Below are 68,979 nucleotides of genomic sequence, written 5' to 3'. Positions count from 1 at the left end.
AACCTGCTAGTTTACAAAACTCCCATTTCTACTCTCGGTCCCCAGAACCCTGATTTTTGGCCCCAATATGCAATTTCTTATGGATATAGTAACCTTTGTCATTCATTTACAGCAGCAGGAACAGCAGCTTACATTTACTGAATGCTTACTACAAGGCAGACCCCAAAAAATAGATTTTATTTTTTAAAATGTGTATTTTTCTTACATGTTTAAACTTCAGTCACCTTCAAATGCAATACACCTATCAAGATATGTTTCCACAGCTCCGAACAGCTTTTGAACTCTTCGATTTTGATGCCTTTTAGTGCTTCTGCTGTTTTCTTGTTTCACACCTTCCACATCAGCAACACGTTTCCCTTTGAGGACTGTCTTCATCATGGGAAACAAAGAAGTCTCTAGAGAAGATCAGGGTTCATGCCATTTTGCGTCAAAAACTGCTAAACACTCAGCACAGTGTGGGCAGGTGTGCTTGTAAATCACCCGTCATGAAATTGGCAAATGCATTGAAAGAGTCTTCAAAAAAATTTTCACTGAAGCCAAACGCAGCCTCTCACCACAACGCCAGCTGGTGCCCTGATGCAGATGGGTTCCTACAAGGGGTCCGCCCTTCAGAAGATAATTCTGGGTTTTGGGGGGGGGTTCCCCTCATATGCTAGGTACTGTTTAGAAGTGCTTTGCATGTATTCTTTCATTTCACCTTCATATCAGCTCTATGAAGTGTTGTTATTCTTCCCCTTTATGGAGGGAAAATGAGGCACACAGAAGCCGATCTGCCCAAGTGCGCACAGCGAGGGTCTAACTCTGTGCCAAACTTCATAACCCACAATGCAACACTGTCTCATATTTCTTAGGAACCTACTGCATTGCATGCAAAAAGATCATGTCATACACTTACACCATGTTTTACATTTGCTTTTATACCTATATCATTCCAGCTTCAGAATAATCATGTGAGGAGGGTTAGGAGCCGTCTGTTCACCACCAGGGGAGAGAGCAGCAGCTCTGAACGGCTGACCCCTTGGGCAGAGGTGATAAGGCGGGTAAATGACAGAGCCCCGTTTTCCAGGTTACACGTTTCTGTGCTGCAATCCCTGTTCCCTGAGTGAGCACAACCTTGTCTATGTAACAAGTGGAGAACGGGGATAGCGACAAGGTAACAGATGCAAAACAGTGAACCCTGGGAGTGGGGACAACAACCACTCCCCCGGCGAGGTGGGGTGGGCCCGAGCCAAGAGAGGACTGTGTGTTTCTTTTTATCAGTGTGTCATTTATGTTCCATCAGTGAGCTTAGGCCTTCGTCACATCTGGCAAATTCAATGGCAAAGGGCAACGAAAGCTATTCCCGCCTTCTAGAGACAGAATCAGCCGATGCCTGTGAGGGAGGGACTCCTCTGGCTGCGATGCTGCCCACCTCTTCAGGTAAGTTTCCAGCTTGCTGTTGAGTAAAATATCCTGCTCCACTGACCACTGTAGTTCAGTCCTGAAACAGAAGTTGGGCTAATGATTTCATTTTTTAAAAACTGTTGTGCCCAAGGTGTGGCTCAGTGGATTGAGCACCGGCCTGCAAACAGAAAGGTCACTGGTTCAATGCCCAGTCAGAGCACAGGCCGGGGTTGTGGACCAGGTCCCCAGTTGGGGGCGTGTGAGAGGCGATTACACATTGATGTTTCTCTCCCTCTCTTTCTCCCTCCCCTCTCCCCTCTCTTCTCTCTAAAAAATAAATAAATAACATCTTTAAAGAAAAACTGTTGAAACCCTCACAGGGGTAGACACACTAGCAAAGTACAAAGTGTGGGAGCCAGAAAGCTTTCAGTATCGACTAAGAGGCCTGAGCTCGGTGTTCTGCAGCCAGTGCTTCTGAGCCGCTCTGGGCCTGGCCCGTGGCTCTCCTGTCTTCTCCCCAGAGAGCGCTAAAGCGTCTCTGCTGATTTGAGTGCTTTATTTATGCGTTCAAGCATCTACTGGGCACCTGTTATGAACAAGGAACGGTCACATTGTGTGGGTCATCCCAATGGATTGCATGCACGGCCTGTACTTACTAAGTGGGTTAGGGTGACAACCATCAGGTCCACCTGGCGAGAACAGGTTGGCCTGAGCCCCTCAGAAGAGGGAGATCAGAAACACATCCAGGGAGCGAGCCTCCTTTCTCCCTGGTCCTGGTTCCCCAAGCCAAGGAGCCCCTAGCCCCCCCACCCCCGCACATCAGCTCCTTTCAGCCACCTGACTGCCCAGGCAGTGGTAGGCAGAGGGTTAGAAAGAACGGGAATCTGAAAGTACAAATATTAATATGTTCGCATCTAGGTGAAGAGATGGATGGGTGGGGTTCGAGGTGATCTTTTTGCTTATTTGTGCTTTTTCATGTGGGGAAAGAACGGACGACGGAACAAACTCTTGTCATGAGAAAAAATGAAGGGGATTTTATTACAACAGCCCCCACCACCACTCCCATCCCCACCCTGCCGTGGGGGGGTGGGGGGAGAGAGAGAGAAGGGACCAAAAAGAGCATCCACATCTCATCTGGATTTACTGTCTGCCAAGTCCTCCAGCCACTGCCGCAATCACTGATGTCGCCCATGTTTCTCTGCTCAGGACTCTCCCCAGGGTGCATCACAGCAGAGCACAGGCTATAACAGCACCACGGGTGGGGAGAAACCTCTCCTGGTGCCGCTGCGGCCCTTTGGGCCAGAGGTACCTAACCTTATCTAGGGGAGCAGTTCCTTTTATGTTCTGGAAACCTTGAATCCCTGACACCTTACGGAGGGAGTGGAGGCAGAACCACCTGCTGCTGCTCGGAGCCTCATTAAAGCTGGGGAGGGGCTGTGCCCTCCGCTTTCAGGGCTGCGGACACCAGGCGTGGCCGAGAGCCTCCTGGTGGCCTCTTCCCGAGGACGGAGCACCTTGTCAGCTCACCCCGGGTCCTGGTCAACTTTGTCTTCTGCTTGGGTCATACATGACGTGTACGGAGATCCCTGGGGCAGGACTTCAAGCTGTGCTGTCACACGTAACGGACCGCGTGGAATCGCTGTCCTGCAGGAGGGGACGTGAAAACGCCGGCACAGCCAACATTCACGCAGCTGCTTCTTGGCGCCTGCTCCTGGGCCGGCATGATCGGGGCCTTAGCTGCGTGGGGACATCCATGGCTTCTGCCTGCCCAGCACCTACACCTTTTTTTGAGGGAACTGTCTCTGCACCGCGCCCCCTCCCCGCATCAGGCCCAGTGGGCATGGTCACCACCGTGCCCAGATCTCCATCGTGAGGTGGGCAGCATGCTCCCCAGTTGAGGGCAGGCGGACTTCCCTTCCTGGAATGTTAGTTAAGCGGAGATGCAGAACCTGGAAATGACTGGAGCGGACTCACCCGGTCACGAAAGCCCTGAGGCAGACACCAGCTGTCTGTCCACTGTCCATACCCCTGGGCACCTATTACGGGAGCGTCATCCCATAAACTGAAAGACGGCAGGTTTGATTCTCTGTCAGGGCGCATGCCTAGGTTGCGGGTTCAGTCCCAGTTAAGGCGTGTACAAGAGGCAACCGATTGATGCTTCTCTTTCACATCCATGTTTCTCTCTCTCTCCCTCCTTCCTTTCCCCTCTCTAAAATCGATAAGCATGTCCTCTGGTGAGGATTTAAAATAAAAACCCAGAGAACATCACTGTCTTCGAATTGCAGTAACTCTCTCTGAAACAGAAATATGGGGGAAAGAATGCTCATTGTAGAGTCGTCGGGGGTTAATGGAGACGATGCACACGGATGCGCCTGGCCTGCAGCACATGCTCAAGATGCACTAACAGCCCTTCCCTAAAAGTGGGGATTAGGTCTCCGTACAGTAGATTCAACACAGAAATCCACGCTTTGGGCAGTGCCTCTCAGTAGACCCAAGTACCATGCGCAGCCTCCCTCTCTCTCTCTTTCTCACACACACACACAGTTTTGTTTATAGGGATTTCCCCCATATCTTTACCCCCCACCTGTGTCCTGGCGTTCTGTCTGTGGAAGGCCTATCAGCGAATGCAGACACCCTCAGGGAGAGAGCACAGGGGCACATCAACGTGCATGCAACCTAAATCTTCTGCCCAACATGCCTCTGGGGAAGGAAGGGAGCAAGAGTTTTCATTCCTCTCCAGGGTGATGAACCAAGACCAGGTGACTTGAAAGGAAGCCAACAGGTCCTCCATCCACTTGGCTAGTTTTGTTCCTTCCCCACCTGTGTCCCCTCCACCACTCTCTTTCCATCATCATCCACATTAGCCCAGTTTCTAAGAAAGTTTCCCCAGAGCTTGGCCATCACATAACTTATCTTTCTCTTCACAGCTATGACTTGCTTAAAATTCTTATAATTTTTTTAATGGGGGAAAAAACCCTCAAAGCTGTGTTCCTTATGCTGGAAAGATGAAGGTCCCCTTATAATAGTTAAAGAAATGCATTATTTGTACTAAAATTTCTGATGCTTCTTCAGAGATAAATTCAGGTTTTCTCAGGACTGAGGCTGTGAAAAGTACAATTAAGCAACCTAGATATTTAGTCAGTTCATCAGCAGATGTTCATAAACTACCTGCTGTGAGTAAGGAATGCACCTGAGTTGACATGAGCTTGGAACAAGAGGGAAAGAAAATTCCCACAGGGTGAAGTCATTCAAACATAACCGTGATTTTCATGATTTTTCTGCTTTCCAGGCCTGAGAAAACAACAGTCGACAACGTACTATAATAATTTCTGGAATTTCATTTCTTCTTTTCCACATTCATTTTCTTCCAGTCTTGCAGGTTTTGTTGAGGGTTCTTTGTTATTAGAAAAGCAAATGAATTTTTAGAACTTGACAAGTGTCTGTGACCTGCCAGTTCAGCACAGCCACCAGCACATGTGTACTTGCTGTTCCCGAGCACGTAGATGAGCGTGGTGGGCCCACGGTGCTCGCTGTTTTGTTTTTTATTGTTCATTTCATCACGAAACTTTCTCATTGTTATAAGTGCAAAATATTCCATTGTACTGATGACCCAGAACATTTCACACTGTTCCTCTAATGTTGGCCATTTCAGCTATTTCTATTTTTTCTATTGTAACTCATGCAATAGAGTGTTTATTTCATTTATTTTTCATTTATTTTTAAAAACTTTTTATTAAGTAACTTTGTTGGGAACAATTCCTGGGCAGAGTACTTTTATAGATTTTCCTGTGTATGATCACATTGATTCCCCTCCAATTTCACCAATTTGCCATGCAGCCGGCAACAAGCAGTGAATGTTGCTGCCCCTTCAAAGCCTTGGGTTCTCACCATCGTTAACATCAGCAACAAGACAGCATCAGCGTTGTTCTGATCGCTGCCAGGGACGGGCTCACATCCGTGTCTCTGTTTGCTCACTCATTTCCTCCTGCTCCGTGAGCTTCTTCCGGACTGTGAATGTAACCATGGAGTTCTTTTTCCTCCCGGTCAGGTTTATTCCAGTATAATTTCCATGGCCATCACTCTCTTTAGTGTTCCCTTCTGCCTTGTAAGAGATGTATGCAGTTACAGAAGAGTTCTGTCACCCCTCCCCAAGTTCCCTGGTGCCCCTTTGTAGCCTCCCTCCCCCCATACCTCCAGCTGGCTGGCAACCACTAATCTGTTTCCTTTCCCTGGTTTTGTCTTCACCAGAATGCTGTCCGTGCAGCAGCAGGTGAGGCTCTCGCTCCAGAGGATTTCCAGTTCTGGCTCTCGAGCCCAGAGGTGTAAGGCCTTACCTGATTTCCATGAGCACCTTAGGCATTCTGAACTCCATGTACTGGGTGGTTTCTGCCTCCCACCAGCTTCACAGCATAACGAATATTCATGAATGACCTTCGAATTCAGGGTTGGAAGAAACTCTCAGCACAGGCCTGCCCTCCAGGCGGTAACAGTGCATGTAGGGAGGAACTTAGCCTGGTGCTCAATTTTCAGGGAAACTAAGGTTTTAGGATTTCCTCCAGCTGAGGAGGGAGTTCAAGTCATTTTGAAGGGTTGCAGGCCTGAGAAGGTGAATGCTTTATAATTTAGGGGATCTTGTTGCTTGTCCCTTCGTAAGTGTGACCATGGCATTCCTGACCCTTCCGCTTCTCCTTGCAGCAGGTGGGAGATTCACACCGGGACCCTGCTCAGTGCTGCAGATACGCAGTCCACATCCACAGGGGCCACGTCTTTCATCCTACTCACTTGCAAAAGCACCCACCTCCATTCCCCCTTACCCTGGACTCTAAATGAGAACATTTCCTTTTCTAAGGGGGCCTATTCTGAGAGAGATGCTCCCTCCCTCCTCTGAAACATTATCTTCCTCTTAAACCTCCTGGTTTAGCCCCACCCCCCACCTTAGCTTGCATCTAGGCCTCAGTGACAGTCATACAGTATACCCTGCCCTGCAGCAGCCACCTACTTGAGAGGCTAAGCTGTTGCCAAGTTCACCTGGAAGAACGTCACCCTCATTAATTAGAGCAGTGATTACACATTTAGGTCATTATAACACCGGAGAGCTTTTACACACACCCCATCCCCCACCCCTGCCTGCAATGTCTAGACTGTATCCCAGACCATTAATTCAGAAGGTTTAGGGAGCAGACCCAGGCAACAGTATTTTTTAAAGCCCCCCCAGGTGTTCTAGCCGGCAGCCAGAGTCCAGAATGCAGAGGCCCAGCCCTCCGCTTTCTGTGCACCTTTCATCGTAGCAAGATGCCACCCCTCCCTTAAAAAGGAATCTTTATAGCAACGAAAACTGAGTGGTTGATCACAGCACTACACCAGCAGGGAAGATTTGGGGGGAAGTCGGGGTTGGTGGGTGACGCTGACAGGCCAGGAGAGGACTTGAGACGCAGAGTATTTTGCCATGGAAGCACTTGGTTTTAAAACAGGACACGGTCACCTAGAAGTCACCTGGCCCTCCCTTTGCTTCCAGGAAGGCTTGAACGGAACCACCCTCTTGTCTGAGATCTCCGACAGAGGTACCTGCGCTGCGCACACTGCAGCCTCCGGGCGCGCGCATCCTTGGGAGCCTGTGGTCCAGGCTTCCGCGCGCTGCCCGGCGCCGCCCGCTGGAGGGAAGGGGACGTGGTCCCCGTGCAGCGATTGTTTCTTCCGGCGGAGCTCATGGGCCCAGCGTCTTGAGCTCCCCAGAAAACACGGGGCTTCGTCAAGGACCTCCTGGCATTCCTCTGTCGTCGGGCGTGTCCCTGTTTCCTTGGGGACGTTCCTCCTTTGATCGCGGGCAGGAACGCAGAGCGAACTGGATGCGAGTGTCTGGGGCCCTGCTGCTTCTGCCACAGGCTCTGGGCGTGCGTTTGCGGTGCTGGTGTCCACACGGTGGCGGGGGCGGCGGAGGCGGGGTGCGCGGTGCACACGGGTGGGGGAGCTGCGCGCTAGTGCAGGGTAGAGACCGGGTGCAGCGCCAGGGTGGGGCAGCAGCGCATTTGACGCGACATGATAATGCCAAGAAACACAGAGATGTCAAAAAGGAAAATGCTTCCCAATCATAAACCACTTTAAAATGTCGTTTAAAAAGGCATCCATCAAGACCTACAGCCTTGTCCTCTAGGATGTTTGTTCGCCTCAAGAAGACTCGCTGGGACTCACCGGTTAGGGCGCCAAAAGGCAACGCCTACGCTTGCGGTCAAGGCCGGCCCGGGTGGTGGGTCCTCGGGGTGCAGGGGCGGCCATGGCCGCAAGCAGCCTGTGCGCTGCGCGCCCCACCCACCTGCCGCGTCCTTCCCCAGGGTCTCTGTAGGGCCCAGAGGACCCGGGTCCTTGGGACGGGAGCAGGCACTGGAAGGGTGGCTCGTCGTAGTTGCGGGTTGCCCTGGTAACCAGAGCCGGAGTCCCGCTGGGGTTGGGAGGCGGTGGAGAGGTCAAAGTAAGTGGGACGTGCTGGACTCTCTCCAGGGTCTCAGAGGGTGCCCTGCAGGAGCTCTGTTTTTCCGCCTCAAACCCACACCCACACCAGACCCCCTTATCCTCCGGGTGCTTTCCCCTCCTTCCCCGCCCCAATCATCCACATGCGGAGTGGCATTTTAAGGTTAGAAATCCAGGCGCTACCCCAGGCCCCTCGGCGACCCCGCTTCATGGAAATCAGTGCGTGCCCGGGGCAGGGTGCCCACTGCAAGAGGCCTCCTCAGGGCTTGAACCTGCAGCCTTGTCCTCGCGTTGAGAAAGGCCCGTGTCCGCGTGGTCTTCTGCTTCAGGTCCAGACACCCCCTTTCCCCCACAGGACAGTCCGTAGACCTGGAAAGAAATCTGGCCAGTGCTAGCAGAGGTCAGACGGAACACAGGATGTATGTGCGTGAGTTCCTGCCATTTATTATTGTAACTCGAGCATCATGACCAGAGCAGAAAGAAGCCTTCCAGAATTGCCCGTCTTCAGCCATCATTGGCCTCAGTGTGGTCAGTCCTTCTGAAACTGCATGGTCACTGGACCTCCCGTGGCCCAGTCGAGTTGATACGTGGAATTAACTGTCACCGATTTCCTTGAGCCATTTACCAGTGAGTGAAAGGATCACTCTATCCTTTCTTCCACCTTCCCAGTCTTTCACACACTGGCCATTTGAATTTGTGTAACATCTACTGAAATTTCTTAAGAAGTTGGGAGTCAGTCCCTGCCCCCTCATTTCGTGTAAACTGTAAGGAAACTGAGGCCTAAAAGAAGTCAAATGACTAGTTCGAGGTCACACTGAATTAAATCTGCAGGCTGATTAAATTTATAGATGACACAGAGCTAGGAAAGATAGCTCATAGACATCGACTGAAATTGATTACTAATTAATGGGTGAGAAGGTTAGCATTAAAAGCAGTCTGCCTGAAATGCTAGGCTAAAACCAATCAGAAGAGATTTAGCATGAATAAGGCTAATGGCCCCCACTTTCTGTTGAAAAATCTATTGCACGGTTCAGGCCTGACTTGGCTAAAATCCACATGAAACAGAATATGGGGGAGTTAAGTGAACCACAGGTTCAGTAAAAGCCCCCAGTGGGAAGCAGCTGCTAGAACAGCTCGTGCAACCTCAGGGACCATGTTAATGGGCAGAGAGGGATCCGGTGTGCAGGGAGCGGCTGGCCAGGGAAGTGGCGCCAGCCAGGCCATTTTTGTATTGCCATGTGTGGTGCAAGGTACAATGTTCTGAGAGGGTCTGGCCAGGTGGGGCCCGTCCACCAGACTGCGGTCAGGGGCCCGGGCTCTGCCCTATGGGGTGCAGAGCCACAGCAGCAGGCGTGTTTAGCAGGGAGACTTCTGGAGGACATGACTACCACCTTCAAGTATCTGACAGGCTATCAAGTGAGGGAAGTATGTGACTTGAGGTAGGGCAGGAGGAGGATCATTAGAGCCAAAGGTTAATGAAGTCAGATTTCTGCTCAGTCTAAGAGTTTTTTCATGTCGCTGACTCACAACAGAATGGCCTGGGAGTGTGTTCAGGGAAATGCTAGGGTCTGTGCGTCAGGGATCTTGGAGAAGGACGCCTGCTGTTCAAGAGAAAACCCCAGGCTCAAAGCCCGTGACACGGGACCTGGATTTAATACCTGATCTAATTGCAGCTTCAACTTCTCCCAGAAACAATTGTTCAAAAAATTAAAAAGAAAAAATTTCAAATGCCGTTGACATTCAATATTATATTCATTTCAGGCATACAGCACAGTGGTTTGACATTTATGAAACTGAGGAAATGATCCCCCAATAAGTCCGAGGCCCACCTGGCACCAAACGGTCCTCGCAATAGTATTGACTGTATTTCCTACGCCATACTTCACATCCCCATGACTAGTCTGTAACTGGCAGATTGTATTATACTTCTTAGTCCTTTCATCCTTTTGACGCAGCCTCCCCCCAACACCCCTGCCCTCTGGGCACCGTCAGTCTGTTCTCTGTGTCTATGAGTCTGTTTCTATTTTGTTTGCTCATTTATTTTGTTCTTTAGATTCCACATACGAATGAAATCATGTGGTACTTGTCTTTCTCTCTCTTACTTCTTCCACTTAGCATGATACCCTCCAGGTCCATTCATGTTGTTGCAGATGGCAAGATTTCATTCTTCTTTTATTGCCAAGTAATAGTCCTTTGTATATATGCACCACATGTTCTTTTTTTTTTTAACATAATAAAGGATTTTAAATAAATTATTTATTTTTGGGGAGGGGATATTTCAGTCTTACAAAGGTGAAATAAAGGCTATAATATAACAAGCACTAGGTGCCCATCACATAGTTTTAGCAAATCTTAATATTTAATAAATGTATTTATAATCACTTATAATCAAATTCATTTTGATAAGAATATTATTTCTCCTATTCGCAACCTCTTGTATATGTAAGTTGATCTTCAATTTTGTATTCTGTTTAATTGCATTATTTAAAAAAACAATTTTTGAATAGCTGGCATATTCACATTTGTTTTTTGTATCAATGTGAATATACCACCTTTTCAAAAATTGTTTTTTTCTTTATCAACTTGTCTGTCAATGTACCCTTGGTTTGCTTCCATGTCTTGGCCATTGCATACGAAATGTTCTTTTTGTCTCTTGCTATAGCCTTTGTTTTAAAGTCCATTTTGTCTGGTATGAGTGTTGCCACCCCAGATTCTTTTGCATGTCCATCTGTATGACATGCTTTTCTATCTCTTTACTTTCAGGCTGTGTGGGTATTTCGATCTGAAGTGAGTCTTTCACAGGCAGCATATGAGAGGGTCTTGTTTTCTTATCCATTGAGCCAGTCTATGCCTTTTGATTGGGGCATTTAATCCATGTACAGTTAAATAATTATTGATAGGTATGTATTATTGCCATTTTATTATTTATATTTTTTTATCCCCTCCCCCTTCTTAAAACGGTCCCTTTAACATTTCTTGTAATATTGATTTAGTGATGATGAACTCCTTTAACTTTTTCTTGTTTGGGAAGCTCTTCATCATTCTTTTGAATTTAAATGATAGCTTTGCTGGGTAGAGTAGTCTTGGTTGCAGGTCCTTGCTTTTCATCACTTTGAATAGTTTGTGCTGATCCCTTCCAGCCCACAAAGTTTCAGTTGAGGAATCAGGTGAGAGACTTATGGGAGCTCCCTTGTAGGTAACTAACTGTCTTCCTCTTGCTCCTTTTAAGATTTTATGTCTTTAACCTTTGCCCTTTTATGGGTAGGGTGGGTGGTGTTAGCCCGTTGGTTGGAGACTCAGCCATGGCACCAGCCTGCGCCTGCTGGCTGTGCATGGGAAAGGCTCAGCAAAGGCATGGTTAGGGCAGGCAGTGTAGCAGAATGAGCAGAGCAGGAACCAGAGGCCAGGCACGGAAAATCACCAGGGCAGAAAGCCCCGGGGGCCCAGCAACAGGTGAAACCAGGAATACAAGTGTTACAAGCTAGGGCCTTAGGCCCAGGGTGACCTTTCCTCCCCCGCATGTCGCTATTCATGAGGTTTAGACCCCTGACCTTTCACATTGCTAGTCATGCAGTGGAGACCCCCTCAGAGGAGGAACAAGGGGCCAGAGAACAGCCTCATACAACCCCCACACAAGCCCCACCACACCCTCAGCCTGAAGCATTACGCTCCCAGGACCATGAGGTTCTGACCCACATCAGGTGATCTTAGGATCAAAGCCTCTGGCCTGCTGACCCGAGAGACAGATTTCGGTTGAACAGAGACAACATCTGGGCCTCCGTCCTGCTTCAGCTCCAGGCCCAGAAGAGCAGCAACATGAGGCAGGGCAATGCTGTGGCTGACGGCAGGGCCAGCTGCACTGACTGACGACCCTCTGCTCTGGTGCTGGCCAATCAGGGGAGACCACAACCCTGAAAGGACACACTGGGAGAGTTGATGAATATCCCATGGGGTTTCTTCTCTGAGACCTCCAGATAAAAATCCTGATGAAGGACCCAGCGTGTCCTCTCCCTCCCTCCAGTGAGTTCGATCTTGACAGCAGGGGGCACGGCTTCCTCTGTCCCTCCTGTCTCTGAGCTCCCTTTCCCTGGAAACCGGCTCAGCGGCCATCCAGCTGTTTTCCTTCCTCAGCCCAGTTTCCTGGGATTGGTGCCTCTCCAGCTCTGCTGTCAGCTTTGCTTGGCACCAGGCTTTGAAATGTAACAAAAGGCACAAGACCATTTGGAGTAGTTACAGCCTGCTTTTGTGCCACTTAGCAATTCTTCCCCCTCAAATTCAGCCCCTCTCCATTTCCCTAAAAACGCCCTTAGTGTATATTTAAGTTCTTTTGAATTTCAATACACGTGGATTTTGGGGTTTATCCACACATTCCCCATTCCTTTGCCCTCTCCATACCACCCCACCCCACCCAGTGCTAGCTAGGGGACCATTAGAGCCACCCCAAGGTATCGCAAAACCCTGAGACGTGGGGCGCTGCTTGAGGACAAAGGTTGTAGAAATCACTCTCTGCCTACGACCTGCAGGCAGGCGCTCCGCAGGAACGTTCTGATGACGTGTGGGGCAGGTGGAGACAAGGCGAGTGCCAATCCCTGCCTGCGGCTTTGTTCTAGGCAGGTGTGGGGGGGCAGGTCTGTGCTGGCATCCTGGACTCCGTTCCTGTTGGACACAGCTGGGCCCAAGGGCAGGAAGAAACAGAGGTGTGTCCATGGGAACCTTATTATCCTTTCTTTTCCCACGCAGCCAGGAGTCAGCCCCTTTCCTCATGCAATCCTCCGACTGATGGGCCAGTGAGCGGTCTCCACTGTGGGAGGCCCCTGGGGGCTGTGGGGTCAGGCTCATTGGCTTGAAGCAGCACCTGAGCAAGTCGCCGCCCGCCTCTAAGGGGACAAGGAGGCTGCACGCTAAAAACAGCGCTCATCCATAACCAAGTCATATCTGCTGAGACAAGAGCCAGGTGGCAGAGGCCAGCATGCGGGGTCACGCAGACATCCTCTGGTCTGTCACCCCTGTCCGGCCCTCACGGGGAGGCAGGAGCAGGGGGGATAAATGAACCCCAGGGATACTCTGAGAATGTCTTTAGACCCAAGATAAGAAGGCCTAAGTTCAAGTTCCAGCAGCACCATCTATGAATTGCGCGACTTTCAGCAAATCAATGAACTTCTCTAAAGCGCTTACCAAATGGAAGAGAAATCTCAGTTTCCCTCACTTTGTGGGTACATGAGGCTCAAACAACAAGGCCTATGGAACATTTTAAACTATAACGTGCTATGAGAATGGAACGGATAATTATAAGGTTCCATTTATTTTAGTTAAAAAAGTAAAAATAGTTTCACCCTGGACAGGTAGCTCAGTTCATTGGAGCATTATCCCATGCACCAAAAGGTCACAGGTTTGATTCCCGGTCAGGGTGCATACAGGAGACAACCAATCGATGTTTCTCTCTCACATCCATGTTTCTTTATCTCTCCCTTCCTCTCTCTCTAAAATCAATAAACATAACCTTGGGTGGGGAGTAGAAAAAAAAGAAAGTATAAAAAAATACTGACAGTTTCGTCAGTTTTTCCCTCTACTCATTTTGGACCAGAACTGTGTAAACGGTGAAGTGGAGAGCTTGGATTTTCTCTCACCTCTGTTCCTTGTTCCTCTGCAGGCAGGCAGGATGGAGCCGAGACAGGAAGAGCAGAGACACAGGAGGGAGGGCGCAGGGGAGGTGAGCGCGCACCTGCCCATCTAGTGAGGGGACAGAGTCTGACAGCCCAGAGCCGACTCGGGGAGGTCAGGGTGGGTCACAACAGCAGGGCCTCCTAAGGCAGGGTTGGCCCTCAGCCAGTGTGAAGCAGAAGGTGGTCTTAGACAATGTTTGGAGCAAAGACAGATGAAAATAGGGGATAGAAGTCCTTTGCTGGGATCTCCCTACAGAGGGGGCTTCCTACGTTGGCTGCTCAGAAAATCCTGGGCACCTCCCCCACCCTTGGCTGAAATTCCCACCTGTGTGCCCAGCAGTCCTCACTGTCCAGACGAACAGCTCCATCCCTGGCAAACGTGGAAGCTGCTTGTGTAGCCACAGCCCCGAAAGGCTCCGTTCCAAGTCCTAAGCCGGCAACATGAGCTCACTGAAGAGAGCTTACATTTTTGGGATGAGAAGCTGTGTGTGGAATGAATCATCGCTGCCTTCTGTGTCTGGGCAAGAGTCGCAGCAGCAGGAACACTGCTGTGTCCCAGGCCACCCTCGGAGTGGGCCCATGGCAATGCAAGTTGGAACCTCAGAGGAGAGTCTGGTGGAGGGTTCGGGTCATGCCCAGCGGCCATCGGTCCTGGGAGAGGAACGGCTGGCCAGGATCAGAGCCCAGGGTCCAGGGTCCCAAGTGAACATGCCCATGTCCCAGAGGTGACCGTGGACAAAAAAGGCAAAAAAAAGAACAAATCAAAACCAAAATGGACCCCATGAGGGACTTTTCAGAGAAGGTTCTCGCAAAGACTTAGTGCTTTGAGTTGAGGACTCAAGAAAGGCAGACTGTCAGTCTCCCTGAAGCCTCCAAAATGAGGAAGATAAGCTCTTGCCTGATGTTCGGCTTAACACATTGTAGACCGGCAGTTTTACGCAGAAGCTGCCATGTCACCAGCTAGTATTTAGTGATTGAGTGTGTAACACACCTCAGTGTATACTTTACTTATACAGAATGAGCTGGAATGGAACTTTGTGCATATCTTCTCTATACGTTTTAATAATTTTTTGGTATGATAAACTGTATAGCAATCGCCTCCATGCAATGATACACATAGGTTTTGCAAATACACCTGATTTTGCAAATACAGCTGGTTTCACTGTGCTTTCCTTTTGAGGAGCATGCTCTACGTGTTCCAGGTGGATTCTTTTTCACACCAGTGACTATTTTTTCTAAAACGTGGTCTCAGTTGTCCTGAAAGCCTGAGTGGTGAATCGATGGAAGGAGCTCTGTGAGAGGCACCAGATGAAGTGCCGGGTTCTGGGCTGCATTCCCTTGAATCAGCAGCTGTCTGTTCCTAGCCACTGCTAGCAGAAATTTTTTGTATCCTATTTTATTTAGAAAATTGTAATTACAGTAAATTTTGAATGCACTGAATAAAGCGCAATGGATCAGAAAGAAAGCTACTTTTTTATATACCACTTCATACTTTTTTGAAAGATACTGCTGTTCGCCAAGTACTGGTCTGCGGGGCTGACTCCTTCCGTGTGTTCGTGGGGATCTAACACACACGCAGGCTGACCTGTGTCTTCCGCAGAATTCCTCTCTCGCTTTCCGGTGGGTTTCACAGAGGCATCGTGAATAGTTGGTGTCATAGTCACTAGTCTTTTGTCTTCCCATGATATAAGAACAATGGGTCCTTTCTGTAAAAATGTCATTTCCCCTCTCTGAAGGTTCTTTGACTTTCCTTTGAGTACCTTTGGCGAACCGCAGTTCTCCCTTATGGTACCATAGATCCATGTTTTCTTTTCTGATTCTTTTCTGATAATGTTTCAGCTGTAGGAACGCTATTATAATAATTGTCTTGATATACATGGTGCCAAGAATCACGGCATGGCTCTAAGACCGATAACACAGTTTCTTGTAGCCCTTTGCCTTCACCCGAATAGACCTCGAAGTTGCAAGCGTAACCAGTCTCACTTTCACAAAACGTTCTCACGAAGATCCCGTATTTTGTTATCTTTGCCGGATTGTACGTTCTGAAGTTGATAAGTCCTCTTTATGTCGGGGTAACTCCTGTTTAGGTAAATACAAAGGCTGGAATTTTGGAATAAAGTAACCCAAAGGAGGTCTAATTTTATAGTTTGTCTTCACTAGATTTATTTTGTGAATTATCATTAAGATGGAAAAATGTAAGAATTTTCTCAAACCTCTTCCTGCTCATAGTTTTAGGAAATATTGATGCTTCAACCAAAGGGTCCATTGACCAGTAATGTCTCCAATGGGATTTTTAGTTTGTCCCGTCAACATCAATGAACTGAGAAACTTCTTTATGTCACTAGTGGTAACTTCTGTCCATGCTAAAGCTCTGGCAGAGTTTTTATAAAATTGTTCCATTTGGCAATGGTATAAATTGGTTTGAGAAACAACTAAATAAAAAAAAAATCAATATCAAAAAGTAACTCCGTCACTTCACGGATGCTCTGTGGATCACTAGGTTCAACAGTTACACCAGAAGTATTTGAATAACCCTCCAAAGTTGGTGTAATATCATTTTCAATCTAATCTTCTTCAAAATCACTTTCACTTCCAGATTCTATAACATGTCCTTTTTGCCCTTTTGGTGGTCTAATATCAGATTGATAACTGTCTTCCGATAAACTATCAGTTTCCAAATCACTACAATATATTTCAAAATCAATTGGACAATCAGATAACGCATCTGCATAGAATTCATTGAAAAATTTCCCTGTCACGATTCATCATGATTGAAATTTTTGTAATACTAAAATTGTGACAAAAACCTAAAATCAAGAAAAGTAATTTTGTTTATAATAAAGTGAACATGACTGAACAAGACGAAGAAAGATTTTACAATGTCCTATATTACCCTGAATCTGAGGAATTGAAACAGCTAATGCAGGTGCAAAGACGAGCTACCCTGTGACCAGGCCACAACGTTTGGGCCTGAAAACACAAGTTAAGTCAAGGGTCACACACCAGCCGTTGGCTGCGGGCGGTCGGCAGGTGTGTTCCGGGAGCCATTTCTTTGTTCACTCGGCAGAGTGTTTTCAAGATGTATTCACGTGGCACGGGTCAGAATGTCCCTCCTTTTTAAGGCTGAACATTAGTCTGTTGTGTGTGTGTGTGTGCCACGTAGTGTTTATCCATCATCTGTTGTTGGACAAGAGTGACATTTCATAAATACAAATCATGTTATCCCCCTGCACTCTAAGGTGCTTCCCAGTGCTCTCAGGATAGAGTACCAAATCCAGATAAAGACCCTGCAAAGAAAGAAAATTACAGGCCAATATCCCTGATGAACACAGATGCTAAAATCCTCAACGAAATATTTACGAACAGGATCTTGAAGAGACATCTGCACCTCCGTGTTCACTGCAGCCAAGACATGGAAACAACCCGCCTGTCAATGGAAGAGTGAATAAAGCATCCAGGCCCTTTCCCAGAGGGGTTTAAAGACCAAAAAACATTACCCTAGAGCAACTGGCAAATTTTCTGGGAAGAGACCAGATAATAAATATTTTAGGCTTTGCCAGCCGTGTGTTCTCTGTCAAAACAACTCATCTCGGGAACTTCTGGCCAAGATGGAAGCCTAGACAGACACGCTGGATCTCCCTCCACAACTCAGAAGGAATACAGCTACCTCAAAACTAGAAACAACCAAAAGTTCAAGAAAACCAAGCTGCATGAGAGTCCAACAAACAAAGATATATAGAAGAAATACTCACCCAGACAGATAGCAGGGGTGGAGCTGGGGCAGAGAGGACGAGGTGTGGTGGTGGCAGCAGCAGGCCTGTGGAAAGCACAGCTACATGTTTTAAAAAGTCAGGAGGGACACCTGGGGAGAGCTCCCAGCACCAGACCAGGCTGCGTAGCTACAGTTCCAGCGCCGGAGAAAATAGAGCCTCATTGCTTCTGACTGTGTGAACCAGTGGGGGTTGGGGCGGAGGCAGAAACTGCCCGTCTCTCAGCAGAGTCTGCTTGTTTAAAGGGCCCCCATGGTCCTAGAACATATTCAGACCCACCCACTCTGGGAACGATGGCCAGAGAAACAGCTAGAAGGGCACCGGTCCCATACGGAAGAGGGAGAAGTGCCTGGAAAAGGGGTGAGTGCTGAGCAAGAGACATTATTCTCTCTCAGACCCCTCCCCTACACACAGCACCACAACGTGGTGAAAACGGTCACCTGCACTGACAAATACCTAAGGCTCTGCCCCTTACAACGTAACAGGTACAATAGTTCAACCTAAGACACAGGGGCAAATAAACACAGGAGCCTGACAAGATGAGGAGACAGAGAAGTATGGCCCAAAGGAGGGAACGAATCAAGATTCCAGTGGGAGAACTAAGCGACAAAGAGATAGCCAGCCTAATAGATGAAGAGTTCAAAACACTGGTGATAAAGATGCTCACAGGCTTGACAGTTATTCTTGAGTACAACAAACGTATAAAGGAAGAATTGAAGGCTATGCTAACTGAAATGAAGGGAGACCCACATAAAACCAACGGTGAAGGGAAGGAAACTGAGGTTGAAATCAATGATTTGGAACATAAGGAAGAAGAAAGCAGTCAACCAGTACAGAATGAGGAAACAGGAATTGAAAAAAAGGAGGAGAGGCTTAGGAACCTCTGAGACAACTTTAAACATGCCAACATCTGAACCATAGGGGTGCCAGAAGAAGAAGAGGAACAGCAAGAAATGGAAAGTCTATATGAGAAAATAATGAAGGAAAACTCCCCAAATTTGGTAAAGGAAATAGACATACGAGTCCAGGAAGCACAGAGAGTCCCAAACAAGCTAGACCCAAAGAGGACCACACCAAGACACATCATAATTAAAAAGCCAAAGGTTAAAGATAAAGAGAGGATCTTAAAAGCAGCAAGAGAAAAGCAGAGTTACCTACAAAGGGGTGCCTATATTTCTGAAAAGACACTTTGCAGGCAAGAACGACTGGCAAGAAGTATTCAAAGTGATGAAAAGCAAGGACTTACAAGACTACACTATCCAGAAAAGCTATCATTTAGAATGGAAGGACAAATAAAGTGCTTCCCAGACAAGGTAAAGCTAAAGGAGTACATCACCACCAAGCCATTATTATATGAAATATTAAAGGGACTTATTTAAGAAAAAGAAGATCAAAATTATGAACATTAAAATGACAACAAACTCACAACTATCAACAACTGAATATAAAAAATAAAAACAAAATCTTACTAAGCAAACCAGAACAGGAACAGAATCATATGTGTGGGGTTCATTTGGAGGGTTATCACCTGGGGTGTGGAAGGGGGAGAAATGGGGAAATGGTGCAGGGACTAAGAAGCAAAATTGGCTGGTACAAAACAGACAGGGGGAAGTTGAGAATAATATAGGAAAGGGTGAAGCCAAAGAACTTACATGCACGACCCATGGACATGAACTAAGGGGGTTGGGATTGTGGGAGGGAAGGGTGGTACTGGGCAGAGGGGAGCAAAGGGGGAAAAAATTGGGACTATTGTAACAACATAATCAATAAAATATACTAAAAAAAACAACTCATCTCAGCTGTAGAGAGAAAACATCCTCAGGAACAGGCAAACAAGTGAGCGTGGCCATGTGCCAATAAAACTTTATTGATGGACACTGAAATCCAAATTTCACACATCCTAAAATATTATTCTCCTGTTTTTTTAAAACCATCTAAAAAACATAAAAACTGTCCTTAGCTGACAGGCTGCGCAAAACCAGGATGTGGCACCACAGTGGTGACAGCCACCTTGGGGTGCACGGGGTACCATTCCAGCAAGTCAATCCAGGAATAAGCACCGTCTCCCTTTGCAGCATGTTTGTTCGTCACCTTCACGTTCCCGTGTGTTTATAAACCTTGGAATGGGCAGAATTGGACCTGCAAAGCAATGACACGGGTTTTTAAACAACGTATCAAATCACAGGGATCAACCAGGAGGCGACCAGCACTTACGCGAAAATGTGCGGGACTGCGTAAGCCTTGGTCTGTTTAAGAAACGGTAACCATGCTTTGTAGGGCCGCATTTCCTGTCGACCCCTCGAGGGGTGACGCTGGGACGCCCAGCGCAGCCGGGGCCCTGGCCAGGACCTTGTCCACGTTCGCAGCGGCACCAGCATGGGCGCTGCGGGTCCACGTGGGAAGTGCGGGGCTGTGGTCAGGGTTTGGTGGGAAAGGCAGAGGGAGAGAACCCTCTCCAGGGGCCAGCAGAGATGCGAGGGGTGGCTTGTGAAACCCACTGTGGAGTCTGGTCACATCGGGTGACTCGTCAGGTGGGAAACGCGGCGTCCCTGGGAGCAGAGCTGCCGAGTTTGTACTGAGGAGAGGGGCTGAGGGCCCAGAGTGGCAGCCTGGGAGGGTGTGTGAGAAAGGCCCGTTGTGTGTGTGTGTGTGTGTGTGTGTGCGTGCGCGCGTGTGTGTGCGCGCGCGCGCACTGTGTGTTGTATGACCAGGGTCAGGGCCAGGACGAGGCCACTTTGATGGCCGTCTAGTCTGCCAATAACAGCTGCTTGGCCTCGCACACAGTAAGAATAGCGCGGGAGCTCTCTCCCCATTCCCTGTGCTCTCTTGTCCCCCCGCAGCTGAGCAAAGACCTGACCACGTGGCCCTGAGAGCACCACTCAGATTGTGCCAAGAGAGGGGCAGGGACATGACGGCCAAGGCCTCCGGCACTACTGCCAGGAGCCCCCCGCCCTTCAGCAGGAGCTCAGAGAAGAAGGCGAACTGGAGGCTCCATTCCCATCCCTTTCCTGACCAGAGCCAGCTCTCCCACCTGGGGATGAGAGTCTCTGGCCCCTCCCTCTCCTGGACCCTCCGCCCTCCATCCTCTGTCTGCCCCCCAATCCTAGGAGGGGAGCAGCTCAGGACATGAGCTCTTCATTCTCTTTCTGGAGGAACTGAGGTCCTGGCAGGATTCCGGAGGCCTCAGGGTTTGGGTGTACAGGAAAGCAAAGGGGCTTCACTCTTGAGGGTGAAGGCCAGACACTCACTAAGCACTGCAGGACCTGAGCGCCGGGGCTGGCGCAGGTGTACAAGGTGGTGGTGGATGCTGAACGCTCTCTGCCTATAGTGGTGGCCCCATTTCCATAATCAGTGCTTGTCCTGCCCCAGGGCTTCAGGACAAAGCAGAGCCATCTCCTCCCCTACTTATCTCTCTCCCTGCCCCCTTCTCCAGACTCACTCCCTTGCGCCCCTCAGCTTGTTTCTGCAGCCTTGGTTCTGGCACGGACACTGTGGAGAGAGTAGTACCAGACCCACAGCACATGTGCGGCGTGATGTCTTATTAGAGGTGAGTCTCAGTAAGATTTATCTGAATAAAACACAAGTGGTAGCTGAAAAATAAAGATGTGGCTGTGCGTTGCCTACTTTTCTAGCATTTCGGTTGACAAGTGCACAGAGATATTGCAGACGAGAGCAGCGACTTCCAGGAATGGTGCAGAAAAAGGCGCCACGTTGAGGGGGATAATCTTAAGGTTTTACTTATCTGGGACTTGATTTTTTAAAAAAATGCACTTCTACCTTCACTTTCTCTCAAGGATATGAAGGGGTTAAAAGGTGACTAATGAAAAACACTGAAAGAAAGCACTCTAAAAATGTCACTGCCTAAAGGGAGGACAGTTGCCCGCTACAAAAACTATGAGCAGTATTCCGTGGGTCATTGCTAAAGAGGCAGATGAGGCTTCGTCTTCTTATAAGGCCTCCATCTTGTAGCCGCTTCTACTTGTCTAATAACACTGACACCCCACCAAAAAGTCAGGCTTGTATTGACCCACTGACTTGGGCTGCCATTTTCTTTTCTAGATTAAGAGCTGAACCAACATCAACATTATTTTCAGGTGCTTTTCTACAGCGTCAAATGTAGTCAAAATCACTCACTCCTGTGTGCTACCGCGGAATCTACAAGCAAACCTGAAATGTGTCGGGTGGAGTAGAAACAGATGCCTTGCGTCCTGCTGTGTGTCCATGGGCAAGCAATGTGGGGTCCTCGTGTGCTCTGTGACACTCACGACAATCGAAAGTGTTGGTCTTTCCGAGGATGAATACAGAACTATGCCACCGGAAACCTAGGCTGACTGCCATTTGCTTCAAGGTGATAACCTGCCTTCCCAAATTGAATTTAAGGTGTTGTCCCGGTAACGTTTAGGAGAGCTTTGATTGGGCCACCGTCATGTAACCATTTGCAGAAGAAAAATGTTTCAGACAGATCAACTGAAAGGGCCAAATGACTGCATTCGAATGGAGACCTTTCCTCAGAAAACAAGTCCTGCTGATCCCCCCCCACAGCCCCGTGCGCAGGAACCTGAGGTCTTTGGTAGGGTGGTAACACCTTTGTCAGCCCTAGAGTACTTCCCAACCCTTACCAGACTTATGATACCACTGTGGGTAGCTTATAAAGTAACATCTGAAAGATCCTGCCCTGGCTGGTGCGGCTCAGTGGATTGAATGCTGGCCTGCGAACCGAAGGGTCGCTGGTTCAATTCCCAGTCAGGGCACAGGCCTGGGTTGCAGGCTGGGTCCCCGGTTGGGGGCGTGCGAGAGCCAACCACACATTGATGTTTCTCCTCCTCTCTTACTCCCTTCCTTCCCCTCTCTCTAAAAATAAATAAATAAAATTAAAAAAAAAAAATGTCCAGAGTGTTGCTCAACCACATCACGAGTGAGAAACAGAAAGAATACTCTTCTGAACACGGTACCAACAGCACATATAATATCTCACCTCCCCCCGGATCTCCCCCACATCCTCTGGCCCTCGGTGCTCTGTCTAGAGGTCTAGAGTCACGCCTCATGTTAATTTCTTCTAGGAGAAGGTGTAGGTGTTACAAAATACAAAGAAGCTAATGAAAATAAATAGACATCTTTTATAAATGAAGAATCCGGGAAGCAGATGGCAGATTGAGGACCACACGGGGACCCAGGGCCCAGCAGGGAAAGGGCATGCACAGTGGTGAGCTGCCCTTGCTTGGGGTTCACGTGGGGTGATTCTGGGAATCATGGGGTGCCTGGAGCAATTCCTTTGACCCTCTTGCACCCACATCTTTTCCAGGGGGGTGAGTTCCGTCTATTCCAAGGCAAACAGAGGCCCGGGTGGTCTCCTCCAGGAATGGAAACTTGGCAACCCCCCAGAGGGACTCCCTGCTGTCCCGACACCAGGCCCCTGGCCCCTGCTGGCCCCTCGCCTCCTCTCACTCGTCTGCTTCCTCATCCCGCCGCTTCTGCTCCTCTGTGACCGGCCTGGAGTGGGTTTCTCCGTCTGTCTTCTGTCATGTCCCAGGTGCTTCACTGCTTCATTTTTCTGGGGATATTCAGAGCCACTCTTGTCTCCTGCCACCCCCCTCCACCCAGGAAGTCAGAGGGCACAGGGCGTCTTCACCCCAAGGGCTCAGGCCAAGAAGGCAGGGAGGGCGGCATCGAGAGGGAGAGACAGCAGCGTGTGTTTGCACATGTGAGGCCGGGGTCTCTTTCTTACTCCCCGTGTGCAGTCCACGGGGGAGCCTGCGGGGCCTTTGGGCAGATGGGAACCAGAGCCCCTGCAAAGCATCTTTCCTGCAGCTCTGGGGCCTGTAGCTGAGTGGATCACAGCCCCAAGATGGAGGCAGGGAAGTGAACCGCGTGTGTCTCACTCCCAAATGACATCCTGAGACAAGACCACAGCACAGGGCTGCAGGCTCCGAGGCAGCCTAGACAGACGCACGCCTTCTGGGAAGTGATTCTGTGGGGCCCTGTACCACCTGGAGCCTATGGGTGTGGGCTGTGGGGCAGCCTGGGCATTTCTCTTTGTGGGGCATCATTGCAAACGCTTTCCAAATATTCCACTGGATCCTGGATGGGCTCAAGGTAGGTGAGTGCAGAGTTCAGAGACGGAGATGGGAGAATGGACCCGAAAAGCCCAACCCCTCTGCCTGGAGGAGTCTCAGCAGCCATGATGGCAGAGAGCCAGAGCTCCCGGGGAGGGCCGGCAGCAGACAGGATTTGAGCTGCCTTTTAGGGTAGCAGCCTCACCAGCAATTCCAGTTTAAAACATAACTTTGCGAGCACCAACCAAGTCTTAGTTCCACAACCTGGGGTACGAGGAGCAATAGGATCTGGTTCCGCCGCGAGCCTCTCTGGCTGACCCCTTGCCTGCCCCTTATGGGTGCAGGAAAGTCTTTTATGACCCTTTGCTGGGGCAGATCCCAAGAAGTCGGGCCTCAGAGCTGGACAGGGCTGATCAGGACTGATACAGAACAGACTTCTGTTGCGCAAGCAGCAAGAAGAATGAGGGCAGCACTGCCAGCGGGACAGACAGGGCTGGACACCACGTGCCCATCCCGGTTCTCGTCTGGCCACAGTATTTCCCAATCCGCTCTTCCCCACACGCACTTCTTCCCACAGACGTCAGGAAGAAGAGAGCCACTTAGGGTGGAAAACATCCTTCTGTTGTCTGAGAAGGCCAGGCCCCTCCCTTCCACACAGACGTGTATTGTTCCCGCTGATGACAAGGCGGGCCCTCATCTGACGGAGCAGGAGCAGGTGAGTCAGTGCTGCCCCCCAGCGCAGCCCTGATGGCGCGGAGGTGGGTCCCAGGTGGGCGTCTGGGTTGGGGGCAGTTGAGTTCCTATGACTACCCGTCCAAGCCAGGTTCCTAGCTCAAACTCCACCTCCACTTGGAGGCCACTCTTTACAGTCCCAGCACGTGACAAGTTTCACTTCCTTGGACGTTGCTTTTCTAGGGTAGGGTCTTGGACTCCGAACTGAATTATATTTGTCCTCAGATTATCTCCTTGATTCGTAAACCTCTCTCTTTGTTCAGCGCCCACTTTCCTCCCCACGCGTGCAGCCCGGTGTGAGAGACGTACCAGCTCCAGAGCCAAGATGCTCTCACCTGGGAGGAGATTGCCAACCATGTGCAGTGACGCAGGCCAAGACGCCAAGGCCACCACCACCGGCCAGACGCGTCTCCCGGGCAGGCGCACCTTCCCACTTCGGAGAAGACGGTTTCCAGCAGCCCCTGCCCTTCGCGCCAGTTGACAAGCTTGCCTTAGAGATCACGGAGAAAACGGACGTGGTCAGAGGAGAACTGTCTCCTCCTCGGGTCCCCCTCCCTCAGCCCCACCGTGTCTGTCCGTCTGTCCCCGTAGGAGCTGGCCCCCCTGGTCTCAGCAGCAGGAGTGCCCGCCCATGCCTGCCTGGGGCCCACCTGCTATGGGCTCCTGGGTCCGCCTTTGCCCCTGCAGGTGTTCGTCCTGCCTCCTCCCTTTCTCTCCCAATTTTTAAATATTTTTCTCTCTCTCTCCTCCCCATCGTTTGCGAGTAAAAAGAAAAACTTGCCTTAATGTTAATAACAAACACGATAGATAGCGTACTGCTTATCTGTGCCTGGAACTGCTGTTCTCGTTGCCTTAAACACACTATCTTGTTTCTCCTGCACGGGAGCCCTCGGAGGCCGTGGGTGTTGTTACGCAGTGCAGACGAGGAAATGAGGCACAGATGCCACCCGCTTCGCTTGGTGACTTAGAGAGAAATGGAGGAGGCACCCGGGAGGCAATACGTCTGAGAGAGAAAACTTGACTCCTTCCCTCTCCAGACCCATTTGTTCCCTAATCGGCTTCATCTTAGGAAACGAACCACCGTTTACCCTCTTGCTCAGGACAAAACCCGCGGAGCCATCTGAACCCTGTTCCCCCTCACGTCGCACAGCGAACCTGCCTCTCCATGGCACCCTCCCTCCCCCACCCAGAGCTACGCCAGCGCCCTCTCTTCCCTGGATCCCTGCCCTGCCTCGCCTTCCTGTCTCCCTTCTGTCCCTCCGGCCTGGTCCATCCTCACACAGCAGCCAGATCTTTTCTAAAACAGACACTGCGTGAGAGCATTCTTCCCTGACAAACACTCCACAGTCCAAGTCCCAGCACGGGCTGCGCACATCTGCAGGCTGCTCCCTCCTCTCCTCCGTCCCCGCGGCACCGCTGCCTGGCCTGCGAATGTCCTCCGGGCACGCCACGCTCTCCTCTGACCCCGTGGCTTTCCACAATACATTCTCTCTTCTCGGCACACTCCCAGCTTCGTGACTGCCTCCTTGCCTTTCAGGTTGCAACACCTGCTCAGACAGGCCCACCTCCACTCCTGAGCTGAACAGCCCCTCAAATTATTCTCTATCTCCATTTCATGTTGTGGATCGCACTTAGGAGTATGTGAAATTACCCTGTACACTCATTCCTCACATCGTCTGTCACCGCGTACCCCACCCCCAGCTTCAAGGGCAGGCTCCTCAGGGCGTGGCCTTGTCTGCTCATGACCACATTCCCAACGTCCAGGCCTCTCCTTGGCCCTAGCAGAGACTCCCCATCTATGCCAGACCCCAGCTTTCCCCGGCGCCTGCAGAGAGACAGGAACCGTGAGGATCCAGAGGAAAACCAAGTCCCTGAGGCCTAGGGGCTGGGGGTTTGTTTGGCCTTTCCCCTCCTCCAGGCCTCCCTCCAGCTCACAGCCTCCCGCCTCTCCCTGCTTCAGCCCCGTGTGCTCCGTGGGAGGAAGCCACTGGCCAGCTTGTGGCTGTGGGTGGAGGTGGGCGGGAAAGGTAGGGGCCAGTATGTCATGAAGACGCAGGCCACCGTCCAGATTGATGGTATCAAGTCTTAATGGCTTCAGCTGCATTTAATTAAAAATTAAGTGGCTCACAGGAATGCAGACCTGTGGGCCCACAGTCTGAATTCTGCCCTTAAGTCTGTTCTCGTCCAAGCTTCAGTTAAGGCAGCAGCCAAAGACCCTATCGCAAGCCCCGTGTGCTGAGCTCATCCACAGAGACAAATACCTTTTCTGGCTGTATTTATAGAAGCCTCCATTCCTCCTGGACCTCCCGCTCTCGCCACCCACAACCGCGTTCCCTTGTCCTGGTCTGGATCTGCCTTTGCGGCAGCTCTGTGCCAGCTGCTGTCTGCCACCTGCGCTGCTCAGTCCTCTGTTTGCCTTCTCCTGGAGTTCACCTCTGGGGCTCTTTAAAAAAAAAGCAATCGGTAATTCCCAGCTACCATGGCTGTAACTTAGTACTAACTGAAAAAATAGACGCCATGGACTGAACGGGCCCTTTCTGATGATTCCTTGACTGTGTCTCAGTGGCCCCCTCCCCGGGAGAGTGGCCCTGGGTGCTCCCTCCCTCCATCGCCTGGGGGTGGGAAGTGCAGGCCTCAGACCAAACCCGACTTCCTCTGGGGCATCGGACCCTGCGACCCAGCAGGATGCCACGTGTGCCTTGCGAGTCTCCTAACCTCAGGCAGCTGCTAACCTGGGTGCTGTCAGGCTGGATGTGAGGACGTGTGAGCCGGGGAGACTGGACTGCGCTCAGGTTTGCTCCAGGGCCTGGCTGTCCGGGCTGCGGAGGGAGGGCTGTTGGCACCAAGCAGAGCAGGGCTGAGCAAGGGTCGTGGAGGCCCCACACCTGTGTCATCTGTGTGGTTTCTGCTGGGTAGTGGCTTCTCATTTGGGGGCATTCTCCCAAGCAGGGGGACTGGTTCTCTGGGGACTGAAAAGAACCACACTCCGTTTATGTAGAAAGCACCGCTACGCATACAACACACAGATACATCGTGCGTCTGTGGGGTGGTGGTGGTGAGATAATCAGGAAATAGATGTTGAAAAATGCTCTTCAAGATGTGATAGTGACCAACAGGCTGAGGGGCTCCCTCGGAGCCTCCTGCCCTGCCGTCCTCCCTCCTGACCTGAGCACAGAATCTACAACACATTCCCTCCAGGTTAGGAAGGACCTAGGGAAGTTTAACAGAAGATCTTGCCCAGGAATTGTTGCCCAGTAGTAGCCCTGATGACACTTTAACATACAGAGGGACAAAGCTCTGCCCTGGCTGAGGTGGCTCAGCTGGTGGGAGCTTCATCCCCAAAACCAAAGACCACAGGTTTGATCCCAAGTCGTGTTCGGGAGGCCAAGCTCCCACTGTGGGGTCACAGGTCATAGCACGCAGGGCGGATGACGCTTTTTTAAAACTTGGATTCAGTGACCATATCTCTTAAAATAAAACATTTGAACACATTGTCTGCCAAAAGAGCTTTTAAAATCAGCATTAGATGTCAGGAGCTTCTTTTTAGGGGTAATTTGGAAATAGAAAATTTGGAACAGCTAGGATAATTGAATGGTTTATGGAAAACCAGGATAGAGTTTTGAAGTCAGGATAATTCTTTTTTTTTAATTTAAGAAAATATGTTTATTGATATTAGATAGAAATGAAAGGGGGGGGGGAGAGAGAGCGAGAGAGAAACATTGATCAGTTGCCTCCCGTACATGCCCCAACCAGGGAACCCAACCTGCGACCTTTGGTGCACGGACAACGCTCCAACCACTGGGGCACCTGGCCAGGGCGGAAGTCAGGATAATTCTGACAGTTCCAGGACTGGTGATTCGGTAGCCGCAGGGCCTTCTCAGCGCCCCTGAAATCAGAGCTTCAGGCTGTGGCCAGTTATTGGCCCGTAACTGACCCAGCCAGAGGCGAGAGGGACTGTGGTGTGTTTGTAGGAGGAAGAGGGGCTTTGGCGTCTGGATGGCATTTCCGTAGCTCCCCTGGTCATGCCCGCTGGGTTTCCTGTCCGAGAGGCACTGAAGTGAGCAGAGTGGGCAAGGCCTAGAGTCTCGGAAGTCATCCTCCCACTGTTCTGGGCTTTGCATCAGAACCTGACTGGTGGCCGGTGTTCAGCTGTGTCCTTCACGTAAGAAACGGACTGGAAGCAATGGGATGGGGTCCACACAAGAGCCTGTGGAATGCCTGCCTAGAAGGCAGAGTCTGTGCAGTTTCCTTCGGCCTAGAGAGGCAGAGGCGGGGTTCTTTTTCCTGACATGCTGGGCGCAGTTGGGGTGCAAAAACACCCATATGCTTTATTTATCTGTTTCTGCTGAAAACCAGATAAACGGAAGCGGGCCTGAGGCGCAATGGAGAGATGAAGGGCAAATATAAGGCAAAACCTCAGTACATTGTGAGACAGTGATCCTCAGGCCGCTTCATTTTGTTTCTTTTTCTGGCAAGTGTGGGGGAAACGAGGCACATCAGGGATGGGGTGGTTAACGTTTGCCGAGTTCTTGGGAGCAGGACCTTGGAGGCACCCACGGAAGCTAGAAGAGACACTCCCCTGTTTTCCTTTCGGGTTGTCTCATCGCCATTCCCGGAGGTTAAATGTGGGGAGGCGCGTGGAAGGGCGGTGTGAGCCCCTCTGCCTCTGCGGTTTCCTCACTCTCTGACCTTGGACGACCCACAGTTTCCTCACGTATACTGTGGTGGTAACAAAGCATTTCCTTCTTCCTTTGTGAGGCATCTATCATGTGCGTCAGAGAAGGAAAACTCTGACTCCAAAAAACCTCCGCTGCCTTGCGGCATACCTCTTCAGGGGAAAGGCTAAGGGAGTAAACCCCGACAGAAAATCCGGAGCCGGAGTCCCTAAGGCGGTTTGACGTTGTAGTCAACACCGGCAACTCCTGCGGCGCACCTGAAGCCAAGCTGTATCGACTCCGTCTTTCCCTTGGACCCTTCAGCTGCGAAGAGAGGGGGGGTCTGCTGCATGGGCAACAGCAGACCCTCCATATCACCCTGCCCAGGCTCTGTAGCTTCAGCTTCACTGGAGAGGACACTCCAGCGTCATCGCAAGATGTCGATTCAACACGGGAGGAGACAGATACCGTGTCACTCCCGAGTCGGACTGCACAGCCATTCTCGGCGGTGCAGATAGACTCTTAAGAAGCTACACCATCGTCTCTTGAGACGGACGGCTGCCGACGATCATGTGCGTCAGACATGATAAAAAATATGGCCGTGCCCTATGAACCTCTGCGTGCCCCGCAAATGCAGTGACTGTTATTAATTGGGATGAGCCGCTCCTCAGGCCTCCATCACAGGTATTTCCAGTTGAACCTGACTCCCAGGTTTGAATTTCCAAGCCGTGAAATCCATCCATTCGAACATCCTCCTGTCTGCCCGCCTGTTCATTGCTGGGAGAGGATCACTTTGTGGGAGACACTGGACAGGCCCAGGGACGCAGGGCGAGCCGGGGACAGGCCTGGCGCACGGAAGGCTGATGGCATCCAGTGAGGGCAGGTGGCGCAGGAGACAGGCTGTGACAGTGGCAAGCGCTCCAGTTGGATCAGGCATCAGGGGCTGCGGCCTCACCGCCTGCCGGCAACATTCTTAATGGAGTTGTAGCCAGCTTCGTCCTGGGTGAGAGCAGCGGGGGGCTGTGGGGGGGCTGGGAGCTCCAGGCTGAGGCAGCTGTGGGTGCAGAAACTCGGAGGCAAGCGAGCTGGCTGGACCTGAAACGGTGCACTCAAGTCAGCAGCTGCACAGAGCCAGGTGGGGGACGGTAGGGGGGATGTGACCCCGAGGCCCTGTCGCTTGGCTGGTCTGCCTGGCGCAGGGCTTCGCCTGCAGAGGAAGGAGAGCTCTCTGGGCGTGAAATGGACAGAGGATCAGAGGGAATGTCAGAGGTGTCAGTCCTAATGCAACGTAGGGGTGAGTGGAGGGGGCAGGACTCCCGTGAAGACCAGTGAGGAGGCTGGCCTGACGGGGACACGGGACACAGAGACATGGGCATGTGGTGACCGAGCTCCCGCAGGGCAGGGAGGCGGAGAGAGCATTGGCACTGAGGGAGCGGGAGGAGGGAGAAAGCTGTACACTAGAACAAAGCCCAGGGAACATCGAATGTGAGCTGTGATTGAGAAATAAAATTTAAAAAGTGAATAAGTAAAATACAATAAGCCTGAACCAACCTGAACTAAAAAGAAAGAATAAAGAAGAGCAAGAAAGCAGGGAAGACAGGAGGTGGATCGGGGCCAGGGTGTGTCCTTGAGAACGGGCGCTGGACGTGAAGGTCACTGAAAGTGAGGTCAATGGCGGGAGGCTTCCTACAGCTTTAAAAAAATGGTGGCAAAATCTCAAAACATAACACTGAACCCCTTGATTATTTTCAGTGTATTAAGTGCAATAAGTGGCCTCGGTGGCATTGAGTACACTGGGGGGTGCTGAGGTCGTGCTTGAGGATCAGGACTCAGGCCCCCCACTGAGTGTCTGCACAGTGGGCGGGGGGACAGGGGCACAGGTGTCTCCCAGAGTCTCTGCACTTGCAGGTATTTCTGCTAAACATTAACATGTGTCAGGAGAGCTCTGCCCTTCTTGCTGAGCTAAGGAATGTCCACAGGGCCAGGTCAGAAAGACATGGTTGCAACAGCAGTGAAGTGAGCGGGACCGGGCAGGGAAGGCAGAGGACTGGCCGGGCACCCGCCGCTGCATCAGCTGGGGCAGATCCGGGGGAACCATGCACAGTCGGGCTTGTGAACGGCGACCTAGAAGCGGGGTCAGCTGATGGCCCGCGGTGTGGACGAGCTTGACCTGCTCGGAAGGTGGGATGGAGGGGGTTTCTGTCGGCAGTGGGCCGCTCAGTGGGGATGGATCCCATCAAGATTTCGATGAAGTCGGGTGATTTTGTGGGTGAGAATCACAGAGGGCCCTGGCAAACCTCAATACTTAGGCTGCGGCCTTGGAGCACCAAAGACGCCTTGAGAATATTTATAAAATGGCCTGAGCTGGAGAATGAAGTACAGAAGAACTTGGGGTGTTTGTAAAACGTGACTTATATGCATATAGCACCCTATTCAGTCAACGTTCTTTTATATCAAAGATTTCATTTTGCCTTTATAGCTACTGAGGTCTACAGTAGAGTGAGCATGTACGCACCCCAACTCCGCTCTTCCGCCCCAGCCCCTGTTCCTGGGTCAGAAACACACTGGGGGTCCGAGGGCAGGTCTCCAGTTTTGTGTTGACCAGGAAGAGACCCTGGGTGCTCTGGCCCAGGTCAGAGCTCTTCCCTCGCTCCGGGACGGTCTGCAGGCCTGACTGTCCCCTTCAGTCCTGCTTTTCCAGCACAGGCCTTTCAGTTCTTGGCCCGCTGGACTGAACTGCCAGAGAGAACAGGCCAGGAGTGTGTCTACGGGCGTGTGAACCCAGGCCCCCCTTTCACTCGTTCACTCAGCACCTGGGAAGGGAAAACGGAGCCTAGACTACCTTGTCCGCCCCCTCCCATCCACCCCAAACTCACTCAGTTAGTTCCTCTGGGAGGAACCCTAAGCCATGGAGCTGTGAGGTATACATAGGAGTTTTGGTGTCACATTTATGGGTTAGAATTCAGGCCCCAGCATAGGCTAGCTGCTAACCTCGGGCAAGCTTCTTGACCTTTCTGAGCTTCAGCCAAATGGGACACTAATAACCACCTAGCAGGATTATTTGCACAATTAGTTAGAAGTGGGGGAATGAGTTGTTATTTGCAGGGTGTCCAAAGCTGAGCTGAGGGTCCTTGCCCCACCCACTCTCTGCTAAAGGATCAGGCTCTACAGAGGTGGCCTGCTTGGTCCAGGGTACCCTTAACCCTGGGGACCCTCGGTCTGGGATCCAGGGGCTCACAGTGTTGCTCAGGGCATCGTGACCCAGGGATTGCCCTTTACGAGGACGCTTTCCCATCCTGCCACACTAGCCAACTTACTGCAGGTCAAAAATAGCTTCAGTGAATGGAACGTGGGTCCCCGGAAGGTCAGAGCCAGCCCTGAGCATGGGATTCCAGCGTGCTCTCATTCCCACCCAGCAGACAGCCCTGCGGTGGGAGTCCACGAAAAGCTGGGGCGGGGCGAGGAGGCTTTTGCCCGGCATCCACCTGTCTCCCCACTCACCTGAAAGGGCTCTCGGTCCTCAGCCCTCCTGGCCAGATGCTGACCATCTCAACTCCATGCTTTGCTTTCATAAATCTCATTTTTCACACAGAATTCGCCTCCCACCTCTAGGCCCTCTGGGAAGCTTTGTATTCCCTCCACGGTCCAGGTGGGAGTGAGGGTGGGGGGGAGGGAGGCCCATCCAAGTACAGTTTGGAACTGGTGCCAGGAGCCAGCCTGCTCCTGATTCAGGAGGAGGAGGAGGGGAAGGAGGGTCGATATCCAAAGACACAGTGTGCTTTCTTCTTGGTTACTCAGAAAGAAATCAGTGTTTTCTTAGCCAAGCAAGTACTGAAGTGGGGCGTGGGGCACAAGAAGATTCCTTTCCTCCCACCCCCTAGGTTCTTCCCGCTAGGCTAGCAATCAAATTACTGAGCAGCAGGTTAACACAAGGAAATGCCCAGTTCTTGTGGGGCCCTGTCAGGGGCACCTGAAGATGTGAGCCCGACGACGCACTGGGCGGCTGAGGCTTATGTGCAAGTCTGGACCAAGAATGAGGGGTCCGGGGCCTGGGATTCCAGGGTGGCCGAGAAAGAGCAAACCCTGCTGGGCAATGGGGGGTTTGGGGGGGCGGGAGGCGGGGGGCGTGTCTAGCAAACAGATTTTTGCTTGAATCTTCCCCATTTGCCACACTTCATTCTGATAGGCTGAGGTGAAAATGCTGAGGCTCCTTCTTCTGTTGAATTCCTGTAGGCTGGAAAGGGGGAGGGCCACAGGCTTTCTCTGAGTCTTTTGTTTCTTAATAACCAGCTTAAAATCAATATCCTAAAAGGCATATTTGAGGTGGGAAAACTTTGGTCCCCTCCAGTAACCTCAGAGTGGGGGTGACACACAGTGGGGGTGGGGAAGGAATTTTCCAGGAAGGGATGTGTCAGGAAGACAGGTGGTTGGCCTGGAAAGTTGATGTCACCTCAGCCCCACTTCTTTATTTAGTCTCACTGCTGGGGACCTGGTTACTCATGTATTCAACATGGACTCCCGACCACGTCGCTGGGTTAGGAGTTGGAAAGACAGAGAAAATACACAGCTCTCTGCCCTGAAGAAGGGAATAGCTGAGTGGGGGACTCACTCAACTGAACAGTTAGTGTGCTACAGTACAGCTAGGTCCTGGGTGCCACAGGAATGCAGACAGGGAGGCACCTCGTCTACCCAAGAGAGGTGAAGAGGAGTCAGGAAAACTCCCCAGAGGACATGATAACCGAGCTGAACTCTGGAGGGTCAGAAGGAGTTAGCCAGCTCAGGAGGTGGGAAGGGCCCCCAAGAAGAGGGAATAATTTCCTCAAAGTACCAGCTTCCCGGAGAGAAGAGCGGGTCCCAAGAATGACAGAGGGCTTGTGTGTGTAAGAAGCAAGGCTGGGAAGGGAGGGAGGGGCTGGATCCTGGAGGACGGGCGAGCCGCCTCCAGTGGAGCCAAGGAGCCCATGCTGCCAGCAGGACCTCACCAGCCGTGCCAACGGATGAGCTGGCAGCAGCTGCGCCCTGCAGTGGAGAACACGCCCTGTCTCTCAGAGCCTAGGCTCCAGGCAGGCAAAGTTCCCCAGGGGCCGGGGGGTGGGGGGGCATGGAGTCGAGGAAAAGCCAGGGGCAGCTGCTCTCCACCAGCACAGGGGCCCAGCTACAGTGCACTTGGAGATCTGGAGGGTCAAGGATACTTTCGACACCCTTTGAGGCTCCCTGTTGAAGTCAGGAATCCCTCCACTGGTTGCTGCGACTGGGCATCTTGGCGGGGGGGGGGGGTGTTGGCGGGGGCAGGCAGCTTGTATAGTGAAACCTCAGCTCTCAGACGTCTCCCATCTCGAACAATTCGGTTCTCAACCACATTCATGGAAAAAGAAAATGACTCAGTTGTTGAACAAAACTTCGGTTCTCAACCTGACCACCTTTCATGCCGATACCTGGGAAAAAAGGGTTCTGTTTTTGAACAGATCGCCTCTCAAACAGGCTTCTGGAACAAAGTAAGCTCAAGAATGAAGTTCCCCAGGAAGTGAAGCGCAGTTCTGTCCCCAACGCAGTAGCTGTGGGGACGGAGAGAAGTCGGAGAGAAACGCTGCTGAAAGCCGTTTCTGTGGCTCCCTTTGCAATCTGCTGGGTCTGCCATGTCTGAAGGGCGTGGAACCTCACTCAGTCTGGCAGCCCAAGAGAGTGTTGTAGTGCTCCTTAACTCTTACTGAGAATTTAAAATGAATCCAACTGGGCAGAGAACAGGCCACTCCCAGACGCAGCACCCTGCCCTTTCCGGGGGCAGTCTGCCACGCACTCCGCTTAGGCGGATTTCCTCCTCTGTTTGGCTGCCTTGTCCTATTAGGATGGTAGCGCAGTTCCCAAAATTCAGCGGGAAAGGTAACAGTTAGGATGGGACCCCTGCGTGAGGTGCCGCTTATTCTTCATGCGCAGTAACTGACTCTGGGACAGGGTCCCCCGCCCCCACCACCCACGGCCGTGTGCTGGGCAGCTGGCTGCCTGGCAGCTCCGGGGATGTGCCGCCCTGCAGGGTGTGCCCACAGCCACAGGGCAGTCCTGCTGGAGCCCCTGCGGCTCAGCTGACCCGCCGTCTGGTCCTCCCCTCCGGCTGCCCCTTTCCCGGTCCTGTACGTCCTGCTGCGGCTCACCAGGTGAAAGGATGACCCCAGCCAAGGGCCTCTTCCCTTGCCCCCCCTTGTAACCCCTCTCCTCGTCCTGCTCCTCCTCCTTCTCTGCCACAGCTCCACCCGCCAGGCTGTGATCTCAGGGGGACGACGGTCCAAGCCCTGCAACGTCTGTCAGCACCTCCACTGTCACACCTGTGGTTCCTGCCGCTTGGTGGGGGCACCTCTCACCTCTCACAGGTGCCCTCAGGAGTTGTGACTTCAACAGGGCTCTCAGAAGCCTTCTCAGCAACACACCCTCAGGGGAACACGTTTCCTAGTGGAGACCAGGGTCTCAGCCTGGGCTCTCAAGCCCGCTAGTAACGCGCATGAGTCTCCCCATTACTGAGCAGCTGAGGTTCAGAACCTTCTGACAGAGAGACCTCAAATGTCCCCAACCACCCCGCCCCGAGCCCCGCTGCTCCTCCACATGTCCACCCCTCTGTCAGACCGGTCTGAATCTGTTGTGGGCCAGCCTAATGCTAATCCGTGCTCCCGACAGCCCTCTTTCTAGAGCAGAGCACTGTGAGCATCGGCGCCCAGCTTCTCATTCTGCATCCCAGCTCAGACACCTCTTCACACTCCAGACCCCTTGGATGTCTGGGCAGATCACGCCCACCCACTGCTGAAAGACGACGGTTTCCCATGACAGTTAGAACAAGACTCTCACGCTTCTCATCCTCAGAAGGCGCAGCGCAAGCCCGGCCTAGATCTGGCCCCGTTTCCTCCTGCTCTTTGCTCATCCGGTCCCCTCACCAAGTTTATGTCCATCTCAGAGTGCTGCCTCTCTCTTCCCTCAGGTGGAAGCGTCTTTCTCAGCCGTCCTGGGACCACCAGAAAGTACAACCCATGAAAGCTGGAGCGTTTGGTGTCTTCACCGCTGGGTTCCAAGTGGCTTACACGGAGCCCGGCCCCCGGCGGGTGACAGGAACCCAAGCGCTGGATGAAAAGTATAAATAATAACCCGCAGCCCCGTGCTGTTCTTCTCTTCCTTCCCTTTGCTCTTTCCTGTCGTGCCCACCCTGCCCCTAACCCTAAGCACCCTGAGGACAGTGCTCTGGGCTGGCGATTCACATCCCCCTCAGCGGCCAGGGCACAGGCTTTAATACAGGTTTGTTGGCGGAATGAAGACAGAGCGGGCGGGCAAGGTTCTCACGTGCCTCCCCACCAGGCAGGCTCGGCTGCCTCCAGGACAGGTGACCAGCAACCCTTGTCCTGCTGGCGCAGCTCGACCTTGTCTGCAGTGAGCCCAGAGGCGTCTGCTCCTGGGGAGCTGGGCTGTACCCCCGACCGGACTCTTTTCTCCAACTGCCCCAGGACCTTCTGAGCTGGTGCGGCTCAGACAGCGCATCTGACCTCAGGAGCACACACCTAACGAACCTCAGGGGAAAGCAGGGCCCTGCTGCTTAATTGCTTGATTTACGAAGTGAGATCCTGGGGAAAGATTTACTGAAAGATCATGACTTTGGGCAGACGTTTAGCTGACAGAGTTAAACATTTCAAACTTACCTCATCCCCCCCCCCCCCCCCGGTTTCCCTCTCTCAAGGGTGAGCATTCTGGTCCCCGTCCAAAACCCAGTCCTTCTCCATATTTGGGAATCTGGAGTGGGCTCTCGGTGTCCGCCGGGAGCTGTAGTTCCAGGAAGGATGGCTGCCTCTCTCAGGCAGAAAGTAGGGGTCCTTTCTCAGGAGGACACCTGGAAACAGGAACCCTGTGCCCGTGGATGGAAGGGAGCTACCCAGGGGCCTGCTTCGTCTTCGTGGCTCCCTGCCAGCCAGTTCTGAGGCACTGCCCTTCCGTGCCTCAGTGTCCCCAGTTCTCTGTCTGGCTTTCTAACTGCCAGGTTGTTGGGTTGGGTACACCCAACACACATTAAATGCTCTGAGCTCCTTCCAGCGGGGATCGCTTTATAAATAAAAATTGTTGTATTTAAAAAGGACAGTGTTAACTGTAATTGCCTAATTGCCGCCACAAACCAACTCTTGGCCTGTGGATTGAAACGATTCTGTTTCATACCTGACGAGTGCCTTCCACCTGCCCTGCGTCTCATTCTGCTTCTCTCTTCCTCTGTAGTTTCACACCCTCAGGAACAAACGCCCCCTCTCCCTCTTCTCCGGAAGGAAAGGGTGAGACAGACCCACACCGTCCTACGTCAAAAGCATAAGAAAGTTGTGAACGGGGATGATCTGTACCTGATTTAAGTGGCTCGTGCCCAAACGTGACCAAGAGCTCAGTCTCTGTGGATGAGGTTTTGTTTCTTCTGGAGAAGAAACAGAGTTCTTGGCATGATTTTTGAAAGATCTTAATAAGATCTCCCTTCTCTGGGGATTTGAGAAAAGACTTTTGTGGTCAGCACCTTTAGTTCGAGGGGAGAGAGAGGCCGGTCCAGCCTCGTGGGCATGGCCGCAGGCCCGGAATAGAAGCGGCTGGAAGAGCCTGCGCTCTAAGGGGTCAGTCAACCCTCCCCCTTGGCCTCAGGTCCCGTGTCTGGAAAATGGAGCCAACAACGTACATTAGGGTGTTTTGCCAATTGCTGCACAAAGGTTAGTTGTGATAAGAGGTGGTCAGATTAATAATAGGGAACTTTAAAGTCAGACCCATTAAGATTAGAATTCCACCTGGATTCACTGTGGCAATTTGATCAACTTGCTGGACCTCTCCCACCTGAGCTATGTTCCCTCTCGGATGTGATCGATGAAGGTCACAGGAGCTGGCACATGTCACAGACGCAGCACAGAGCCTGCTGTATGCTCACGTCTGAGGATGCAGCTGTGGCTGTCCCTCATGGGGCATGTAAATCTGATGTCGTTGTGACCACCAAAGGGCATTACGTGGCCTACACTTCATCATCTCACTTGGTGACAATCACATAAAATAACATAACAGTGCTTTTTAAGTCGTGAAGCTCTGCACCAATGTGAGAAGGGGCTAGAATTAAGCACAGAGACGGGAAGCGGGCTCCACTGTCTTCCTCCAGCGTCAGGGCTGCGTAGTGGCTGCCCCACCACAGACAGCAGTGAATGTGTAAACTAGCAGCCGCAGAGCTGTTTGTTTGTTCCAGGCAGTGGGCGATGCCGACAACCAGAGGAAGGATCAAAGGGACATGCGTGACAGACCGTGAGTGAATAAGCCAGCTTCCGGGGCGACATAATTACACGTAATTATACGTCTGCACTATATGTGTTTATGTAACAGTTCATCACCATGTTACAACTGGCCATTCGTGGATGGTGGGATTTTGGTCTTTGTTATTCTCGTGTGCTCTTCAGCCTTGTTTGGATTATTTTTACTTGGCCACGCTCATGTTAATAAAAAGTTAAAGAGATGAAGAGCAGATGCTGAACAATCCCATCTCAGGTGGTGAAGCCCTAGGAGGATCCACGTGGGCCTCCTGTGCCGAAGAGCGCTCGTGTGGGTGTGGAAAAGGGGGTTTCTGGCCATAAACAGGCATCTGTGAAACCACAGGAGCGGGAGCCTGTTAAGAGGAACCAGGGAGATGGCCCTGGCCGGAGAGTTGAGGCCACAGGCTGGGATAACAGGCTGGCTCCTATCACAGCCTGTGCACACACCAACTGCCTTGCTTTCTGCGTAACCAGGGACTCCTGTCCTTCCACCTCCAGTCTTTCGGGTCCCTTAGACTCTGCCTGTCAGAGAGGAGAACTCGCTCACTCATTCACCTGTCTAGGTAGCCGCCTTGTGCCGGGAGGGAGCAGGACAAGGGTGCAGTGAGCTACCTGCAGTTTACTTCCACCATCACCATGTTTGAGAGCCGGACACACAAAGCGCAAGCTTGTTTCCCAGAGGACACACCGTGGAAGGGATGGTGACCACGCACCTCACCATTCATGACAACTGTCCCCCCAGGGAACTTCCCACAGGCAAGTTCCTGCAAGCGTGAAGGCAGCTCACTGGCTGGGGGGGGCGGGTAACCCCAAGGGGAGCCAGAGTCTGGGGCCCGAGCAGGGCTGTCTCCCTCCTGCTGCCACAGATCACTGAGACTGTTCCCAGAAAGAACTGAGCTGCCATGCGGGCCCGTGCACGTGTCAATCACGTGCCATTTACACAGATTCTTTGTGAAGAGCTCCTCCAGGAAGGTCCCCCACCCCCACCCCCACCAAGCATACCGATTTGCTGAGAAAAAAGCCTTTACAAAACCAGCAGACTGGAGCTTGGCTGAATAGCCCTTAACAATTTTTGAACTGAATTCAGTTGTCATGGGTTAAAATAGGTGCTCAGGTGCCTGTTTGGCCCACGGTGCTCCCTTTACTTTCCATCTGAGGTCATTCTTATTCTGCTCCAGAACAGATGCTCAGTGGGGCTGGAGTTCCATCTGGAGCGGGCACTAGGCGGGGGTGGGAGCGTCATGGTGCCCTTGACCTCACAGTCTGAGAATAAGGACGAGCACAAACGCAGAGGCAAACCGCAGTTCCTGTGATTTATTTTAGGCTTGTTACTTTATTTCTTTTAGGTCCCGGACACATGGGACAGCCTTGGGCAAAGGTTTGTTTACTTGCTGTACTTGGACTGAGTAAAACATCCAATTTTAGGGCTGACTGAAGCTGCCAGGATTGGTAGGGCGGACTGCAGGCCCACCCCTTCGCCTCTCCGAGCTCTCGCCATCCCTTTCCTCTCTTACTTTCTTCACTTGGATAAGGTGGAAAATGAAGATTTCTGGAAATCCTCCCAACATTTCTCCCTCCTCCCCCACCACCCCACTGCGGTCAGGGTTACCTTGCTCCCCGTGTTGCTGTCAAGCTCAGGCAGAGGACGTGAAGGCGTGTTGTGGAGCCAGTGTTAGGGGTTAGTGAAGGAGAAAGATGGCAGGGCCAAAGCTCCTGGATTTAAGTCCCAGCCACGCACTTCTTGTGGGGCTTTGGGACGTCATGGAGCCTCTCTGAGCTGCACTTTTTTCTTTTACAAAATAGGAATGACACACAAACTTTTGTCCCAAGGTTGTTGATGATGAGTTAAGTGTAAAGTACTCAGAACTGCGCCAATAGCAGTTAACACAGTCCTGTATAAATGAAACCATCATTATTGTTATTGTAAAGTGCTATACAGAATAATTATGAATACGAAGATCGCTGCTTAGACACAGAAGCAGGTGAGATGTCTGCTGTGTCTCCATGGAGAGGAGCAAGCAGGAAGCACCGAGTTCTGCTCTAGATGACAAGTTCAGGCTTTTAGAAGGAGCCATAAAAATGCCATCCAGCTGACGCAGGTCTGGAATGAGAGAGGCACACCCTTTGGCTGTCCTGGAAGAGCACCGTCTCCACCCTGCCAATATTCTTTGCTTTGCCTTGCTTCTGGCCAAAGACCCACTCTGGCCATGATCCTCCTGGCCCAGACCTTTGCCACCAATGTCCCTGTACTGAGGGGCTCTGTCTGGCCCAGCTGTGTTCACAGGGGCAGCTGTGGACCCTAACCTATTGCCATGAAATGTAGAACCAGCTTGGGGAGGTCAGGACAGGCTGCACTGGCCACAAATGCGGGTGCTTCTGACCTTTGTGAGAAGGAGTCTAGAGTGGGATTCCAGGTCAGAAAGTAAAACCACAGAACTTTTAGGTGGAGTGAGATTCCTTCTTCTCCTCTCTCATTTCCCAATATACTATACCATCTCACCTTATACTAGTCTGAAACATCCCAGTGATGTAGAGGTCAATGAGTTGTTAGATGGTCTCTTCTGACCCTCACCACCCTAAGCGGCCGGAGTTGCTATCAATGTCTTCAGGTGAAGAAACTGAGGCTCAGAGGAGTTTGGTGACTTTCCAAGGGTCACCTGGCTTAATGACCAACAGAAACAGAATTCTAACTGATGTAGCTCAACCTCCAGTCTAGCACGTGCTCCAAGGAGGCCAAGCAAATCCAGGTCCACAGGTGAAGGTGATGGATGGATACGCTGAGCACCCGGACCGACAGAAGGTCGAACACCAGGGTCCAGGTGTGGGGTAGCTCTGTTTGCGGGCACCACCGTGCTGAAGGTTAAGTGGTGACACACAGACCACCATGAAGCCCTGCGTCGTCCAAAATTGGATGAAACAGAAATAGAACACAGTCGTATTATAATATGACTTTCAGCACCCCCGCACCCTCCCTTCAATACCTTGACCTCATTTTGGCTGCTGTGGCGCCGCTAACAGCAAATTTGTTTCTGGCAGGTCCGCTTCTTTTAAGGCTGTGCTGCCCCCTCCTGGAAAAAATGGGAATCGTAGGACATTTTTTGATGGGGATGAAGGCAGGGTCTCTTGCTGCCATTTGGCCCCAAGCCGGCTGAGGTCTGGTTTCTGGTGCTCTCACTGCTTTTCTGACTTTTCAGGGAAGACTTGTAAACCAAGTTCTGAGAAACAATATTTTTTCAGTCCAGTAATTATGTTATAACTAATGGTCTTCATCATCTGTCAAAGGAACAAATGTCCAAATCTTTAAGAATTTGTGAGTTTATTAGAGCCAAATTGACAACTGCCAGGAAGTAAAACCTCAACGGACTGAGAAAATCCTCTGGAAAAAGGCAGTTTTGAGCCTTGTTTTATACATTACAGTCCGAAGAGAAGGTGTAATGGGGTTTTATGAAATCCACCAGTGACAGATTAGTGAGATGGAAGAAAGCAAAGTGAAGAAACCTCTGGGATTGTTTGGAAAAGTAAAATGATAGACGTGTAAGTCTTTTCCACAGGTGGGTGTAGGAGACCTAGCAGTCGACTATTAACAGAGGGAGTTTGTGGTCTCTGGCGTGGTGCAGGTGGTTGTGCCCTAGGGGTTTGGAAAACGGGAAGTTACCTCGACATTCCAAAGGTGTGTTATCATAGATGCAAAGAGACAATAGACAGGCTCAGTGAAGGTAAAGACTTTTATCAGGGAAGAGTCTAACCTAGGAACATGACTACCCGCCTGAGTGAAGCCCAGAATATAAATAAATGTGACTTACGTATCTGTGTAAAATTATTTAATAATTGTTATTATAGCTATAATGTACTGACTATTTGCTGTGGAATTTTATTATTAATTGCACTGCACACCGCACCTCTATTTTATTTTATATTTTCGGTGGCGCAACGCAGGCGGAAGCTCACGGAACTGGCTCTGCGATGACCCTGAGCTCCGCGTAGAAAGCAGACTCAGCCCCGTCCTGCAGAACAGAATCGAGCTTAAATGCGTGCCTTTGAGCCGCAAGAGCCTTGGATGGACCTCATTTCTGTCACCAGCTGTGTGACTTGAACAAGTTGTTTAGATAAGCTCCAGTTTCACCTCCCGTGAAGCGGGGATGACGGCTCTTCCGAGGAAATAACTAAACGAGTCCGCACACCGAGCGCGCGGCCCCTGCCGAGCCCAGAGGGTCCCGAGCAGCCGTGGGCGGGGCCTGGGGCGCGGGACGAACTGCGCCCGTGCCCTTCCGGTCGGCCCTCATCGCGGCCCCTGCGGCTGCTTGGAAGCGAGCGAGCAGCTCCGCCTCGGTCCTGGAATTCCTTCTGCCGGGCCTCGGCTAGGCCAGGTCAGCAAGGACCCCAGCTCACCTCGCACCATATTCCCTGACTTGGGCCCGTTTTTCTCCCGGGACAGCGTCAGTTTCTGGGGCGCGCGTCCTGCTGGGGTTTGTAGTCCCAATCTGCCCACCTGTATCAAGAAGGCTACTGAGTCAAGAGCCGGAGAACTACAACTCCCAGAGTCCCGCGTGCCGCCGGAAGCGCGCCCCCGAAGTGCTACGCAGAGCCGCGCGAACGGGAAAGATGTTTTTGGCCCTCGGGTGAGCGGCTCCGTTAGTGGGCAGGAACCTGCACCCGCCTTCTCCCGGGCCGAGGTGCGTCCGTACGCGCCGTGGGGCCGGAGAAAATAGGCCCGGCGCTGGAGGCACGCACTCCGGGCTGTGACGTGGCTCCCCAGGGGCGGGCAGCCCAGCCTTGGCCGTGGATGTGGCCCCTTCCTTTGCCTGGTCCGGCGCTCGCGCCCCGGAAGGGTTGCAGGCTAGGCCGGGCGGACCCTCCGCTTCTCCCAGGCCGAGTCGGGCTCTCGTGGAGCCCCGCGGAGGCGGCCACCCGGACGTCTGCAGACAGGCCCCGAGTTGGGTTGCGATGAGGAGGGACCCGCCGACCCCCGCAGCCCCTCCGGGGGGTGTCGGGAGCGCCCTGTCGCCCGCGGGGGCCGCGGCTCTGCTGGAGGAAGCGGCCGACCTGCTGGTGGTGCACCTGGACTTCCGGGCGGCGCTGCGCACCTGCGAGCGGGCGGTGCGGGGCCTGAGCGGCAGCGGCGTGGCGGGCGAGCCTGCGGGCGCGTACGTGCGGGGCTCTCTGAAGGGGGGGGGGCTCGGGCTGTCATTCGCGGCTGCGCACGGGAGCCCATTCTGCAGAGGGGAGCCCTGGGGCCGGACGGAGCTCAGCCCGCTCCTTGCTCCAGTGTGGGGACGTCACGGGCAGATAGCGAGTGTTCTAAGTGTTCAGCTGTTCCCGTCGGCGGGCCCGGTCCTTTCCCAGGGGCGCTCCCGTCCCCAGGTGTTCACGGCTGGTCTTGCTGCTGAGTGGTCCTGTGGAAGAAGCCGGTGAACGATTCAACCTGGAAGCCCCAACCGGGTAGCTGGTTGGTTAGAGCCTTGTCCCCATGCACCAAGGTTGCAGGTTTGACACCCCCCCCCCCCGTCAGAGCTGATGCAAGAATCAACTACTGATGGATCGATGAGTGAAACAATACATCGGTGTTTTTTTCTTTTTATTATTAAAAAAAAGGCTCATGTCCATTTTTTTTTCAAGCAAACAGGTAGCTCTAGCTGCCTCTCCACCCACACGCCTGCGTACAGAGATGTTGGGCAACAGTTGATTAGTCTCCAAGAGGTTTCAGGGACCTTTAATTTCCAGGAGAATGGGCCATTCTCTCCCTGTTGGGGCCCCTTGAGTACGAGTGGGGGGTGGGGCGAGCTGGGGAAGAGCAGACCCAGGGTGGAGGTGTGGCTGGAAAGGGAGGGGAACCACCTCCAAACCGGAACCCTTTTTTCTGCTGGCAGCTCCTTGGAGGTGAAATGCTCCCTCTGTGTTGTGGGGATCCAGGCCCTGGCAGAAATGGATCGGTGGCGGGAAGTCCTGGCCTGGGTTCTTCAGTATTACCAGGTGCCTGAGAAGCTGCCCCCCAAAGTGCTGGAGCTGTGGTAGGTCCAATTGGTGACCTGTGGGTCATTCCAGAGATGGACTCTGTCCTGTGTCACTGCCTCATGTCTCCCCTTCCCTACTGTTTTCCTGCCAAGTCTTAAGTCTACATTTCTTTCTCCCCCCTCCCCAGGTTTCAGAACAGCAGTAAAGGATGAGGAAGGGGGATTTAGGAAGGGGTTAGAAGAAAGAGAGAGAAGACATGGGATGACAGTGGCGGGTCAGAGTGGAGAGCACTTGCTGCCTGCTAGGAATTCCTGATTTGCTGTGCTGTCTGCAACCCAAAGGGAGAGGCTGGGGGGTGCAGGGAGGCATCGGAAAGGAGAGAGCGCTGGTGTTAAGGGAGGAGCCCCACTGCGCAGCACTGACTGTTCTTTTTGGGGGCCGCAGCCTTCTCTTATACAGCAAAATGCAAGACCCTGGAGCTGTGCTGGGTGCGGCCAGTGCCTGGCTCCGAGACCCAGACAACCAGGGCCTTCCCGAGTGCCCCGCCTTGGCTGAGCTCCACCTGTGTCACGTGCTGCTGCCTCTGGGCTGCGTGGCGGAGGCTGAGGAGCTGGTGGGCTCGGTGGCCTTCAGTGAGCAGCAGCGGCAGGACGCCCTGCAGGCCATCTGCACAGTGAGGCACCAACAGAGACAGACACCCAGTGGCTCTGGGGAGGACCAGCAGCTGAACCAGGAAGGTAGGGTGTCAGCCTTCGGTAGCTCTGTCAGGTGCAGCTGGAAGCTCTCCTCAGTCCTGGGAGCCTGGGAGCTATTCCTTGTATGCGTGACTTCCAAACCACAGAACAGGAAACCTGAATTGCTTAAAGAGCCCAGACCCTCTGAAGCTGGCAGTGGAAGGAGAGTCTGTGTGGGGAGGTGTCGCTGGGACTCAAGACCTTGATGCGTTTCTCCTGAAAGTCACCCTGTCATTGGCTCTAGCCTGTGCCACGCTGGCCTCAGCGTGTTATCACTCCCTCAGTGCCGACACTAACAAGGGCACAGCCGAGCTGTGCTGGGGGCTGGCCGAGGGAAAATCAGAAACAAACCAGATCACTTGGTAACTTGACTCCCAAGGTCAAAATGACTCACCTTCCATCTGGGTGCCCCTGCCCAGTGTCCTGTCTGCCTCCCTCACTAGACTTCTTGGGTGTCCTCCTCTGTGACGGATGTCCACACCCTTGGGGGACAGCCCAGCTCTGCACGTTCGAGCGCCGGTGTATAAACTGTCTTCTGGTGGGGAAACTGCTTCAAGACCCAACACCACACACCTGGCTGGTGTCATACAGGGGCACCTGCACAGGGATAGGGGGCATTGATTTGTTCCAAAGACACTTGAAATGTTCCTCTACTGCCACCCTTCCCTAGTTCTTGATCCCTTTTCATCTGCTGTTCCTCAGTGATCTTCTAGACCAGACAGGAGCATATGCAGAGCACTCCCTGTGCCCGAAGCATGTCCTGGTCTCTGCAGCTCTGGAGGGGGCTGGTCTTGATGGTGATTCAAGTTTTCCCTGGCGTTTCTAACCTGTTGATCCTTGTTTTTCTCTCTGGTGATACATGGAATAGGCCTAATCCCACCACCCCCCGTAAAAGCCCTCCAGCTGTTAGGAGACTGTGACCCTGTTTTCCTAAGTGCTTTTCTTTGTGCGCTAAGAGCATGCACTGCTGAGAGGGGAGCCTCTCTGCAAATGGGGCTTGTTGTCTCAAGGGGTTCCCTACAGCCACCCAGGCCACCTGTCACGCCCCTGCCCCTGGGAGGAGGGGCAGAAAGGAGTTTGGTGGGGAGCGCAGGGTGTTCAGTGAGGACTGGGCACCGCTTGTTCTTGGGTTGGGCGTGTTCATGGTCATAATCCAGGACGTTTGAGTTCTTCACTGTGTGTGCTGAGAATCAAGACCTGTTGCTCTGTGTAACTCTGCGTGTACTTTAGGCCAAAACAAAGAATGCTATAAAATAAGGCTGCTTAGAAAAACACCAAGTATGCCAGGTTTAGATGTGGTTTGTCAAAGTCTCCTCCCAAGGGCCCGGCACTTGGGTGGCACAGTCTGTCCTTTAGTACCACTTATGGATCGCATGAGTAAACCAATCCTGTTACCTTTGGTTCAACTCACAACCAAGCTCAAAGCCCAGATCTGGGAAGCAGGTTCCTGTGACTTACCCCACAGTGACGCTCTTGTCTCCCTGACCAGGCTCCACGCACAAGTTTCTGTCACTGCTGAGGCTGCTTCGCCGGCTTTGGGCGTCTGCAGTGAGCCACTTTGTGTCCCTGCCCTTCAAAAAGAGCCTCCTGGCCACCTTGGTCCTCTGCCTCTTGGTGGCGAGTTTCAACCCAGGTGAGCGAGAAAGCCTGCACCCCCTCCCACCCTTCCCAGAGAGGGGCCCGTCTGTTCTGTACGGAGGGCTTGCAGGGCTGAGCAGGAGCCACCCGGCCCCGGGAGCAGTCCACTGCTGACCCAGACGGGACTCTGAGTCACTGTCATCTACGTTAGCATCTCCTTTATCCAGAGGTGAACTCAGAATAGAACCTCAGTCAAAAACATCTTCCTCGTTGTAACCTTTTTAATATTGTGGTAATTTAGAATATTAAGTTGTAAGTGAAATACATGTGCTTTTTAGAAAATGTGAGAAATAGGGAAAAGTATAAAGAAGAAAACAAGTCAGCTGTAAGTCCGCTATTCTAACGGCTGTACTCTCAGCCCTTTTCTGCTGGTAGAAATGAGTGGATATGGGCGATATTTGCACATCATAAATAGTGTTTGAAACATGGTTTTAGATAGTTAAATAATATTGCAACTTACAGAAGATTCCATGATTGATTCCAACGACTCCCCACTGTGGAGCGTTTTGACTTCTCGTGTCCTGCGCCTGCAGCGGGTGAGGCAGGCCTGTGCCCTGAGGTTGTTCCGGGGCACTGACTCCTCAGATATGGGGGCCTGGGGAGGGGGGCCGCAGCACACGCCTTTACGTGTGTTTCTGTGTCCCTCTGTTGAGTTACGATCTAAGCTCTATTCCTAAATTTAGACTTAGGATACAATTACTGTATATAACTTTCAAAACTGGAGGAAAAACTGGAAACCCTTATTCCAGTTCCTTTATTTTCTGTTTTCTTTCTTTTTTGGTTGAGAAATATGAGAACCACAGAGAAAAGGGACTAGCCCAGGGTCACACAGATGACGTAAAACTTTGGATTTCCGTTTCCTCCGTTTCCTTTCTCTAAGTCAGTGAGCTTTCCCCCTGTGACATAGCTCAGGGTTGTCCCTGTTGCCCCTCTGCCAACCATGAAACGGGAATTCCCTCTGCATAGCTCTGTTTGCTTCAGGGCAGAGTCACCCTCAGGTAAGCAAGGGTGGTTGGTCTTCATTCATATTGACTCTCCGACTTTCTGCTTTGTACAGAGACTTGGGAAAAACAAAAAAAAAGGTTCTGGTTTTCATAAACTTGTGAGTCTCGTAGACCCTGGTCCCTGAGTGTGGGTGGCAGGGGCCGTGGGAGCTTGGGGTTTACAGGGTTGCTCAGACGTCTTCAGAAGGGCCCTGGCTGGCGGTCCTGCCCTCCCAGCCCCCATGGCAGGGGTGGTGCCCTGGGAACGGGGGACCCGTGGACAGGCCGCAGGGGATATGTGGAAAGTAGCCTGTCAGTAGTGTTCTTTAAAAAATAACATTTTCCTTTTTAAGAAAGAAGAAAAAGTCAGTAATGAAAAAAATAACGAACTCAGCTTTAATTCCAAAGAGGAAAATTTTATTCTATTTCACTATAATTAACTTACGATAAAAAGAGGTGACACTGTCACTTTGCTCCAAATGTAAGAGACATTGGCATGAATGTAGTAGAAAGTCTCTTCCCAGATCCATCTGGCCAAAAGCAGCTACATTAGTGGTTCTTGCATATCAAAAAGATGAAAACATAATAAATTTGAATCTTTTTCTCAGCAAATTTAAGGTCATTATAATTCAAGTGAAGAAAGTATATTCCAGAGAGTATGCCCTAGAGAACGGGAAGTTCTTCCTCGCTGGGGAGAGGAGGAGGAGCAGATAACATGGAACATTTTGATCCCGCGGGTGCGGGGATGCTGCGCTCGGGGGAAGGATGTGGGCTGAGTGGGGAGGAGGGAGGAGGAGGAGGAAGAGGAAGGGAGGGTCGCTGACAGCCTCTTCTCCCTGCAGCCTCTCCGTCCTCCCTGCCCTCGCTCTGCAGGCTGGCCCAGCTCTTCCACCGGACCCGGGAGGCCCTGCTTTCTCCTCTCCACCAGCTCCGCGTCCACGACTGAGGGGCCTTCCCCGCCAGTCTCCGCTCCCCGCAGCCGGGAAGCCTGGCCACGCCCACCCCTGCCACTGGCTGGGTCCTGCGGCTGAGGCCACCTTGTTCTAGGAGGAGCTGGTCAGTGTCGCGGTCTTGCTCGCTGCCTGAAGGCTCCCCCACGCACCCCACTCTGGCTGGCGTCAGAAGGTCCCGTGGAGACACAGCTAGACCAGAGGACACAAGCCCTGCGGAGCAGTCCCCCCAATACCCAGGGGCCCCTCACGGTTTGGGAATGGAGTGTGGCCGTGGAACATTCCACCTCCAGGTCAGGGTGCTGATGAAGCTGGGAGTTCAGAAAAGCCCCTTGGACAACTTACCTCTGAAAACTGCCCCCCAGGGTGGGCCTTGACCTGGGCGGTGCCTTCCGAGAGGGCCTCTCCCTCCTGTGCTCACCACGCGCCTGGTCAGTTGCCTGTCTGTACCCTCTCCCCGTGGCTCTGCCGGGGGCTTGCACCTGCCGGGCCACTGTTTAGACCGGGGCCTGGCTTTCCGGCCTCCCCGGTGACTCCGGAGAACAGAGTGGGTTTGCACCGCTCTTCTAACCCGGGAAAAGGATCTCGCCCGGTGCCCCTGGGCTCCAGCCTAGTTCTCGGGTGTCGGGGGCCCTCTGTCACCTCAGTGTTGCTGCCGTCTTCCTCCCTGACCCGGCCCCCATCCTGCCTGCAGGGGGACTTTTGGCCTTTGTCCAGCAGCTGGTTTTTCTCCAGGTTGTGCCTGCATCTGGTGGCCCTGTGGCTGGCTCCCCTCTCTGTGTCTTGTTCTAATTAGAATCTATTGCTTGTATAATACCCACGGTTTTTGGCTTGTGTGGCCTTGAAAAGTGGGCCAGCCTTACAGGCTGACGAGCCTAAAACAGAACTGGGTAATGGGGGCTGGAAGGGACGTGCAGAGGGGCTGGGGAGGGCAGGCATGGCTTTGGACGGCAGAGAACACGTGAGGGGAGGCGGTGTGGCCTCAGCGTTTTCTGTTACTGGCTGCAAACATCCTCCACGTTTCCGTGCAACTGAATGTCACGCATGCCTGTGCCACAGGACCTGGAGGGCCCCCCCACGTCCATCAGTGCCGAGAACTTATGAGGTGCTTTTAACTTTCCCTGGGCTGGTTTTCAAGGGCGGCAAGTCAACCACGTCTGTTTAGTAAAATGGGTGGCGTCTCAGACCTGCGCCTGTGCTACTGGGCAGGGGCTGCGATCACAGGTGGCTCTCGAGCACCTGAAAGGGGGCCAGACTGGCGGAGACGCTCTTCCCACGCAGGGTGCACGTGGAGTGCTGCAGGAGGAGGGGACTCGGTCTGTACACTGATGGCATGTGGAAATGGTCATGTGTTGCACATGTTGGGTTAAATAAAATCTAACTGCACCTGTTTCTCTTTTTTTGTGGGGTACTAGGATGTTTACAATTGCACATGGCTTACTGTGTATTTTCCTCAGACGGGGTGCACCCCCCCAGCGTGCAGCAGGTTCTGAGGGAGGGAAGTGAGGAAAGAGCACCGAGCGTTGGATACTGCAGGACAGGAGGTCTGGGACGATGGGCAGCTGCAGCAGAAAGTTGAGGCCCAGAGAGGCGAACTGATGTGCCTCACGTCATACAGCCTGAACAGGACCAAGAACGTATGGCCCTCAGCCCTGCTCCAGGATCCTGCCTCACTTGCCCTAAAATCCGTGCTCCCTGGCCTCAGCCGGCCTGCCCTTCCCGCAGCCTGCGCTGGCCGCTATCATTCTTAACAATGACATTTGTGTTTTCTCCTAGTCACTTGCACTTAATAGCCAAACCATTCACATCACTACATCAGTACTCGTTTATTCTTTTAACTGCTGTGGGGGTCGTATATTGTCTTCAACTGGATCAAACCCTTCTGTGTGGGGGTGGGGGCTATGCCTTCTAATACCAAAGCCCACATGTGCGAAGTGCTCACGTGGTGCCCGCCCCATTGAGGGCACTTTACGTACGTTAGCCAGCTGACACTGGTAGCAAGCCAGCAGTGTAGGTACTATCGCCTCTCTTCCAGAGATGACCAAGCAGACACTGGGGGGTTAAGGACATTGCCCAATCGTCCCATAGCTACAAAGTGGTGGAGCTGGGATCTGAACCCAGGCAGCCTGGCTCCAGCACTGATGTTCTCACATCCCCTCTAACACCTAGGACAAGGCCAGCCGCGTAAGAGGCCGTGAAATAAAGATCTGCCGGATGAACTTGGATTTGGCCTTGGGAATTAGAAGGGGAAAATTGAAGCAGCAGGAGTTGGCGAGCTTAAAGGCAAGTGTCAGGGCTGAAGAGCAGGGGTGGCGGTGGGGGCAGGAGGAAGGACCCGGGGCTCTGGCAACTGTTTGAATAGTGTCATTGCTCAGCCCACTGTGGAGGTGTCCTTCTCAAATGTACTGGTGATGGCAAAGACCGCCTGATGTCCCTCAGGGTAGATATAAATAACCAGGTACTAGGCCAAAAATAATATGCTCTCAACCTTACCTTGTACTTAGGGCTTATGGGAAGCTCAGGGTGGGGGCTGGTGAGTGGGGAGGTGGTAGTTTGTGAGTCTTGTTGGCCCACAGCTGAAGGCTGGGGATGTGTGGACCAGGAGGGAGTCCGCTCTGAAAGACAGGCAGCAGTCCCTGATAGGGAAGCAGGAGCAGGTGGGTAAGGTTTGAGGGGGCATTCCAATTTAAAAAACGAATTCCTGAGGAAATATTGTTGGGGTCAAAAGCCAAAAAATCAAATGGATCGGAGAGAAATAGTGTGGGTCCTAGCCTGGCTCTACTGTCGGATGGGTGGATGGACTTTATTTTCAGGAGCCTGGCTCTACTGTCGGATGGATGGATGGACTTTATTTTCAGGTTTGTGTGTCAATCCATGTTACTCATGATATTGGTAAGATGTGAAATGCTTTCTGTGAGTGTGCCTGGCATGCTCAGCAGTTATCATTGAGCATATTTGTTGCACTCCACCAGCTGCTTTGATGGGGGGGGGGTGCACAAAGCTGAGTGCCACACACCCCCCCTCCACAATGTCCTGATTCTGCAGAGATGTTTTAACCCCCACACAGCTCTGGAATCCAAAGTTGAAAGTGATTAATGTAATGGAAGAAGTGATAGAATATGCGATGGGGGTTTTGAAGAGCAGTAAATATATAGTTAATAATAGTCATTATCCTTTACTGAGCATGTATCATGTGCTTAGCAGTTAACTTAGTCATGGTTCTCAATTTTCAGGACCTTACATTATAAGACAGAAGAATTAAACTCATACTGTCTGTATCAATGGGTGAAGCTTAGTGTTTGGTACTCTCTCAGATGCAAAGACGTGTCCTGTCTTTTCGAAACTCATAGCATAAATAGGAAAATATACAAACGGGTGGTCAACAGAATGAACTGCTATATAAAGACATGAAGACCTGGCTGGTGAGGCTCAGTGGATTGAGCGCCGGCCTGTGAACCAAAAAGTCGCTGGTTGGATTCCCAGTCAGAGCACATGTCTGGGTTGCAGGCCAGTTCCCCAGTTGGGGGTGTGTAAGAGGCAACCACACATTGATGTTTCTCTCCCTCTCGTTCTCCCTCCCTCCCCTCTCTCTAAAAATCAATAAACTATTTAAAAAAAAAGAAATGTAAAAGTGTTCTCATTCTCTTCTGGCTAGAGAATTCTCTTATTAATGGCAGGGAGGGCACATCGGTCTGTTTGCTTGGAAACTTGGAGAGTCACCATGTTTGGTCAGAGTGTTACCAGAAAAGGGGACCTGGCCGGAGCGGGTCTGCCTCGTGCCAGCTGTCATGTGTGGGTTCTTCACTCGGTGCCGGTAAGATTTCACACCGTGAGTCCAGGTGACTGTGAGGGTGCGTTCGTTAAAGCTGGGGGACTGGCTCAGCGTAGAAGCTGCAGCAGGAGAGCCAGGTGGCGCTGCCTGAGCTCCTTGGGAAGTCAGAGAAAGGGGGGCCTTGGGGACAGGTCCAGGGGGTCAGCCTGGGAGAAGCTGCCCATTGCTCCCCTAGTTGCAAGTCTTGGAGTCCCTTAGAGTGTAGGGGAGGTGTGCCTGTCGGGGAGGGGGAGGGGATAGGCGCGGGTGTGCTCCTGGGAGGGGGAGGGAGAGCTTTTACAGGTGGAGAGCTTACAGCCGGTTCATCAGCTTCCCAGGTGCGTCCTCTGAGGGGCGTGGCGTCCACGCGTGGGCACACACGTCGGCATCCTGGGCGAATTGTGCAGCGAGACCAAGGACTGACAATCACCCAGCCCACCACCAGACTGGGGGAAGGAGAGGGGAAGTACAGGCAGGTTTAATAGTGGCCAAAATCACGTGTGAGGGCAGGGGTTCTCACCCACCCCTCTGCAGCTAGAGGGACGGAGGGGGGACATCGCTTGCCCGTCCGAGAGAAGGTCCTGTTAGGGGGCAGAGAGGCAACCGTGTTCTGTACTTCCAGGTGCAAAAGGAGGAGCGAGTGATGATCGATGGATCAAGAAACAGATTTGGAAACAATGCTGGACGGGATGTGCCCTGCTAGGCAGTGGGAACAGGAAGAGCTGAAGCACTCGCTTTCTGTGTCACCACACCTAACTCTCCCGTGACCCGGCAGACCTCGCTGTGGGTGGAAACGGGTTTGCAGAGCGCAGGCAGGTGCCAGGCCCGTTCCAACGCCTCCGAGCAGCAGGGCGGCCGAGCTGAGCGCTGCGCCGCGGCCACCTCGCTGCCCGCGCCTGGGTCCGGAGGAAGGCCGTCACCTCCACCTGGCCAGCTGCCCCTCCTGCCTGGGCCGGTCCTTCCTGGTGGCAGCTCCCGACCGCGGCAGGAAGAGAATGGAAGTTTGCGAAGCGACGAACGCGCTGTCTAACAGCATTTGCATTTCTTTCCCGAGGAGCTGGAATAGTCCTGGCCTGGCTCCCAGGGTGGAGGAGCGCTCTTTCGAAACAGGGTTGCGCCCCGGACCCGCGCGCAGGACCCAAGGGCGGGGCTGGACGGAGAGGCCGGCGCGGGGCGGGGCCACTGTGACCTGCCGGGCCCCTCCCTCCCTGGGCACTGTGATGCCGGAGAGCAGCTGCGGGCCCAGCATGTCTGTCCCCAGCCCCCTCCCGCCCAACGTGTCACAACGGCGGCGGAGGCGGCCGTATCTGGAGCAGTTGGGGAGGGCAGGCCCGGCCGGGAGGCGAGTGAGCGAAGAGCGCAGCCGAGATGGTGAGCCTGCCGCGCCCGGGGGCGGGGGGCTGGGGCCGTGGGGGCTAATGGACCCATCGCTGTAGATCTATAGGGCTGAAAGTCTCCAGGGGTGTCAGTTCAGGGTAGAGTGGTGCGTCTGCACCCTCAGGCGTAAGACACCTGGTGCCGGAACGTTTTTCGTGGAGGGAAATGACACACCTGGGGCAGGTTGTACCTCAGAGGGACCTGAAGTGGGGGAGGTGAAATGGGGGAGAACATGGAGATCCCAGAGCAGGACAGGGGAGACTGTGGGATCCCCACAGGGCAGCTCAGGGACCCGAGTGGGGGCCTCGGGCAGGCCAGGGGTTCGAATGGCTGGGCCCCGGCTATGGGAGCGGGCCAGTCAGATCGCCCAACCAAACCATATCGCTGGTGTCATTGTCCCAGAATGTGACAGGGGACATAGGACATCGCGGTCGCCTCAGGCTTGAGGTAGTTCTCCTTTCCTGTCCCACCATCTGACTTGGGTTGGGGGCACTTCCCTCTTGAGTCCCTCCGTTTCCCAGGCACTGGGCACAGCGCCAACTCCCCAGTTTTCGAGCGTGACCCAGCCAGGGGACCCTGGCTTAGCTGCTCAGCAAGGCCTGCTACCCCTCGTAGCATCTGCCTCCTTTCCCACACACGGACCTTACTTGCTGGGGAGGAGGCCTCTTCACGCCCCTAGACCCACCCTCTAGCATCCCTCCCCGCACCCCCTAGCCCAGGGTGGGCAACAGTCACCTCCAATCCACTTCTGTGACCCCCGGGAGCCCACAGTCTCCTGGTCCAGAGCCCCGGGATTTCCGCAGGAGGGAGGGTGTTGGAAGGGTTGTATGGGGGAAGGGGACAGAATGATCAGTTCCTCAGGCCAAGGTCAGGTCCTCTGGATTCAGGTGTCAGTGACAAGCTGGCCAGGGGAGAACCTCCCATCCTCCCGCAGCCTCTGCGCGCTGTGCCAGGGCCCAGAGCCTTCTTGCTGGGCCGCAGCTCTGCTGTCTTCAGCTGCAGACTCTTCCGCCTGCCCCTCTGCTGATCAGCTCCAGGACACACCTGGGAGTTTGAAGATCTGGTTGGGGTTGGGGGGCAGGGGGATAGGGGGGTATTATTCCAGAGAGGGGCTAGAGAAACCCACTTCTGTCTGAGGCTTCTTGTGTGGGACCATAGGAGCCCAGACAGGGAGTTCAGAATTTCGACTTCTGGCTCTGCAGCAACCTGTGTGACTTCAAGAAGGTCACTTAACCTCCCTGGACTGCGTTTTCTCTCCTACAATAGGAAGAAAGGTCAGGGTTCAAATTTGCAAAGCTCCACCTGGCTTTGCTTTTTGTTTTTTTTAAAAGGTGGCCAATGGTTCTCTTTTTTTTTTAAATTAATTAATTATTTATTTATTTTTATTTTTTAATTTTTAGAGAGACGGGAAAGGAGAGAGGGAAAGAAACATCACTGTGTGGTTGCCTCTCACTTGCGCCCCCAACTGGGGACCTGATGTGCAACCTAGTCATGTGCCCTGACTGGGAATCGAACCAGCGACACTTGGCTCGCAAGCCGATGCTCAATCCACTGAGCCACAGTAGCTTTGCTTTTAAACTTTTTATTATACAGAACTTCAAACGTATACAACAAGAGGGGTAGGGTAGAGTGGAGCCCATTCATAGGCCTCATCCAATTTCAACCCTTACTACTTATGGTGACTCCTGCCTCATTTATTTTCTTTTCCTTCTCTCCCTATTATTTAGAAACAAATCCTAGGCAACATATTCAATAATTTACATTTAATATTTATAATACCTATCATTAGCTAGTGCTTTGTACTTTTCAAAGTGCATTCTCTTGCACATTTTAGTTTTTACCTGAACATCCTAAAAGAGGCTCACATCACCTTGCCCGGGGAGCACCTTTGATGTGAGTTCAATACGCAGGTTTCTGAAAATACCTGGAAAATAAAAATTCACACAGTTAAAACCTCATTTAAATGTGCTAAAGGACTTAGATGTAACTGAAAACTATGGTTGAATATTTTGAAAAAAGAACATCTTATTTATTTTGCAACATTGGTTTTTGTATAGCTGGTTCTATGGACTTAGAATATTTAGGTGCACGGACAGCATTGTCTTGATGGGGAAACATTTTTTTATTGACCTTTTCCCACTCACAGAATCTCTTGCTAAAAATCCCCGGGCTCGTTCCTGAGAGGCTAGGATGACGCGTCTACAACCCTAGGCCGCAGAACCCACCCTGGCAGGAAGAACCGTGCATTGTGGAGGGTGGGGGGCAGGGGGCGGAGACTGCCTCTCTGTTCAGGAGCATTAATCCCGCAATCGTGTATGTTCTGGCTAAGACATTTATAACTGAGGTGCTAACTGAGCGTTCCCATCTGTGCCCAGTGACCCTGGAAGCAGCTGTACTGGGAGCTGAGGCTCTGACCCTCTTTGGGAAGTGGCGTGGAGAAGCCTGGCCAGATGCCCAAGCCCAGCCTGTGTCCATGACCCCAGGGTCCAGATACCGGGTCTGGGTGAGGGGCCTGAGAGCATGCGCAGCGCAGCCCCTGCGCCTGTATTCCCTCCGTGCTGGGGTGCACCAGCTGAGTTTGGCCGGAATTGACCTCCAAGGCAGCAGAGAGCCGGCATCCTGCAGAACCGGGTGTGTGGGGGGCACAGTGTTGTGGGGGCAAGATGGACCCTGCTTCTGTCCAGTCCTCCTCCGACCCCTGTGAGCTCGGCCGGGTCTGCGGTGCCTGAGGTTTCCAAGGGGCTATGGGTCGTGGCGGCAGCATCGTTTGTACCCACCCTGGAGTGCAGGTTCTCCGTAGGGATCTCAGGGCCCACGCCTGTGAGCAGTGCCCCGACCCCTGACCCCTGACCCCAGGCCACGGCTGGGGTGAAGGCTCTGGGGGCGATTTCATGGGAATCTCCCAGGCTCAGGTCAGGGGGATTCCTGGGTATGCTGAGGTCTCTTTCAAGGGGCCCCTGAATGACCTTGAAAGGACCATGACAAGTTCAACAACTTTTGAGGAGGAAAGAGCTGCTGCAGGCAGGCCAGTGATAGGGGTGAGTGGGCCTCTTGGGGGGAGGAAGTGGATCAACTCTCCTACACACACACACACACACACACACACACTCTCACACACACACACACACACACACACACACACACACACCCTGGTGTCTGCAGCCTCGGAGTCTCCCTGTCAGAATGTCTTCCAGATACCGAGCTGTGGAAGGGACACTGTGCTCAGCAGATGAACATCCTCTACACCTGCACCTGCCCCCAGTGCCAGCCAGCGCCGCCGAGGGCCTTTGGCATCATGGGGCTTCCTGCAGCCAGTCTAGTACCCTGCCCTCCGTTCCCTAAGTTGGCCTGGTCACCCCGCCTACTGCCCCAACTATGTGCTCCCTGCACTCACAAGTGTCCTCACTGTTTCGGGTTGGCCATCTGTTCTTTGTTAGGAGTCGTCCCACGTAGGCAGAGATGATTCAATCCACTTTTGATGAGTCATACTTGTTGTCACTTTAATTATCCCTCTGGAGCTCTGCTGGAGCTGCTTTCCTGGCCCGCCTGACCTAGATCCTAAAGCTTAGGTGACTTGTTATCCCAGGCTGACAAGTAGAAATAACTGGCTGTAATAATATGCTTCCTGAAAGCCGGTGTGTGGCCCCGGCCCGTGCAGGTGGTCAGGGGTGTGTGGGCCGGTCTCAGGTTTTCTCACGGCACACGGTACTGGCCTGAGTCAGTTCCTGTGTTTTACTGTTTTGCAGTACTTGAGAATGATCATCAAAGCTACAGAGCCTCCCTCTGCAGGGGACCGTGGTACGCTGACCTCAGTCCTCTGAGAAGAGAGCAAATGGGGCTGACCATAAAGCAGAAATAGCACGAGGCTGACTGAGGGAAAGACTTCTTGCAGTGGGATTATAGAAGGGCTGGAAGGCTGCAGAGGGGTGTGTGTGTGTGTGTGTGTGTGTGTGTGTGTGTGTGTGTGTGTGACATTCTACAAAACACCGTCCTCTTCCTGAGGAGGGTGGTCGCAGGCGGCACAGGTGTCTCTGCCCGTTGTGGCCCACGCCTCAGAGAATGAACCGTTTGCAGGACCTGCCCTGAACTCTCCTGCCTCCTGTTTGCACTGCCCTGAAATCCAGCTCAAAAGGTCATGTGGGCTTGTCCAGATTCCTCAAGGTCTCTGCAGATATTCCTCCTCCAAGGAACCGAGCCAGGAGTTCTTTTCTCCTCTGAACTCCCATGGGCTCCTAGGCTCTGGCCACTCTCTGCCTTGATAACTGAACAGAAGCCCTTCTGGGGCAGGGTCTTCCTGCTGATCATTTCTCTGTTCACAGAGCACCGCTGTGTCCCAGCCCTGTGCGTGATGCGGGGGGTTCAGTGAGTAAACCAGGGCTCCTTGCCCCCCAGAACTGACTCCCTCTGCCCAGGAAGTCAGAACGGGAACAGGCAACGATTAACTGTGTGATAAATGCAGTGACAGGGAAGAAAGGGGTTGTGGGAGCGTATCCCAGGGGCCCTGTGCTGTCTGGTTTTCCAGGCTGCCGGTAGGAAGGGACTTCTAATGAGACCTGGAGGGTGAATAGGAACCGGCCCAGTGCCTTTCAGGCCTTTTGCACATAACAGCACCATAAATATTTGTTATAGGAGTGACAGCCCAGGCGGCTTTGTAGTCACCCAGGTGCCAGAGGGAGGAGGCTTCCTTTAGGCTTTTCCAGGACCCCTGGGCTCCGGATGCCTCCTCAGAAGGCCAGGCTGGGTGCTGGGTGCAGGTGCAGTTCAGCTTATAGCGCGCTGGTTGTGAGTAGTTCCCGGCTGTGCGGCGCTGCTGTTCTGAGGCCAGAACTGAGTCCTAAGGTGAACACAGAAAACAGACTTGACAATGAAGTTGAGAGGAATGGGGACCTGAGGTATCTGTCAAGGCAGAGTGCAGACATTGATGTTGGTAAAGATGACAACAACAATCATGGCTGACTCACAGTTTTCGGACAGGGGAGGTTCAGTAACTCAGCCAGGGTCACACGGCACAGCAAGTAGGTTAACCGGCAACACTCAGACGTGGGGCTGTGGGTGAAGCCTGGCATGTGCAGGGCTGCCATCCCAGCTTGGCTGTGTTCCCTACCTGCTGCTGTGACACCTGTCACAAAGGCAGGGGCCTAGAGACGGGTGTAGAGTTGGTGTCTAGCTGTAGCACTGAATTCGGGAGCAGCATGTCCTGACACTGCTGACCCTTGGAGATGGTTCTCAGGGCAGTCACCCTGCCCCCAGGCCTGGAGAATTTCCAAGTTTCCGGAACTCCTGTGCTCCAACCCGCCCTCCAGGCATCACCATGCCCAGCCCTGCGTTCTGCAGGCTCTGTGCCTGGCTTGGGTTGCCTGGTGCTGGAAAGTGCCAGGAAGGGTCATGGACAAGAATAGAAACCCACAGACCAGGCACATGCTTCTCTGCTGGGCTCTTGTGGGAGTCACACGTACAGTCACCTTGTGCTGGCCGCTGCTCCCACAGGTGGGCTGTGCTAGGGGCCTGAGGCCCTGCTCCCAGCAGGACCCCGTGGTTGGCTCCTACTCACACACACACACACACACACACACACACACACACTCACACACTCTGTCACGCACACCCCCTCCTCAGCTGCTGGTACTGGGACCCATCGGGTAGCCCTGGCTTCACTTCACAGTGACCCTGTAAAGGTCGGCTTTATCAAACACGGGCTGGATGGGGTACGGAAATGAATGCGGTGGCTACAAACATGTGTTCCACTCTCTCTGACCCTGGTCCTGGGATGGCATGGCCGGGGGTCAGCACCCCGGGTGGTGAGAGCAGCAGAGACAGACAGATCCCCAGCTGCAGGGACACAGGACAGAGTGCTGGCTGGGCCTGGGGCTCTCTGACCAGCCTCTGCCCTCCGCCCCCAGAGGGAGTGCATCTCTGTCCACGTGGGCCAGGCGGGAGTTCAGATCGGCAACGCCTGCTGGGAGCTCTTCTGCCTGGAGCACGGCATCCAGGCGGACGGCACCTGTGGTGGCCAGGCCGGCAGGGTCAGCGATGACGACTCCTTCACCACCTTTTTCAGCGAGACCAGCAATGGGAAGCACGTGCCGCGGGCTGTCATGGTAGACCTGGAGCCTACTGTCATAGGTGAGTGTGGGCCGGGACCCTGCACCCGGAAAGCAGCATGAGGCTGGGAGGGACCTCTCGCTGGCCCTGGGCAGCCCAGCTCCCTGCCAGCTCCTGGGACTCTCCACAGTCTTGGGCAGCTCCGGTGGGAACCAGGACCCTCTGCTTTCTCACCACAGCAAGCAAAATGCCCTCGACATGAACCTGCAGAGACAGATGCAGGTGTCAAGATAGGTCTCAATGTGCTAAGGGTAGAAAATGCAAATGAAGCCCCAAATAGTTAATATTTCCAAGCATAGATTTCTGATCCTATAATAATTGCAACCTGTTCTCACGGGTCTGCTATGACCTCTCAGTGTGTGGCACAGAAAATGGAGTAATAGCTGGCGTCGCCTCGCACAGCCAGAGGTGGCTGTCGTCCCGCCATTGCATCTTAGAGGACAGGAATTCAGGTCTGCCCCTGGGCCCTCCGCCCCTGCCCCAAGACCATTTCCCTGAGCCTGACCCCGGCTCAGCCCTCAGCTCCGAGGCTCAACAAGCAAGGGACACGTAAGTGTCCCAGGGGTGCCTGCGAGGCCCGGACACTCATTTCTGGGCACAGCTGACCTCGGGGACTCCAGCCCTAGGTACTTCGTACAAACACAAAAAGCGCAGGTAACCCTTTCAGGCCACTGTGCAAATGGGTGCTTCCTTTGGGGGGTAGGGGACCCCTGAAGGCAAGAGGGGGTATAGTTGGGTCCGGTGCATCCAGTCTGCCACGTGCCCGCATTGTGTGGACGCTTGAGGGGTGCAGCGCCCCTGACAGCCTCTGGCGCTCCCGCTCCACCAGGCTATGGGGCGGGGCTGTGCTTCCCAGTCACTCGGAAGCAACTCCAAGGCCTGCCGTACTGTCACCACCTTGAGGTGGAGGTGGGTGAGCCTAGGACCTGGGCAGATCACCCTGAATCTTTCTTTGTCCCGAGAACATTTTAACGCAAGTGAAATGAGGTTAAACTTGGGACAACTTTGCATCAGGAAAGAAAGGTGAAGGCAGTAGGAAGGAGAGGCAATTGGCCCGTGTGTTCAGGAGCTTTGTAAACCCAACTGTTCCAGCTGGGAGAGCAGCTGGCTTCACGTCACAAGGCATTGGCTTGTGAGCCACCCTGGGATTATCTGGGCCTTTCGCAGATTTGTTACAGGACTGTATGACTTCACTTCAGTAGTATTACAGGTGGGGGAATGTGGAGACCCAGAAAGCTGCTATATGGTGTTCTAACAGGAAAGGGCCAATGGTCCCCCTCTCTCGGTAGATGAGGTTCGGGCAGGAACCTACCGCCAGCTCTTCCACCCGGAGCAGCTGATTACAGGAAAGGAGGACGCCGCCAACAACTATGCGCGGGGCCACTACACGGTGGGCAAGGAGAGCATCGACCTGCTGCTGGACCGCATAAGGAAGCTGGTAGGCGGGAGCAGGGGTGGGACTCGCGAGGCAGGCCGCAGTGGCCAGGCTCGCACTCCTGCTGTCTGTGCAGAGCGGTAGCGGCTCATGGGCCCTGGCTATAGGACAGCTCCCGAGATGTGGGAGTTTCTTCCTACACTCTGGAAGGAGCATCCACAGGGATGGGGCGCTTTCCTCCGCCTGGACATCATGGGCAACCCTGCAGGCTGATGCCCTATTAATACTTACTGATCCTCTGTGGTAGTGTCTGGGGGACGTTCCAGACATAAGGAAGGCTAAGCTCTTGGCTTGTTGGAGGCTAACAAAGCATTGAACTTGGAGGAGGAGAGAAAGTGACTGTTGATACCTTTCAGCACTCACAAATGCCAGTGTTGAGTACATATATCCCTTAATGGAATCCCTCTAATAATGGTGGGAAGGAGGTCGCCTCCCTGCACTGTGCAGATGAAGGAATGTGGGCCAGGGCAGTTCCGTAACTTAGCCCTGGTCACACAGCTGGGAAGTGGCAGCTTTAGGAATCAAGCCAGGTCGGTTTGACAAGAAAGTTGTGGCAGGTGAGTGTCACTACCGACTGGAGCCCCCATCTCCTTATCTGTGCCCTGGAAAAGGTGGGACTTGATCAGGGGTTCTTTACTCGGGAGCTAAGGACGCCACACTTTTTATACGTTCCCTTTTCAGTTTTGAGAAGGTGTCACAGTGGTTGTCAGTCTGAAAGCTGTCTGATTCCCCAGAGGTCGAAACCTGTGGGTTGAACGGCTGTAGATGACGCCCCGGGGGGATGTTCTGCCACCCCCTGAACCTGCTGTGTGTGACAGGACCTGACACTGAGTGCCGACTGCCTGCAGGTCGAGTCCTTGCTCAGCATGTTGCGCCATCTCACTCAGTTTTGACGGTGACCCCAGGAGATGAGTGAATTTTTTATTGTCCCACTTGAACCTGAAGCAACAGAACTCTGGAGAGAGTCAGTAACTTGTTCAAGTTTTTACAAGTGGGAAAGAGCAAATTGCCATTAAAACCCAGGTTCTCTGACTCCGTTACATTTTTGAAACGGGTTCCCTGCACCACCTTCCGAGGCTGGGCTGAGATGTGCAGGGGAAGCCAGTGACGAAGCCGGGGGTGGGGGGCTCTCCACGGGCACCATCATTACCCCTGGGGTTCTGGAATTCTCAGGCCTGGTTCAACAAACAAAGCCGCCAGGTGCGAACCTTCACGGACCTAGAGGCTCGTGTGCGTCCCGTTTGCCGGCCCAAGTTTTAACTCGGGCTCCTAAGATCTGTCCGCCTCCTGCTGTGTTTCCTTACTCCTTCAAGGCTGCTTTTGTTTCACGCCCGCGGAAATGCTGAGGGAGGGAGTGGGGCAGACAGAGGGTTGCCCGCCTCCGTCCACGGGAGGGTCTTCCTGGAGGCTTGTCTTCACGGTGTCTCCTCCTGTCTCCCTCTCCCAAGACAGATGCCTGCTCCGGCCTGCAGGGCTTCCTGATCTTCCACAGCTTCGGTGGCGGCACGGGCTCTGGCTTCACGTCTCTGCTGATGGAACGCCTGTCCCTGGATTACGGCAAGAAGTCCAAGTTAGAGTTTGCCATCTACCCAGCGCCCCAGGTCTCCACAGCGGTGGTCGAGCCCTACAACTCCATCCTCACCACCCACACCACCCTGGAGCACTCCGACTGCGCTTTCATGGTCGATAACGAGGCCATCTATGACATCTGCCGCAGGAACCTGGACATCGAGCGCCCCACCTACACCAACCTCAACCGCCTCATCAGCCAGATCGTGTCCTCCATCACCGCCTCGCTCCGCTTCGACGGGGCCCTCAACGTGGACCTCACTGAGTTCCAGACCAACCTGGTGCCCTACCCCCGCATCCACTTCCCACTGGTCACCTACGCGCCCATCATCTCTGCCGAGAAGGCCTACCACGAACAGCTCTCCGTGGCAGAGATCACCAGCTCCTGCTTTGAGCCCAACAGCCAGATGGTGAAGTGCGACCCCAGGCACGGCAAGTACATGGCCTGCTGCATGCTCTACCGCGGGGACGTGGTGCCCAAGGACGTCAACGTCGCTATTGCCGCCATCAAGACCAAGAGGACCATCCAGTTTGTAGACTGGTGTCCCACAGGCTTCAAGGTGAGAGCTGCTGACTGAGGGAGGACAGAGATAGCTAGGGAAGCCCAGGGGGTTCCTGGGGATGGGAGAGAATGATGTGAGCGCTGGGGTGCTTCCGGCTTTATGGAATGATGTGGGACGAGGGGCTTAAGCCAAGTGCAGCGTTAATTTTATTCATTCTTTTGTTCACTCACTCACTCACTGACTCACTCATTGCTTTATTTACCTGGCATAAGGGGAGAATTTATTGGGCAGGCTTGTTGAAAGCAGGGAGGGGCATGGTGGCACAGGGAGAGGGCTACAGCTCCTGCCCTGAGACCGGCCAGCACCTCGAAGGCCAGGCAGGAAAGGTTTCCTTTGCAGGGCGGAGTGGACAGGCTGCAAAGCCCCTGCGTGGGCCAGTGGGATGGACGGGATGAAGGGGTGCAGGTCGCTGTGATCTGACAACACGTTAGAAAGTAGAGTGATGCAGATTATTCAAGTTGCCAGAGAGGTGTCATTCCCTCCTCTTGACATAGGATGTGTTCTTCTCCCTCTTTATAGTGAGAACCTGAATATCTGTGGGGAGATGCAGAAGGCCCAGGAAAGACCCTGGGGTCTCAGGGCCAGTTGAATGTTGAGTGTTGATGAAGCCACCCCTTTAGCTCCACGGCAGGGCGTGCAGCCGGCTCTGCACACGTGAACTGGGTCGTCATTCTGTGCCGTGTTCCATGGCCTTTAATCAGACCCCACCATCAGAACAGCCACCACCATTTACATTGATTAGTGCTGCCCAGTCGGGCCTTTAATCAATAATTCAGAGGTTTACTGAGCGCCAGGCTGCAGGCAGGGAGGTCTCGGCTTTCCCTGGTGGGACTTACAAACACAAGGCTGCGTGCGCCCGCCTCTCTGGGACCCCGCAGGGGCGGGCGGCTCTCTTCCTCGTGGCTCCACCCCTCGCTACCCTCACCATCCTCGCCATCTTTCCTCCCAGACTATGCCTGGTTTATGGGTCAGTTTTGACTTTTCTTGCAAAAAACAGTCAAGATCTTTAAAAAAATGCAGTTCTTTTTTTCTCTTTCAAATGGAAAGAAAGAACAAAACATGCTAAGAGGAAAATGAATAAGAAAGAAGTAGAGAAGATGTCGGGGGTGGGGGGAGTAACAGCAAGGAGATGCCCCTCATTCTCTCTCCCTTCTCTTATGTGGAAGCTGTGGGGTTATGTCCGGAAAGGTAAGGTGGTGCCAGCCTCCTGACCTGCAGTCACAGGAGAACCTGCGGCAGGGGAGGGTTTGCCGAACTTCCTTCTCGTTCCTCTTTCCCAGGGGTGTTTGTCTCCACGAGACGTAGGTCAAGGGGTGCTGGTGTTCTAAAGCGAGGAGAGCCGGCTGCAGGCAGCGCATCTTCGCTGGTCGGGGGCCAATCTAGCAGAATGCGCGGTGTTGCCCTGCCCCTTCCCATTTTTGGTCTTCGCCCCGTCTCAGCATCACCTTTGTCAGCAAGATGCCACTTCAGTCTAAGAGGAATTCTAGACCTTAGTGAATCCGTGTAATGGGCTGACCACTTTGGCATAAGGCCTGCTGCCACCCCCACCTCCCGAGAAGACATGCGTTGGAAAGCTGTGAACCACAGAGCCTGGCCGTTCACGCGTGGGGCCCTGGGTGGAAGAGGCATCTTTTGGATGGCCCTGTGGAGCTCAGCACTTCATAAATATTACTGGAGTTTGTCACCTTAGATTTTTTCCAGGTTCCTACAGTTCTCAGGGTTGGCTTTGGTTTGAGCTGTGTGTGGGAAAAGGAAGATTTCTAGGATAGCGGACTGGCTATCACTTGGGGTGCACTTGCTGGCTGGACCGTGCTGTGCTGCCAGAGCTGGGAAGCAGGCTGGCCCAGGCAAGGGTTTTAACCAGCTTCCTTTGCTTGGAATCCTTGCTTTTCTCCTGAGAAGCCCCGCTCCCTAGAGCCATGGGTCCTGGTTGACAACATCGCCGTAGCCTTTGGGATCTTTCTGTTTATTGCTCTGGAATATCTCTGTGACCTTTTAAACAGCTCTTCACCCTTGGCAGAGAAACTTCCCTACACTTATTGACAACATAGCTAAGAGGAGCTTCAGATGGCCATTTGGGAAAGAATAAACTGTAATAACTTCAAGTCTAGAAATTAATTTGCCTCTAAAGGAAGCCTATTTTCCTTTTAGAGATAAACATGTACCATTCACCTCCCCCCTGATAAGTCTCTCTCATTACCCTCATTGTCTCCTGGAATCTCCCCACAAACAGTTCTTCTCCCAGGCCCATCCTCCTCCTTCCCAGTCTTTAGATTCCCCAGTCCTTCCTGCATCTTCTCCTGTTGCTCCTCTTTCTCTTTCCCCCAGGTGGGCATCAACTACCAGCCACCCACCGTGGTGCCCGGAGGGGACCTGGCCAAGGTGCAGCGGGCCGTGTGCATGCTGAGCAACACCACAGCGATCGCGGAGGCCTGGGCCCGCCTTGACCACAAGTTTGACCTCATGTACGCCAAGCGGGCCTTTGTGCACTGGTACGTGGGAGAGGGCATGGAGGAAGGTGAGTTCTCTGAGGCCCGGGAGGACCTGGCTGCCCTGGAGAAGGATTACGAAGAAGTGGGGACGGATTCATTTGAAGAAGAAAATGAAGGGGAGGAATTTTAAATATATGTGTTCCTCCTGGCCGAGTCTCTTTGTCTTTGCTGCTCCATCCCAAGCACTCGTAGCTGTCACAGATGACACTGCCAGCTGCAGCCTGCTGTCTGTCTGACACCTGTTTGTGGCCATGCTCTGTCTGTTCCCCCCTTGGGTAAAAGCAGCTTTGTGTCAATAAAGAAAATGAGAGTCACTGTCTCTGGGTTAAGGTGAAGCCAAGTTACATGTGATGAGGCCTGATCGGGATTTTTAACTCTAGGTTAGGTTATGTCCACCCCAAAACACAGCCTACTGGCTGGGGAATGGTAACACCCAGGGAAGGGAAAGTCCGGGACTCGGGAAGATCCTGGGGCAGACATATCTCCTGCCCCATAAACCCAGCAAGAACTGAGCGAGATGATTTCAGATGGTGTCAAGTGATGGGAAGTAAATAAACTGGTGAGAAGAAGTGCTGGGGGAATTCTCCTATACGATGGGTTCCCCGGGAAGGCTGCGTGGGGACCTGAATGGAGAAAGGAGCCATCCTGGGAAGTCCTGGAGTTGGGAGTGCTGGACATAGGGTGGAAACACAGATGAGGGGACACAGTGTCTGAGGAGCAGAGAGGAGGCCAGCGGGCCTGCAGGGTGGTGACAGATGGAGCTGAGACTCAGGAGCCAAGCATGGCCCGAGTGTCCTCAGCCTTACAGACCATCGAAGAAGCTCATATTTTTTCTAAGTAGGCACAGAGGCATTGGAAGGTTTTAAGCAGGATATCAACTCTATATACACACATCCCTATCGCTAGTCTTCCTAAGAATCTCAAACTGGATATTCTCTTTTATAAATGAAGAACCTGAGGTTTAACTACCCCATATTTTGCAATATCCCCCAATTTCCTTCACTTCAGAGCTTAGGAGGTTCCTGTTTATTGAGAAGTGGGTCGCACGACTGACGGGTCAGCAAATATACTGTGAACACCACGTTGTGCACACTCAGCCCAAGTACCAGCAGGAGTGTGCTGTCTGAGCACTACTCTGCTTCCTATCCAGACTGCAAGGGAAGGGGAGCCTCAGCGTAGGTGAGAGGGTGAACATACTCATACACATGGGTGTATGTATATAACACGTGAATATGTGTCTGCCCCTGCTTCTAGCACATACCCACACACATTGTGTCAGGTAGCTCTGCTCTGAGAAATCACCTGCAAACCATTCTAGGATTAAACAGCAGGTTTATTGAAGGAAGAGGAAGAAGGGGATTGGAGGGAAAATGAAACTCCCGGTCCACCTCACAGGCCCATAGGAGCGAGGGAAGGGGGAATGGATAACGGGGAGTGGAGACTCCTGATCCAGGTCGAGGGCCAGTAGGGACCTCCTACCTGTGGGGCTGCAGGGGCCATCTCCACACTGCCAAACACACATTTCGGTTCCAGTGAGTTTACCCATTAACACATTCAGCAGGTTATTTACATCTCTCTGATTTCCCCCCACCAGGCCAGTCAATTATATCATGCCAGGTCCATCAACATTTCTTCTGGGAATGAGAAAAGCCAATTTTTATTTCCTATGGTAGGGGCTAGGTCCAGGTCAATTTGAATATGGTTTATTTGCCTATGTAAAAAGTCTGGGCGGGCAGTCCAGCTGCCGCCCTGTTCTGATGTTATGTACATGCATGTCTGCATGCAAGGATAGTTTGAACAGAGTATGTACCTCAGTGCAGACCCTGCTCGGGGAGTCCTGGGTCTCTGGAGCCTCTGACCCTCACATCTGTCCAGCGGGTGGCTTTCAGAAAGGAGGAGCACTGGTGAGCAGATTCTGTTCTGCTTCCCTGTGCAGATTTACCCCTGCCCAACAGCCAGAGTTTGAGACCCCTGGCAGATAACCCTTCCTTCCCGCACCCCCAGAAGTCTTCAAACATGAAATACATTCTAAAGAGGTAACAAGCATTTCACTTGTGCATGTTACAGATCCCTTAATCTTATATATCTACATGCCCACCTGGTTACTTCCTAACTTCATTGAGCTTGTATTTTACACGAAGGGGTTAAAATTAAAGTCAGAGCTGGTGTGAGTGGTGGTGAAGAACCAAGGGTCTAAGTCAGACCCTTTTGGAATCCTGGCTCCACCCCATTCTAAACTTCTGTCTTGGGCAGGTCATTTAACCTCTTTGAAATATAATATTCTCATCCTTAAAACTGGGATAAAAATAGGCTTTACATCAAGAGGCTATTGTCCAGATCAAATTAGGTTTAGAGCTTAGTACAGAGACTGGCATATCTCGTGGATACAGTAAATGGAGAAAGAAGACATCTACTAAGAAGGGCTTCTGGTGGCTAACTGGTCTCAAATTTACAAAAAAAAAAAAGAACACTCCACGAAAACAGCATAGCAGCCATTTCTGCGCAAGGGCCTCTCACGCAAACTGCAGCTCAATAAGAAATCCACACTGAATTGCCTACCTCCACTGTGTTCTTGCTGCCTGAGCCGCCCTTATAAAGGAGTTCCTGGAATCCTATTTCAACCAATAGGAATGAGGCTTCCTCCATCCAATCAGAGATACAGCTCTGACCAACCAGAGTGGCTCTCTTCTGACCAATCAGGACAGTGCTTTTTGGATCAAACAGACTTTAAGGATTGGAGTCCTCATTTGTCTGAGGACAGACCAATCAGAGCCCAGGGGAAGGGACTTCTGTCCATATAAGGCAGCGCCCCGGGGGTGGGGTGGTGGTGGTGAGAGTGTACTTGGCCTTTTTGCTGCAGTCGTTTTAGTGCGTTGTTTTCTGCGCCTCAGAAGGAGCGGAGCTGTCTGTCTAGAGAGCAAGCGGGCTCCATGGCCTCTGGTCACAGAACCCCTTCCTCCCAAGGCGGCCTGGGGAGTGTGCTGTTCTCACAGCTATATTGTACCATAGCTGACGTGTTTGCACTGAATCAAGTTTCCCTATTTTATTGTACCCCGAAGCGAGGATTCCTGTTGGTGTCGAATTGGCACCAGTAGACATCCACTGATGGTCTAATTAGACCTTGCCATTGGAATTTCTAATGAGAACTAAATGGTTCACTTTTCCCATTTCGCTTTATCCTCCACCCGTGAATACTGTTCTGCAGAATCTGCAGAGCAGAACAATAAGCTAGAATAACTGTCCGTGTGCCATATTTCACCGAACACACTCTTGACTTTAAGGTACACAATTGAAGAAACTACAGCACTTAGGAAAGGGAAACCAGCTGCCGTGTGCGCTGTGAAATGCTGAGCGATGACAAGGCG

At 52.6% G+C, this 68,979-nt stretch overlaps 2 protein-coding genes and 3 long non-coding RNA genes across 9 annotated transcripts in view; 3 read left to right on the top strand and 2 right to left on the bottom strand.

Annotated features, from left to right (window-relative positions):
- LOC149995760 (uncharacterized) overlaps positions 1–2,841 on the top strand; it is a 4,383-nt gene extending 1,542 nt beyond the window's left edge. For 2 of the 3 annotated variants that reach the window (XR_016507476.1, XR_016507477.1), the window contains exons 2-4: positions 1,067–1,153; positions 1,283–1,419; positions 2,590–2,841. This is a non-coding gene — a long non-coding RNA (uncharacterized LOC149995760). Of the gene's footprint in view, positions 1–942; positions 1,154–1,282; positions 1,420–2,589 lie in introns of those variants that run through there. The other variant, XR_016507475.1, reaches the window with a different exon arrangement.
- Positions 2,842–22,399: 19,558 nt separating this feature from the next.
- Positions 22,400–25,612, bottom strand: LOC149995759 (uncharacterized). The gene is made up of 3 exons (XR_016507422.1): positions 25,348–25,612; positions 24,402–24,556; positions 22,400–22,832 (listed from the first exon to the last, which is right to left on the bottom strand). It is a non-coding gene; the product is annotated as an uncharacterized LOC149995759 (long non-coding RNA).
- Positions 25,613–42,449: 16,837 nt separating this feature from the next.
- Positions 42,450–48,316, top strand: PEX26 (peroxisomal biogenesis factor 26). 2 transcript variants are annotated; one of them, XM_090258282.1, is made up of 5 exons: positions 42,465–43,152; positions 43,876–44,016; positions 44,405–44,697; positions 46,184–46,327; positions 48,158–48,316. In XM_090258282.1, the coding sequence occupies exons 1-5, from the start codon at positions 42,953–42,955 to the stop codon at positions 48,259–48,261; spliced, it is 882 nt and encodes a 293-aa protein (XP_090114408.1). In that variant the 5' UTR covers positions 42,465–42,952; the 3' UTR covers positions 48,262–48,316. The 2 variants fall into 2 exon arrangements, with proteins under 2 accessions (XP_090114407.1, XP_090114408.1); XM_090258281.1 differs by lacking the exon at positions 46,184–46,327 and having other exon boundaries at positions 42,450–43,152.
- Positions 48,317–53,313: 4,997 nt separating this feature from the next.
- LOC149995756 (tubulin alpha-8 chain) lies at positions 53,314–65,933 on the top strand. 2 transcript variants are annotated; one of them, XM_090257985.1, is made up of 5 exons: positions 53,314–53,447; positions 59,512–59,576; positions 60,845–60,993; positions 62,439–63,119; positions 65,451–65,933. In XM_090257985.1, the coding sequence occupies exons 2-5, from the start codon at positions 59,549–59,551 to the stop codon at positions 65,742–65,744; spliced, it is 1,152 nt and encodes a 383-aa protein (XP_090114111.1). In that variant the 5' UTR covers positions 53,314–53,447; positions 59,512–59,548; the 3' UTR covers positions 65,745–65,933. The 2 variants fall into 2 exon arrangements, with proteins under 2 accessions (XP_090114111.1, XP_090114110.1); XM_090257984.1 differs by having other exon boundaries at positions 53,382–53,447; positions 59,354–59,576.
- LOC149995757 (uncharacterized) lies at positions 54,280–57,271 on the bottom strand. The gene is made up of 3 exons (XR_016507464.1): positions 56,848–57,271; positions 55,295–55,377; positions 54,280–54,513 (listed from the first exon to the last, which is right to left on the bottom strand). It is a non-coding gene; the product is annotated as an uncharacterized LOC149995757 (long non-coding RNA).
- Positions 65,934–68,979: the final 3,046 nt, after the last annotated feature.

The sequence above is a fragment of the Furipterus horrens genome, unplaced genomic scaffold (genome assembly GCF_987537825.1).
Source record: "Furipterus horrens unplaced genomic scaffold, mFurHor1.1.pri manual_scaffold_12, whole genome shotgun sequence".
Classification (NCBI taxonomy): domain Eukaryota; kingdom Metazoa; phylum Chordata; class Mammalia; order Chiroptera; family Furipteridae; genus Furipterus; species Furipterus horrens.
This window is presented reverse-complemented; position numbering and strand designations above follow the sequence as displayed.

Coding starts and splice junctions, on each gene's coding strand:
- PEX26 (XM_090258282.1), top strand. CDS start 42,953: ATGAGGAGGGACCCGCCGACCCCCGCAGCCCCTCCGGGGGGTGTCGGG. Junction 43,153..43,875: donor GCGGGCGAGCCTGCGGGCGC/GTACGTGCGGGG, acceptor TTCTGCTGGCAG/CTCCTTGGAGGTGAAATGCT. Junction 44,017..44,404: donor CCCAAAGTGCTGGAGCTGTG/GTAGGTCCAATT, acceptor TGGGGGCCGCAG/CCTTCTCTTATACAGCAAAA.
- LOC149995756 (XM_090257984.1), top strand. Junction 59,577..60,844: donor CCTGGAGCCTACTGTCATAG/GTGAGTGTGGGC, acceptor CTCTCTCGGTAG/ATGAGGTTCGGGCAGGAACC. Junction 60,994..62,438: donor TGGACCGCATAAGGAAGCTG/GTAGGCGGGAGC, acceptor CCCTCTCCCAAG/ACAGATGCCTGCTCCGGCCT.